The sequence below is a fragment of the Vigna radiata genome, chromosome 2 (genome assembly GCF_000741045.1).
Source record: "Vigna radiata var. radiata cultivar VC1973A chromosome 2, Vradiata_ver6, whole genome shotgun sequence".
Lineage (NCBI taxonomy): Eukaryota > Viridiplantae > Streptophyta > Magnoliopsida > Fabales > Fabaceae > Vigna > Vigna radiata.
This window is the reverse complement of record NC_028352.1, coordinates 23,770,276-23,842,215: the sequence shown is the minus strand read 5'-3', so window position 1 is coordinate 23,842,215 and position 71,940 is coordinate 23,770,276. Positions and strand designations below refer to the sequence as shown.

Here is a 71,940-nt window from a genome sequence, read left to right as displayed (position 1 = left end):
AAGGAGAAGACAAAGAGAGAAGATAATTGGAGGATGAGAGAAAAGCTTTGTTAACATATTAATATTATAACAAATCTTAAACCATTATTTCAAAAAGTCTACATGTGTATGATTTTCATCTAGGAATACTTAATTCTCATATGTGAATATATTGCTCTCATTCTTTTGAAAATTAGTTAAAATAATAAAATTTCTTCCAACATAACTTATGGTCACATCGTAAGGAAAAAAAAGTCTCCTATCAATATTTGATTACAATGGATAATTCCTTACTAAACAGAACATTACTCTCCTGAAATTGTGAATGACATGACATTATGTTCCGAAAGTTACTAAAAAATGCTACATAATCTGAAAATATGAAAAATTGAAGAAAAAGATTTACATGAGGAAGCTTTTCCTTTCCTTTTTGTATGAAGGCTGATTTTAGCACAAGATGAAGGATAAGAAACATGTTCCAATTCGCAAAATCGTGTTTACAATGAAGAACCTTTGGTTACAACAGTGCAAAGTCTAAGAAGTCAGAGGCTGATCTACCCATCACAGTGACAAACTCATTGAAGCTAATGACACCATCCCCATCTGTGTCTGCTTCTGTGATCATCTCTCTAAGCTCTCTATATGTAAGGGGTTGACCCATTTTGGCCATTGCCCCTGCTAGTTCTGCGGCTGTTATAAAACCATTTCCGTCACGATCAAAATATTTAAATACCCCAAGCAACATTTCTTGGTTCAATAATATCTTTGCGCTTATGTTACGTAATATTGCATCCACCAACTCATCGAACTCCACGAATCCATTTCCGTTTGAATCCAAGTTCATTAATAACACATGGATTTGGTCACTTGAAGGCTTTAGCCCTAATGATCGAAGGAGCGCAACTAGTTCCAAATTGGTTAGGCTACCATCAGAATCTCTGTCAAATTTTTCAAAAATGTCTCTTAATTGGCGAAGTTGATTAACCTTAAGTTTTGACATGTTCTCGATGTAATCAACAAAACAACATTGTAAGAGGGATGTGCAATACATGGGTACGTAAAATGTCTCCTTCAAACAAAAGTGCTAACAAAACCAAACAAAATGTTTGGATTGACGTTAGCAATCCAATACTTTTGGAGCGTGATAAAAAGACATGAATTCAATATCAAGATGGGAAACCATGCACTAAACACATGAGTTCCATCCTCACAAAATTGGGAGAGGTTAATAACGAAGAAAACATGAAGGTTCTTAATTTAGTATGATGCCATGAAATGTTAATGGTTTTGATCCGTTAAATAATAACGTTAAGAAGTTTCATTCCTATGTCATTAACATTGTTGGTATTGGTGCTATTTTTATCATGCTTTCTCATCATTTTAAAACTAATCATAATTTTGGTAAAGTAATGTTAGGTAGTTTAACTTATCTTTTTAATACCAAATGTAACAAGAAAAACAAAACGTTGATTTTAAATGTAACTTATTTCTCTAGTTTTTTTTCGTATGAAGGAGTACATAAAGAAACACATACTTCAAAAGGAGATATGTTTTAATATTGCATTAATTTTACAAAATTAAATTTAAATACCTTGCATTAATTTTACAAACTATACTTTTTTTCTCCTCTATTATTTTAATATATTTATGTATCATAAATTAATTTTACAAAATTAAATTTATATATATATATATATATATATATATATATATATATATATGTATGTATACTAATATTTGTACACATATAAATAATATATCCAACTTATTTTATAGTTAAATATTATTTTATTTTTATTTAAGATAGCACGGGTCAGGTGGTTGAGCACAAATGGCGGTGGCAAGGCACTTTTTGTGTCTTGTTCCTAATTTTGTGGTTTTGAATTCATCTTGGATCTCCTTTCATCCATCAATTTTAGTTTTGGATGATAATTATTTTTAAAAATATATGTATTATTATTTTATTAATTTATTTGAATTTAAATTTAAAAAAATATTTTAAAAATATTAATCATAAATTATCACGTATATATTTATAAAAAAATTATTAAAAAAAAATGTTATTAAAAGAAGTTTCCTTTAGTTTTCTCCGATAAACCTATGTAGAAAAGAAACCCCTCAATAAAACATTAGCAAAATACCTAACAATTAGACTTTTTTATTGTACTCGTTTAGATTGCTCGTCACTGTTCTCCAATTTGGCAGGTTGAACTCTAATTCCAATTTATTATTTTTATTTCTTTACATAATAGATAAATTTGATTAATAATTTTTAAGTTTAAACTTCTTTTTTGTCCCTAAGTTATAAGTGGATGTTCAATTTAGTCTCCGTTTTTTAAAATGTAAATCTTTGGTCTCTAAGTTATAAAAAAATGTATCAAATGAGTCTTTTTTTTAACTTGAAATACTGTTTTTGGTTGGTTTTAAACAACTGCTACATCTTTAGATTGTTCTGATTTGTTTCTTAATAATAAGAGCACTTTAGATTGCTCTTTGTACTTTGACCATGAACATGAAAAAAGGACTTATTTGATACATTTTTTATAACTTAAGAATCAAAGGTTTACATTTTTAAAAACGGGGACTAAACTAAACATCCGCTCTTAACTTAGGGACCAAAAAGAGGTTTAAACCTAATTTTTATATCTAATATAATTTGAGAAGATCAAGTTGAAAGTTAATAATTATTAAATAGTATTTGTAATAAGAATTAAGTGGTTATGATTAATCATTATTAATATGTAATCTTAATATATGAATGTTATTAAAAATTATATAAAATATAATTATGAGTAATAATAACAAGTATTAAATTAAAAATATTTAAAATATAATTGTGAGTAAAATAACATTATAAAAATATTTAAATTGTATTTTATAATATGAAATATAAAATGTTAATTTAAATTACTTTTTAAAATGAATTGTTATGTTGAAATAGTCATCCTAAATTTATGACCTTATTAAATTTATATAATTTTAATCATTTTTTATAAACACTTTCATGTTATATAATTCATTTAAACAAAATTAAAAATAAATTAAATATATAAATTAATATTATATTTACACTTATATTAAATATTCGCATTTAATTATTAAAAAGAAAAAAAGAGAAAAGAAAAACAATAACTTTAAGGAAAAAAATCTAGTCTAAAAAAAAGGGTTGAGTTTCAATTTTTTTTAAACAAATATATCAGAAAATCAACTACATATTATAGAACCAAATTTATATTGAAAAGTCGTATTCAGAACCACTTTAACAAATACAATTTTCAAACAAACTAAATGATCAATATAATCCTAAATTGTTCATCCAAATTTAATATAATTTTCTATTCACATTAAATTCAACTAAATATAGAAAACTAACTTTTCTTATCTAAATCATATTTAAAACTCACTTTAAGAATTTTTTTATTTTAAAATGCATAATCTAATTATTATATCAATTGAATACCAAATTTAAGACATTCTAAAACATCTTCCTCCTATCAAAAGCTCAAATTACATTCTTACTCCATTTCAAACATTCAAATTGTTTTCAAATCAAAACATAATTCTTTCATAGAATTCAAAATTAGATGTTATGACCAAATCACTTTCACGTCCAAATTATCTTTCTTTATAAAAAAACTTATATATCTTTCCTTTAATTCCGAACTTTAAAAAAGTTTCAGCTCAAACAAAAAAATCACTCAAAATCTAGAAACTTAAATCAAAATATTTAAACAAAAAAATTTAACATAAACTTAATTGAGTTGAAAAGATTACTTTTCTCAACTAACCCCATCAATATTGATGATAAATCCATAAAAAATACAATAAACAATCTTCAAACCATACAAAAACTTACTTTGATTGAAAAACAGTCTGGTTGAAAATGTTCCTTAAACCGTAAGTATGGAAAGGTGTGATTAGACTTAAAATCTACTTTTAACATGGTATCAGAATCATTATTAAAAATCTATGATGTATATAATATATCATTTAAAAGTTATTTTTATCTTATATATCTTTTATTGGAGCATTTATTTTTTTCAGCCACAGTATTTATTACCTTTAAAGATTTCCCTTATTAAGGAGCATCATTTGACATTTCTTATTAACTCTACCTTAAATATATACAATCCGAGTATGTAATTGGTTGATTACCTATGTATACTAGGCCTATCCATGTTCAGGAACATTTTCATGCAACAAAGAAACAGAACACTGTTTTGCTTGCTAACTGTGTTCAAACTTGAATACTCTTTGATGCTTCAAAACGAGCCGTGAAGCCAACTGTTGTGTGTTTTATTGATCTCTGTCTGACAACATGAACGTATTCTGGGTCAGTCGTTTGCCCATCATTTCGAATCCACTGTATCATCTGATGGAACATGGGGAAGAACCTCATTTGGATTGAAGCATAGGCCAAGTATGGAAGGAGTGAAGCAACAAGCACAAGCAAAGTGAGGAGCCAGTATGATGGTGCTGGTGCACAAGCTTCAATCAATACCTTATAGGCAGTCGTTGATACAGTGGGGTCCATTGTTCCATACACTATCAGGAATATGTACCAGAAAATAATGCCACCCCATATGAACAAATGCTGAATGTAAGTGAAGTAACTGATGGATAGTGCCATTTGGGAATTCACCACCCACACCACACAAGTGTACATGGTTGCACCAAGAACTTCCAGATCAGCAACTTCCCCTTCTTTGCGGAATGCTTGATTCTCCATTGCGTTGATGCAGAAGAAGAATATTACGGTAGCACTCAATACTCCATTAAATACCCAACCGAGGATCCGTTTCCAGCTGAACAGCACATTTTGCACACCTTCTTGATATAATAATGGGAACTGAAAGTATAATTCATTAAGAAACATGTTATGGGGTGAATGTATAATGGCACAAAGAGCAGTAATCGAATTTAAATTGGTACCTTGAGACATAATCTAGCAGAAACATCCTGGTCAAATACTCCTAAGGCAATTACCGGAAGGGAAGTGAAGAATACGTTATATAGTGAGAGGTACCAATCATTGTATGCAGCTTGCCCTGAGAACGAGGCGTAGATCTCATAGAAGAAGAGGGTGAAGCCAAAGGCAATGTTCTTGTAAAAGAAGTAGCAGATCTGCCAAATGAAAAAAAGGGGTGGTTAAGACAGTTTTACTAATTGAAGGAATGTGTGGTGAGAGTAACAGAATAAAAATGGCAAAACATTTGACTAGTACACACAAAAGACAGGGCTGTTTATGAACTTACGTTACCATGCAACACATGCTTCACAAAATATTCGTTCCAACTAAGGAATATATGTTTGAAGCACTGATATGAACACTAGATTTCTTGTAACTGTTGGAATTAGAGAAGAGTCTTTGTGATTATATTAAATGGAGTAGCCTATGCTTTATGATTTAACGTATATACTTTGTCAAAGACAAGTTTGTTACCATTGATGAGATTCTTCTGTAACACCAATGTCCATGCACAAGTAGTAAACGCTCTAGAAACCGAAATTGGGCAATGGAAATATCACTGGACATAACTGCCTGAAAATTTTATAGAAACGAAGGAGAAGAAAAAATAAATTAAGGGTCGTGTTCATAGGAAGGTAAATCGAAAGAAAATTTTTGTTGTTGAAAGTAGGACATTTCAGATTTACCTGCATTCCTTCGACACCGTTTATGCCAATCCCAATGTCAGCTTCTTGAAGCATTCCAACATCATTTGCTCCATCACCAATTGCTAGAGTTGTGCTACAAGTTTTAACCTTTACCAGTCTAGTAACCTGTAGTATCATAATAGTAAGACCTTAACAGGTTGAACAAGTGCAAGTACAAAAACTGTGAAGTACTTGAAAAACTTACGAGTGCTTTCTGCTTGGGAGATGAACGACAGCATATGACAGATGCACAGCCAACAGCAAGTGCAAGGAAAAGGTCCTTCACATCATCTTCTAGTGCATAAGTGAGAGACTTCCCATCAATGATAAGAGCTAATGCCTCGGAGTTTTCATCATATTCAGCAAGTAATTCCTTTCCTTTCTTTAGTTGAAGAATAACACTTGCCTTGATTGCCTAAAGAATCATAAATCTTCCATCAAAGTCATGCATCTAATCATAAAGGACTTTCTAATGCATGTGCCTTGAATTAAATGTCTTGTTCATGGGATAAAACTGTTATACGTTCTGCTTTCTTTCAATCATATAACATGAAGAAATTAGAGTTGGGGTTTACCGCTGCTGCAGCAGACTTGTCCTCCACTTTCTCCAATGATTTGATTTCTAGAGTTTCTGAACTGATTATAATTTGCTTCATTCCTTGTCTGAGCAAACTACATGCATAGCTGCAGTCACACAAAGTTATTCAATCAGTGAGTATCACAAAGGAGAAGTAACAATCTATTGATATACTTTGAACTTACCCAACATTGATTGCTGTCTCCATTTTATCACCAGTCAGAACCCATAGCTTAATTCCTGCCTGAGCTAGCTTGTCGATGCATTCAGGAACCTGTTTTACACAAACAGATTCATAAAAACATACCATAAAGAGTAATTACAAGCTTTAATGACAGCATACAATTTTTAAAGCACACATATGAAGTAGAAAAATTGAAAGCCACAAGCTCTGCTGAATGCTCAAGCAGTTTCAGTGTCGCATTAAAAGAAAAGAAATTTGGTCATTGCTTAACATACCCCATTTTGAAGCTTGTCTTCAACCGCAGTAGCACCAAGAAGAATTAACTCCTTCTCAATCATTTCTGATACTTCCTCCACAATTTGCTCTCTATCTGCACTTACTAAGTTGTTGGCCTCCATAAATTCTTTATTGAATATATTGTACTCTTCTTCACCAAGTTCCCGATATGCAAGTATCAAGGTCCTCAGACCAGCATCAGCATATTCATCAATGTGCTGCTTAGTCTTCTCTTCAAACTCCCTTCCATTCCTTCCAAGTCGTTCAAACATGACACTGACAGTAAAAGCCACAATCAAAAAGAAATTTAAGATTTTGAACACCTGAAACATGATGCAAATGATACTCACCTAGTTTAAGATAACCATGCCTTATCTGTATTCATACTTCAAAACAAAAGTAGGTTATGCTTTGTTTGAAAAAGTGGTTAACGTAAAATGACTAGTCCATTTGGTGGGAAAGCTTCAAGGCTTAAATACCACATCAAATAGCTTATCCAACTCAAGGTTGAACCCCTAACTAGGAATAAAAATAATGAACAAGATCACAAACCTGTCTGCTCCTTTGCTAAATAGTAGCAATTTCCCCTCCTCATCTCTTACAATTACAGACATCCGCTTTCTTGTGCTACTAAACTCTAGTATATTCAAAAGTTTGTAGGACCTGCAAAAGTGAAATTTTATTCCTTTATGCACAACCTGATCTCCAAGATTAATGTGGAAGGTAAAGGTTAGATATAGGAGAACAAGCACACACATACAAGGACAAAAACCTCACCTTTCAGTTGTTTTGCCTGATTTGGGATTGAACTCACGCAGTGAGATAGTTGTCTGTGTCCTTTCATAAAACTCAAACCCAAGTTCTCTGGCTGCAACCACAAAAGCTGCCTCATCAGGTGACTCAGCTTCATATGAAACTCTACCATTTTCTTCATCAACTTCAGGTATTGCAGTATGGCATACAGCCAACAACTGCAGGAACCTGTGGATTACATCGGCATGAGGTTCATTGATCCAATTTCCTTTTGTGATCCTTTCATCCATAAAGTTAAAACCTTTAACGGAAGACTTTACTTCAGAAGTCTTTGGAACATAGCCATCTTCTGTCAACTCTTCACCTATAGGTAATCCTTTTTGCTTGGCTAGAGCTCTCTCAACTTCTGTAACTCCTTGGCCATAGGCAATCCCAGCAATAGAACACTTGACGAATTCCATAGAGTTGCAAGTCAAAGTTCCTGTTTTATCTGAAAGTATAGTGTCAACTTGGCCAAGTTCTTCATTCAAATTTGAGGTACGAGCATGAGCTGGCCTGTCAGTTTCCTCATAATACATATGCAAATCCTGGTTGATGAAAATGCTTTGAAGAACTTTCACAATTTCAATGGAAACGTACAGAGAAATTGGAATCAAGTAACTATACAACATTAGTGCAGTCAAGAAATGCAGCATTGCTGCAACTGGTGCTTTCTTTGGATCAAAGTAAATTGTGGTATTATCTGGTCTGAGGTACCATCGCTTCATAACTCCATTTTCAAGGTCTTCCCTAGTTGCTATCCCGAAGAAAATTGAACCAACAAAAGATATTAAAAATAAGACAAAGAAGAGAAAGTAAATAATTTTATCCATCCGTTTCTCAACTGTGCTTCTCTTGGAAGGAGGTTCTGTTGAATTCTGCATAACCTTTGTATCATGGCCTGTGAAGATTACCGCACCATAGATAAACTCAGTGTTCCTTAGCTTTGAGTCCCTAAGCAGCAGCTGCTGAGGTGCTAGAGGATGCAATTGATCTTCAAGCTCCAAATTGCCTACAAATGAGTACAAATTTGCATTTGGATCTTCGCATTTGATGATAGCCTTGAAATTTTGATAGCTTGAGTCTTCTTGCAGCTTTGATGTTTCTTCAAGTGCTTGTTTAACTTTTAGATTTGTTTCCCCATCAAGATTCATGGTCTCAACATAGCAAATTGCATCATCATAGCTTGATGAAAGTAAGATTAAATCAGCAGGGAAAAATTCATCCTTTTCAACCTTTACTATGTCTCCAACTTTCAAATCCTTCCATTTAGAATAGTCAAAAACACCATCTCCATGGTGCATTTTAACCTTTCTATTATTCATATCTATATCCTGATGAAATCACAAGACTACATTACAGGCCTAACAGTAATTAATAGCAGCGTAAAAAGAGAGCAATCAAAAGAATTTTCCAGAAAGTAAAAGTTGACACAAAACAACACAATATTACCATTATCTCTTCTCTCTTTCACAAAATGAGAAATAATCTTTCAAATTATATTAATTCACATACTGACCGAAATATACTAGGACTTAAGTAATCTTTTACTTTAGTACAAATAAACTTCAGCCAAAAAAGAAGCTCCATGAAAGCATTTATACCAGAACTTCAGCATCTGCTAAGATGGAAAAATAAAATGTATCCGAGTCGCGAATATGTACCCGTTTGAACAGACAAAAGTATCAAAAGTACCAAAATTTTGCATTTATCCACTCACATGTAGATATTCCTAAAATAATTCTCATCAGAATGGGCATGTACTCAGCACATAGGGCACTTTCCCCCTCACAATTCCCTCACTACAGTAAACCTCACCAGATCCCAAAACCAGTTCTTAAAATAATAAATAACATCTGTCGGCAAAATCAACCATGTTCAATTTGCACAGAGAACAGAACAATTACAGAACAGCATCTTAACCACAATTCTGAACCAAAAGCAGACACAGTCATCAGAACATTACCTGCTTCTTCCTCCTCCAATCCTCAACAGCCTCTTTCCCCATTGTAGCAGCAACCACAACAACAAGAGGAATAACATTGCTGACAGCCGAGTAAGGAGAAACCGGGAAAAAAGACAGAATTGCACAGACAAGGAAGTAAAAATTGGCCACCCTCCGGAATTGCTCAAACAAGGACTTGGGTAGGAAAGTAGCCACTGTATACTTAGTAGTACTCACATAATTGTCACCATAACTCACAAAACTCCCCTCACCACGTTCTGCCTCGTTGCAGTACACTATCCTTGAGAATCCAGGACCCCCTATAAGTGAATGCTCCCCTTTGAATGAAGCTTTCCCACAAGAGAATGCATGGATTCTGCTGAAATGGCGCCTCTTCCTTCCATTACCACTCATAATTGCAACAACTTTGCCACTCCAAAAGCTTACAACTTGTACTACAAATTACAGTACATTACAATCTTGAGAATCCTCGAAAAAAGACCAGATTTGCAAAGATCAACTAGTTTCATTCAGTTGTCCAATGGCAGGACCCAAACACAGTCCAAGAAAGAAAGGAAGAAAGATGGCATTATTGAATCAATAAAATCCAAGGAAAAGGGGAGCTTTTTATTACAAAGAAGTGGTGAGAGATATAAGATGTTGAGCTAAAAGTACACCTGTCCAAGAATGATTGGAGCAGACAAGGACAAGTTCAAATCCGTTTAATGATTTGATGAGGCCAGAAAAAACATGTCTGTGTTCGGTTCTCAGAAATTGAAAAGAAGAACTTTGTTCTGAACTGTAACTGAAGCAGCATGGAAAATGCTGTTTGTGTTTGTTGGGTTAGTAGCTGAATGGAGAGTGATAGCCCCAGTTTGACTTGTAGCTAAGAAGGAAGAAAAAACTTAAAACGTGCACATGCTGCTATTGGTCTTCCCTGCTAATCAGTTCAATCTCTCAACAACTTCAATAAATATACAGAGAGTCTTGCGAACTACAAAAAAAGAATTATATTTATTTCACTAAATTATTCCATAAAAATCTATTTATAGCAATTTTAATGAGATAACTTTGTATAATTTACAATAAATGTACTGCTTAGTATTTTTTTTTCATATGGTTTTCTTGTTTTATCCAGTAATTTTCTTTTGTATTTTTGTTTGAAAATAGGGAAGAAAGAAATATAAATAAATGAAAAAGTATAACTAAAAATTTGTTAATTTGATGATAAAAATAAGAAAAATTAAACTAAATAAACTTCTCTTCACTTGGCTAAATGAATTACAGAGTAGGAAATTAAATAAATTATATGTAAATTTTTTATATTCATTAAAGTTCAATACAACTCAAAAAAATTAAGCTATTTTTACTTTTTTTTTATAAGATATTTAATCATTATTTTATAACAATTTATTTCTATTTAAAATACAAATAAAATTATCAAGAACCTTTCCCTCACTTTCTAACTAATATAGAGAGAAGGTTATCTCATGCCAAACATAAATCACAATTTCTATTTTCTTTAATATTTATAAACTAATTGCATAATCTCATCATATTCAAAGTTTATCATACAAATTAATTATTTTATTTTAATAAATATAAATATATTATAAATAAAATATCATCAAACCATAATGTGTGTGTTTATTAATTATTAGTTAACTTTAAATATGTAACACTTACTTTAAATATTTATTTGACTATTTTTTTCATCCAATCAAAAATTTTAAATTAAAAAAATAAGTAATTTAATAAAAAATTTAACATCCTATAAATTTCAATATTACGAAAAACTACGCTATTACGACATCTTATGATAAAATTCAATGACAAGATATTTAGATAAAAATAAAAAATATTATAAATATTAAATAGAACAACTCTTTAATAAAATTTCAAATGAAAATAATCAATTTATAAAATATTTAGACTTTAATTAAGGAAACGATTAAAACTAAAATCAATTTTTTAAATGTACATTTATTTTTTTTAGTCATTTGACGTTGAACAATAATTAATTATTTTTTAATTTGTGAAAACCTTAAAAAATGGTCTAAAATATGAAATATAATTGCTGACATATTCATTACAGAACCGATAAAAACTGGAACGCCGTATTAAAAGTTTCTAAACCAAATTAAATGCTAACCAGAAAATTTGTTAGAACTCCAAACATTCCTTTGATTCCAAATGTAATAAGGCTTCTAGAAATTCCCTTGCCTAGACGGAAAAACATCCATGAAAGTGCTATATAGAATAGAAGTAGGATCATTTCATATCCAATAAAAGACATTAAAAATGTAAACTTAAATGAACATTAACTAAAATATTGAGAAATTAAATTTTCATTTAATTTAGTTTGACAAACCAAATTTGATTAAGTGCAAATATTTCAAACTTATATCAATTTTCTCTTAAAATTGTTAATAATATATTCTTTTGGTTACAAACTTCATCTTTTAAAAATATCTTCTCAATTGGGTTAAGATTGAAGTTTATTTCTTAATATAAACAAACCATCTAATCTAAATTACATATATTAAATAAGTTTAATTTCTTATTTATTGAAATTTATTTAATTTATAGTTTTGAATACATTTTAACTTCTAATTAATAGGGTATATATTAAAAAAAATTTAAAGTATTCTATTAATTTTCTTTAATTCTGTATATTAAATTAACATTAATAAATTTAAATTCTTCATCCATCTCTTCTACCATAAAGAAAACAATTATTATTTTCTCTTCTCTTTAATTTCATCTCTGGAATCTTTTTCTTTGTAAAATAGATAATGATATTTAGACAACATTATTTTGACAACATTTGAACATTGATTACGTGTCAATATGTGGTTGGTAAAAAATTACTCCATCCTATTCCCTATTTTTCAAGAGAACACGAAACATTTTTCTTAATAAGATTTTTAAATGAAATAAGTTTCTAATTAGTTTATACATTTTTTTTTCTTCCTTTTATTTTATTTATTATTTTGTAATCAATATTTTTTATATATACTAAAATTTTGTTATGTTTGGATATTTTTTTCTAGGTTTTTAGACTTTAAGTAACTTTATTACTTGGATTTGAATTTTTTTTTTAAGATAAGCATTGTAAGTAAGAAAAGTTATTTTTAATTTTGATGGAAAAGTAACATAAATGATTTGGACGTGAAAATGGCTTGGTCATTAGTCTCTAGTTTCTATACTTTGTTATGTTTAGATATTTTGTTCAAAGTTTATATGTTTTAAGTAGTTTTCAAGTTTAGATCTAGAAAATTTTCTTTGAAGATAAACATTATAAGTTGTTTATGATGTTGATAAAATTGTAGGATAGATGACTAGGTCACTAGACTTTAGTTTCTATGTAGGGATTGCATTTTGATTAAGAACTACTTTAATATATTTAATATATGTATTTGAGTGTTTTGTTAATGAATGATTGTTTCAAAATGTTCTAAATTAAATATTATTGTCGAGAAGTTGACATCTAACTAGATTATACATATTAAGGTATAGACTTCTCTCAAACTAAGTTTTGAATATGACTTGAATAATAGAATTAATTGTTCAATATATAATGTTAGCAAAAAATTAAAGGCAGAGTTTTGATAATGTACATAATTGCACAACACATGATCCAAGAAGACAAATTGAAGATCTCTTATTATTGAAAGCTTTTGTAATAATCATAATTGATGTATTAGTGCTCAAAAATGTAATAGGGTTTGATTCTTGTATTCTCTATATGATAAATTGCTGTTTAGAATCAAACACAAGCGGTTTTAATCGATTAAACCTAGTTTTAATCGATTAAAACGAGGCTAGCACTGAAAACCCAAATGGCTCTGGAATAATTGATTAACACTAGCTTTAATCGATTAAAATCTGGATTAATCGATTAACACTAGCCGTTGGAGGTTTCAGGTTTGAAAAACTAGTCGTTATACTCATTTTAATCGATTAATACTAATATTAATCGATTAAATGCGTTAAATGGCCAGTTTTCGTAAAATGGAAGAGTATTGGTCTGAGTCTATAAATTGGCTCACTGTTTCTTTCGAAAATGACTCTTCCCTTGTGCTTGAAACATCTGATATCATTGAGAACGTAGTGTTTGTACTGAAGCTAAAGAAACTCTTGTCTGCAAAGCTGAGAAGTGCTACTGCGGTGACAGAGGAATAGCTTGCTCATCCTTGGTGCGTCTGAGGAAGTGCTTGGAAGAGAATCATCCTTCGTGAAGTATTCGAAGGAAGTGGTCATCCTTTGTGAAGACTCAAAGGAGGTGTAAGTTCATCTCTTGTGGTTTCAAGAGAGGTGGTATTCTAAACTCTTACAAGTTAATTTTCTGCGTGATTATTAATTGTAATTGTTTTGTGTTTAGTGGAAAAAGGTTTATCTTGGTTTTGAGATAAGCGACTGGACGTAAGATCTTTGTGATCTGAACCAGGATAAAATCACTTGTGCAATTTTTCTCTTTTCCTTACTCTATTTAATTCAGTTTAATTATCTGCTTTGTAAGTAAATTTGAAAAAAATATTAAAAGGCACGAAAAAGGAATATAACCAATTCACCCCCCCCCCCCCTCTTGGTTTGTTATCCCACGCTAATAATTCCGTTGCAGGGATTCTAACAATTTCAATATATAATTTTACTTATCTTCATATACAAGCTTGATGTGAAGATAAGTATACATACTGAGTTTGAAGAATCAAGGTTGACTTGAAATGAGTGTAGAACGATGTTTAAACTCATCATGGTTTAGAGTGATCATTTTTAAGTGAATTATATATGATCATTCTTGTTGACATTGATGGAATAGTTATGAAATATGATTATACTTATACATATGAGATTATGTGTTAATCATTGTTTTATTTATGTAATAATTATTCAAACTTATGTTATAACACACATTCCTTACTTTATTGATGATCTAAGATATCATGTGATAAGAAATTGAAAGGAAATTATTATACTATGATATGTATAAATGTGTAAATTTGAATTGTAATAAATTTATTCTAATTCATCATTCTTATATTTGCTTATAAATCTAATTACAATTTAAATCATAAATGTCATAGATATAAATCTTTCGAAAGATGTAAATTAATATTTTATTTGTCAAATGTCTTTTTTTATGTATAAATTTGTATATGGTTTATATAACTTTTTATATATTTACAGTTAATTGAAATTTTGAATTATTTATAAATTTTTAACAAAATTATTTATTTTATATCCTTTGCTATGTTAGGAATTTATTTATGATAATTTTTTATATATATTTGTTGTTTGTGTAATAACCTACTATGAATGTAATTTGTAAATAAATCACATGTAAAGATAGATGTAAAAGAAACATTTAAAATACCATAAAAAAATTACTTTTAATTTTTTTTATAAACATTTACCTTAACGTGTCACATAATAAAAAAGTGGACAACTCATTTAATTTGTACTAAAGAATAGATACACTGTTAGAATTTTTAACGTCATCAGCAGAAAAAAAAAACTAACTTGAATCGTTTTTACATAATATAAGATAATTTTAAATTTTTAAAAAAGATAGAATAACTTTGAAAAAAAAAACAAAATAAGTATTAAGGCTAAAACATAATTAACTTTTTTTTAGTTATAAAATTTTCATAAAAAACAAATTGACATGTTTAGTGGAACGGTCTTTTATTCATAATGTTATATATCATATATGAATTGTGTTTTATTCATATCATATATAATTTGGTTAGTTTTGAATTCATGAAACTCAATGTGTTATTTTTTTTATGAATATTGTTAATAAAATTGTATTATTAAGTAGAAAGATTATAATGTCTACATTAAATAATAATAATAATAAGTGTTAGTGTAACTGTGTCACCAATTAATCTAAGTCAAAATATTAATCTATATAAAGTGAAATAATAGTTAATAGGACCACTAATATGACAACACCATCAAATTAACTAAAAATATGTTGATAAATTTTAAAATTCAGATCACAACATATATAGGTGATGATACTAAGGACTTTCATGATTTACAACATAATAGAATTATCAAGAAATCATGATGTTGTAAATTTTCAAAGCACTAACATAGAAATATTTCCTTATATTTGTGAGTTCTCATCGTTACACCAAACTTATAATTTTTAGTAGGGGTTACTATTTCTACATTAAATATTCAGGAATGTATCACAATTAATTTTAATGATTTTTAGTTTTAAAGGAATAAAAAAGCAATTTTCTTGTTTGACTCAAGGACATTGATAAGTGTAAAGAAAATATAAAAATGCATTTTTTTAACTCATTGACTTACAAAAACATGTATGAAATAATTGCAACAATTGAACAATACCAACTGCCTCCAAGAAAAACATGTTGAAATTTAATCAACTCACTCAAATCATTTGGACAAACAGTTGAAATTCAACTCATTAATCCTTATGTTATTTCTTAAACAAAAACAATGGTAAAATAATTTATCCTAATAGTTAACATAAGAATTTGTGATGTGATGGTGATATTGTAGCTTTTGTCTTAAATTAATATTGAAATTAAAGATTATTTTTACTTGTTTTAAGAATACTAGTCACTAAATCTCAGACTCTTTTAATATAAAGAAATAGACTAAATTTAATCCTAGTGATAAAGAATAGATTAATGGTTTAGCATATATCTTTATGGTGATAATCCCATTTAAGTTCAATATTATTTTATGTGATTGACAAAAACTCTTCATCAAAAAATTATCTAAATTGACAAATTTTTAGAATAATATTTTACTCTTGTTAACAATTCGGTTCTTTACTTCATGTTTTTATACTTATCAGATGCCATTAATTTAACCAATTTACATTAAAATGTGTCGATTCACTAGATGTTCAGGTTCTTTTTCTCTTCTTCTTTTTTCCCTCGTATACTCACACTATTTTTTTTTCACTTGTTCATTAGACTAATTATTCTATTTCGTATACAACATTATTGCGAAAAAAAAAAATCCAATGACAATATAGGAGATAAAAAAAAGACTACATTTTTCTTATATATTCACTCAAACGAAGTTCATGTGATTATTTATTATTCCACCAAACATCAATAATATTTTAGAATTGTCAACACAAGTTCGTCTTTTGTCTTCATTATAAAAGCATGGAAAATGATATTTTAACATCATTTTGACACTGCACACATATCAAAATGTGGTTGGACGATTTCAAATTAAAAAAACAAACTTTGGTTTTTCTCTTTCAAATATACCCTTGCCTCAATTTTTTTAATTTAAAATCGTCCAATCACATTTTAACACGTGTGCAGTGTCAAAATGGTGTCAAAAAATGGTGTTAAAATATCATCTTCCTAAAAGTATTGGGACGTGTCAGTTATATGGTCTATCAGTTATTCTATCACATTAAAATCTTAAATTCACAATAAATGCAATTTTCTATTTGAATATTTATAGGTTTTGAAATGAGCTTTTAATTAGGATTGGTCTAATTATGGTCCAAAAGCTAATAAATGTAGATGTAGAAAGTAAGTAGAGGTTGGAATTGTTGGAAGTCCCACATCGACTAGAGATAAAGCCCAAATGATAATATATGAGTGAGGTGCAAACATTACCTTACAAGCCAGTTTTGTAAGTATAAGTTAGGCCTAAACTCACTTTCTAAAAGGAATGTTGGCCCTCATTCACCTAATACTCATCTAAAATTATAGATCGTCCGATCGATATAGAATCAGAATTTGTATAAATTACCCTGTTAATTACTTTTAAAGTTATACCATAAAACAATAGTGATACTATTTTCTTAGTAAATATATTAAAAATATTTATTAAAAAAATAATATAGCATAACAAAGAATGTATAATATTTAGAAAAATACTTTAATTCTTTGTTATGCTTAATAACAATTGTTGCTATTGGTTTGATAGTAAAATAAACATTGATAAAAGTATTAAAGTGCCTTTGCATGGTTCGTATAGTTGCGGAAAAATGGGATGCCTTTACATTAAACTTTATATCGTCTAAAGAAAAAATGTCACTATTTTACACTTTAGCCTTGCATTGATGCCTTATGTGATAAGAAAATGTTAAAATAATGGATGACACATAGGTTTAACGTGCCCATAACATTTTAAAGGTACGTAGAATTAAACCTAATAAAGTTTTGAAAAACAAAATTAAAAAAGATTATATTTTTAAAGCCAATTATCACGTATAAGATTATCCACTTGCAACAAAGTTTTTGATGTTTAAGGTTTTGAATTTATTTGTCTTCAAATAGTATTGTTGCGAATGTAAAGTTTGTTGAGATAGTATTTTTAGAGTTAATTATTGTATTTTATGTATTATTTTTAGTTTAAGACTCCAGTAATATTTTTGTCTTAAAAGACATTTAAAAAATTAAATACATATATATATATATATATATAAATTATTTTTAATCGTGTGATTTTAAATAATGTAAAACTATTAAAATACTGAAATATACTAATATTCTAATATCAAATATACTAAAATAGAATTATTAAAATAAAAATTAAATATATTTTTAGTTCATAATCGTATTGGTGAAATTATAATTAGTCTATTCCAAACTTTGACACTTTTTAGTATTCAATCTTTTGAAAATGAATGAATATAATTTAATTTTAATCAAGTTATATTGAACCTTTTTTATGGGTTAAATATATTACAGGTTTATGTTCGAGTTGTTTATTTTAGCTTAAATGTTAATTTAGAACGTTTTTTAACAAATATAAAAAATATAATAATATCATTAAACTAAAAAAAATATATCTATTTATTTTTAAAATTTAAGAATAAAAATATATTAAAATTTAGAAAAAAATAAATTTTAATTTTAAAATACCATGTATTTGAATAGAATCATCGTTACCTTTATCACTTTCACGACATGAAGTAGAAAATACAAAAGAGTGGTGAAAAAACAAACCATTTGGTTACGCATATAGCTTTTGAAAAGGAACACTTGAAGCAAGACTCTCCTACTTTCATTCCCCACTTACTTCGGTGCCATACCAATTACATTGACACTTCATTGCCTTTTACAAAGTTTGAATGGCCAAGAAGTTAAAGCTAAGGGAAAATGATAATGAAAAAGTAGACAAAATTAATTTAAAAAGATACTATGAAAATATGTAAACAAAACTATGTTACTTAAATCAGCATATTGGAAACTCCAAATTGAAATGGGATAGAAGAAAAAGCACCAAAAGAAAAATAGTCTTGTTTTTATGTTTTGTTTTCTTGATGAAAGAACATTTTAATTTTTTTAGACAGTGATATTTTAACAATTTTTCTTAATAAATTTTTCACAACAGTGTGTCACTATTTTATTTGTCTGTATATTTAAAACAGATCAATCACAAACTATTACATAATAATTATAAAAAAGTTGTCAAAAAAAGTTGGATTAAAATTATGCTTTTTGTCTCTATACAAAGGATGAAGTATGATGTCACTTGTGTTTTAGAGGATACTTCCTATTGTTGACCTTTATTATCCTTGTCATTTAATTATTTCAGTAAACAATCCATTCGTGTAAACTACCTCACAAATTTAAAAAAGCAACCTCACTAACAAAGAATTATTCTAAAGATAAGAATAAGTGAAAGAATGTTTTTTTTTTTTGTTAAATAAATTAGCTAAAGTTAAATGGAGTTTTATTTATGAGATTTTCTTTTTAGAGTTTTTATTACATCAATGAAAAAAAATATTTTATAAAGACTTATTACATTAATTACAATAATTTATTACAGTAAAGGATGTAGTGATAATTTTATAAATACGAAGAAATTTGTATATTAGTTCAAAATTTAACTCAATGTTACATAGTATACTTGTGTAATATGTAATAATATTTTTTTTTCCATACAATTGTTTTACAATTTGTGACATGAATATTATTGGATATACGATAGTTGAAGAATCGACATAATAAATCTTATTTACCTGATATAGAAAATCTCATGGACAGTAATACAAGAGTTAAAAAAACTATTTTTTTTCAAAATACTAAGATTTATATATAAAAAAAAGTTTTTTATTTCAAGAATTTTACATTTAGTTTATGAATATTAATAATATATTCAATAAATTAAACCAACTAACTTAAAGTTGACAGATTTTCTTTGTCAGTTTTATTGGTTCTCACTCAAAAACTAACTTCCCCTATTCATTTTTGAACATATTTTGTTAGCCCAAAATTGTTATGGTAATAGTTTTTCTTATACAATTTTGTTTCTATTATTTTTGAATTCAAAACCCATTTATATTTTATTGGACTGAATTTTCATTTGGGCCGTTATTCCAATCTCTAAGCTTCTGCACCTCCATAAATCTATCTGTACCTTATATAAAAATGATTTTATTTTTGTTCTTTTTTGTTGTATAATTCAGAGTTAAAAGTGATTTTCAAAAGTTAAAGAAAATCCAGGAAAATAATAGTTTTTGAATTTCACAACTAGGAAAAGAAAAAAGTAAAAATGAAAATTTTTAATATGGAGTGCAGGATAAATTCACTAAAGTATATGAAGAAACTAACGATATTGTCCATTTTAGTTGAACTTTCAGTTTCTATCCTTTATATGCAAAACCATAAACACGTACCTTCCTGAAATATTGTCCATTTTAGTTAAACTCTTATGGTTTGTATTTTTTTATTTTATTTTTTAATAAATTTTCATGTAGGTACCAGATATATTAAAGTTCATAATAATAACATGATTATATGTGATATGATTCCATATGATTTTAGCTTTTTTTAGTACTTTTACTTTTACAAATTTTACATCCTTTTTAAGTATTTTGCTAACTTTTATAATTACCTATAGTTAATTTAACATTAAAAATAAATAAAGAATAATTTAATTAAACAATGGATTATTTTTATATGTCATAACTTAATTAAGTGATATTTTTTAATATAAATAAAATAGTTTTATGTATTAATATTGTTTTTTAATCAATAATTTACTTTCATGCATTGAATTTCTATTAAAATTAATATAATTTACGTAGACACTTATACTTTATTTTTTATATATTAATTTTTAAAGATTTTAAAATAATTTATTTTCTAATATATAATGAAAGTTTATATATGGAGATAAAAACTACAAATATTTATATTCTTATTATTATAGTTATAATATATTAAAATTACACATAAGATAATCAATTATCATTAATTTTTTTATATATATTTATATATAATATTCTATTTTAATAGTTTTAACATTATCGTGGAAGCATTACATATATTATGACGTACTAAACAATGTACGTTATAATATATTTTATGCGATTGATTTGGGAAACTATGTCATAATATGTTCAAGATATTATGACGTAAATTTTTGCTATGTCATAAAATGCACATACTTACTATTACACCAAAAACTATGTCCTCCAAGAACTACGTTATAATAGATCATTTTTGTACGTCATAAAATGTCATTTTTTCATTAGTGACAATAATGGTTCATTTAAAGAAAATGTCATCACAATTATCTAAATTTAACCATAACATTAGACTTTATATACAACGAGTTTCTAAAATTAAGAATAAGATAGTTTTTTAAAACTTCAAATATACATAAGAACTCATCCTACTATTTATACATTAGTTCCCTCGCCACCCAGCACTTGCTCCACTGAAATATCAATCAGATGATTGTTGCATGAGAAAAGCACAAGCAAACATATAAACTAAACAAATGATAAGTTAATGTTATCAAAAAAATAAACATACATTTTAGTTAAGAATACAATAATTGAACACAAACAAATCAAACAAATCCCAAGCATACATACATTAACTTTAGACTTCACCATTCAGATACATGTATTGATGTCAAACTTTGGCAAGTTTTGCACTTGTAGTGATGAAACAACTTGTTGACTCAAGCTACCACACAAGGTTAGTCTGTCTATCACTTATGGCTAAGGAATATCACACTATAGACTAAGACCTCCTGTTACTCCTCACAACATAATCCACACTTCTTTACTTGAGATGGGATGGTTATTGAAATGTCAAGATAACCCCCGAAACGTAATCCCTACTTCAATACATACACTACTCGAAACAATCATAAGAAATTTCATTTATAACTCTTTCCATAACATTCTTTAACCATACATACATCTATGTTCATCAACCATAAAACATCCACAATTTTCACCCAGGTAACAATTGAATGTATATAAATCAATTCAAACCAAACAAGAATAAGAAAATACAAAAAGCAGAACATGACTTGAAATAGGACGCCCAACGCCAGGAATGACACTCAACGAATCAAATCTCTTCGCCCGATGAGCCAACCTCTCGCCTAATGAATTAAATAGAAAAAAGATCCAAACTTATAGGGGGAGAAGTGGCACTCAACACCGAAAATACATTTAGACTAAGTTTAATCAATCGAGCTATAATACAATAGAATTTCAACAATCCTATTTACTCAATCTCCATGACTCGGTCAATTTAATCCAATTAGATCACACTAAATTGGATTACCAAAGTACTAAAATAGTAGAAATAAGATATTTAGCTTCCCTTACCTGTTAAAAGCTTAAATAGTTCTAAAGAACCTAAAACTGCTTCCTTAGCCCAAGAAACTCTATTTGTTCTTACAAAACACTAAATCATGATCAAGATACGCAGTTAAAACCACTTATCAATAGAGAACCTAAAAGAAAACGTAAATGACACATGCGACAAAGCCAACGTTGCATTGGAAAATGTAAAGCTAGAGGAAATAGTAGAAACTAACTCTTTTGATAGAATTGATCGAATGAAAATGAAAATCTTATCTTAATGATCACTTAGACACTTCCTAATATTCAAACAAATGAACCCGCAGTTAAAACACTAAAAGAGGGTAGAAAATACTTCAAGAATGAATTTTAGAGATTTGATATGTGTTTTAAGTAATAAAATTCATTAACAAAATTCTATTTATACTTTTAGTTTTTCAATATTAAAATAACATAATTTTAATATTTAAACCACGTTATATAATTTTATTTTCTAAGTTTCCACATCACACAATTTAAAAATAATATAAATAAAATTTTATGTATAAAAAAGTAATATTAACAAAGTATGAAATATTTAGAAGTAAAAGAAACTACCGAAAAATATTCCAAATACTTACAAATAGTTAAGTGACAAAACATGGTTATCCCTTTAAATATTCCAATAATTAACATACTTACAATAACATTCATCAAATATAAATTGTTATCCCTTTATTAATTCTCGGAGAAACGTTTGTATTATCTATTTTTTTTAATATGTGATACTTCGTTACTTTTATATTTCATATAAATATCCATAAGTTGAATAAAAGTAATTTAAAAAAATAAGTTTGCATAAAAAGGATTGTAACAGTATAGTAATTGAAGTGCGTAGAGTTAGATCAATTGATAAATTTGAAAATATAATTAAGGATAAAATAAAAATATGAAATGTGTAAGAAAATGGAGAATCTCTTATAACTATACTAACATAGTTTCATGTAATAACTATTAAAATTGTTTGAAATTAAAGAGTTTATATATATATATATATATATATATATATATATATATATATATATTAGATATGACATAATATTTGCGGGTATTTGCTTACCATATCAACACTTATCTTGAATTCTACTCATATCAAAATATGATAATTACAAAAGAAAAATAACATAGAAAAGACAATAATGCAGGATAAGTTAGTGTTCAAAATAAAACTTCATACAATAATTTAATTATATCTTATATTAATTCAACATTTATAAAGTAACATAATTAATATAAACATACATATAATTGACTTTAAACTCAATTATCTGAATACATACTTTGACATGAGAATTCACTGTAGATGTACACTCATAGTAGTATTTATATTCTATAAAGTCATAAGGATAGGGCTTATCACCCTCCTACTAAGGAGGTTAATTTTTCATGCTTAAGACTAAAAGTCCAGGGCAAAGACTTCCTCTATTCTTTCCCCCACTTCATTCATCTCTATATGAGTTGAATGACTAGTCAGAATACCTCATTTTCGAGTTGTTATATCTTACACCTACACTAAACATCACTAAAACATATAATTTCTCCTTGAAATTCTCTCAATAATCATACCACACATAAACATATCAAAGATTCTCATATGATCATCACAAACTAACCATCATATTAACATTCATAAAAGGAAAAAAACATAAACCAGAAAAGCACATGTGAAAGGTTGTGTTAGACGTTGTTAATCTCACTTAGCGAGAATATTTATTCGCTCAACGAAGAGTGCTCAAAAGTACTTTCATCAAATAATCAAATAGCTCGCCCAACGAGATCCTCACTGAATCTCATAAGCTAAATGTATCGTGAAAGTTGTCCAACGAGACTTGTCTTGCCCATCCATTATCAAGTCAACGAGTTCTTTGACTTTGGTTTCGTTAGTGAGTATACTCTCGTCCAACGACCACCAAGTCAATAGATCTTTGGCTTTGACCTCGTCCAACGAGTATATGCTCTCCTAATGAGTTTGCTTAATTATACACAATAGAATTTTGCAAATTTATGTTAAGCAAGCCTCCACAACTCAGTCTAACACTAACCACAAATGCTAAAATAATCAATCATTGTATTATGCACAATTCAATAACTTAATTTACTTCAATTACAAAATCAATAATTCAACACATCAAAACTCCAATCACCTTATTGTTAAAGATAATTCAAACTCCTTAATCTCAACTCAACCAGTCAAATTTTATCAATCAATTTAATTACACAAATCAATTACCATATAAGCCTACAATCAACAATTATAACTTGTCTATCATTTAAAATTAATGTAACTAGCTTCTCTTATCTGGAAGATGACCAAACGACTTTAAAAGTCCTAAAAGAGTTCCACAAACACAGGAAACTCTATATGCTCCTAAGAACAATAGAAACATGATCAGGATACACATTTAGGACCACAAATAACAGAAAGTATTATAAAAAATTCTTGCCTTACATGCAAGCCAAAACCGTTTTCATGCACAAAAAAAAGGAAAAACTCACAAACAAAGGAAAAAAGTAGAGACCAACTCACTCTTTTGTAAATATTGATCAGATAGACTTGAAGATTTCGTCTCAATGATTATTTATATAGTCTTTGATCTTCAAAGAGATATTATAAAGAAAAGATAGAAAACTCTTACAAACAAACTTTAGAGAAAGGATAATGATATTTCAACTCCAATATTTGACAAACCCATGTGTTGTCCTGTGATTGCCCGTGTAAAAAGCATTAAAAAAAATTTAAAATGACATGTTCATGATAGGGTTTTTGTTTTTTTTATGATAGACCATCTTTATTTAAGGTAATGGAGTATGGACATGGTATTTATTGTTAATTACTTTTAATTGCCTTCGTTCATAATGTTCATTACATCATTATTTTAGAGTAAACATGAATTGAAATATTTAAGGATTTTACACAACAATTTAAAAGAATAAAAACAAAGTAATAAAGAAATGTTTAACTATTTTATTAATTTAGAATAATGAGTGCAACAACCTAAAAATAAAAACAGAACAAAATACAATAAATTAAAAATCTACAAAGATAATCTAGGTAAGCCAAAATGACGACAAATGTCTTCCTCAAGATGTTTAACTCGAGCATCAATTGTATCAACACTGTCTCCGATGTTTTGCTTGCTTGTGTCACACCACGACCGTAATTGAAACTACAATTAATTTTCAACATAAACAACCATTAACCAATGTTACTCAAACAAATTAATACATTTTCTATACAAGACATTTACTTACATTGTTATGAACTTCTTGTTTAATGCACTCCGTGACTGTGAAACGAATCATAATACAAAACATAAGTGAAAATAACCCAATAATAACCACAAACTCAAAAAATTCAAACTTTCCACCCAAAAACCACATCAACCACAAAAAAACATAAGTGAAAATAACCCAACAACAACCACAAATCCAAAAAAAAAATTCAAACTTTCCACCCAAAAACCACATCAACCACAAAATGATCAACAAACCTTCAAACCACACTTAACGATACCACGATAAACACCCAAATAATACAACAACCCCTAAATGCTCAACAAAATTTATAAACAACTTAAACCCATTGAACAAGAAGAAAAGATTACTGAAAGGAACAACAACAAGCTTTAAAAACCACCTCCAATGGTGGTTTTCGCATCGTTGGCGCTTCCAAATGGCAGAACGGCGACAGATGCTATGATCAACGGTGACACTTTAGTGAACGGCTAGTTTCTCACCGAACGGTTTTGGGTGGGAGGGATGGTTGGGAGGAGGTTCTCTCTACAATGCTCTCGCGCAAAGGAGGTTCTATTTTTTCAAATAATGAATCTCGCGAAAACAAAACCTTAGAATCCTTATTCCCACGTCATCTTCATCTTAAAAAAGCTTTTACACATAGACCAACCAATCATACTGTGACACATGTTCGAAATAAAAAATTTATTAAAATAGATTATCTTATAGAAATAATGTGATTTTAAACAATAAACTTACTATCTAACTTTTATTTTTAATTTAAACTTTTAATATTAAAACAACTAAATCTTATATTTAAAATTTGTTATCACATCTAAAACACAAATTTCAAGGTTCTTACATATATCAATAATAATTATATTAAATAAGTAACTAACAATATTTATCGTTCACATTAAGTAATATAATTAAAAGTAAAGATAAAAGGTTACTTAGAAAATGTGGAAGGTAACCTTAATAAATATGGATAACGGTAAAAAAAACACGTAATTTATGGACAAAAGAAACATATCCCTGCTTCATATTAAAAAAAAAAAAAAAAACCAGGAAAAGCTAACCTAGTAATAATGAACAGGACCAAACTCCGACGACGAAATTCAGCTCCATCAAACGTGTGTCTGAAAATGATATTTTTTTAAAAATAGTTCTCTTAAAAAACACTTCAAATTCGGTTTAAATATTTTCAGACAAAAAATTATCCTAATTTTACTTATTTAATTTCAAAATATTTTATTTATAATCTTTGAAGTATATTTCATAACTATCTAATGAATATAATGAAAAGTTTCGACAATATATAAATTTTATGTTCGATCTTCAATACTGTCATTAGAAAACAGAAAATTGAAATCACTTTAAAAACCAAAATTATAATATTTGTTAAATTATTAATTTAGTTATAGTATTTTTTAGTTGTTATGATTAAAAACATAAGAAAAAAATAATATAATGGATAAAGAATAAAAGGTATATTTTGTTTGACGGGCGTGATTGATACATTATTTTAAAACTGACAATAAATAATTAGTAGGCGCTTGCATGACATATATTTTTTTTTAATCAACTCATAGAAATAAATTTTGACTTATTTTTTTAATTACTAATAAGAAACTTAGAAAAAAATATTTTTAAAATAAAAATTAAATGAGGACCAAATCCTAAAATAATTTTAAAGGACCAGGGAGAAAGAAAAAAAAAGTTATAGAATTTTATAATTAAGGAATAGAGAAAAATGAATTATTGAGGAGATGGAAACAAAAGAATGACGTGGGGAGGAAGTAAGATATTGGTTACGTGACAACAGAAAGTTTGTTGTGGGGTCCCGCAAGCAGTGGGGAACGCGCTGGGGGAGCGCGTGGGGGAGCGCGTGGGGGAGCGCGTGGGGGAGGTTGACGTCAACGTGCTTTTGGGTTGCCCTAACGCAAGGGAGGGCATGACGGAAGAACTTGCTGTTTCTCTCTCTCTCTTGTTCTTATCCATCGCATTGAAAAGCAGCACCATCACCACACCACACCACACCTTGTTTTCATAAATATGGGACTCTCAGCCTCAGCCTCAGCCATGTCCACCTTCTTCCCTTCTTCTATCAGCTGACTCTTCCATCTCTAGTCACTCGGTTTGTTCTTCTTTCTTCGCTTCTATTTTCTCAGATCTGCTTTTTCTGTTTCTCTTTTTCTTTCTCTCCTTTTGTTCACTCGTTTTCGATCTCAGGATGGAGCCTATGGATATAGTTGGAAAGGCCAAGGAAGACGCTTCGCTTCCTAAAGGTATCTCGCTAGGTCTTTTTTCCCCTCGGATTTGTTATTTTGGATGCAAAATTGTAAAGGAATGTATTATTTTTTTTTTGTAAATTCAGAGTAGTTTTTTATATAGTGTTTGAAAGATCATTTTTCTCGCAGCAACAATGACGAAAATTATTAAGGAGATGCTGCCCCCGGACGTGCGTGTTGCCAGAGATGCGCAGGATTTGTTGATCGAATGTTGTGTCGGTGAGGCTTGAAAAACGAAAACGCTTTTCGAATTTTGTTTAATTTATTGTTGAGTGAAATTTTGTTAGTTCCAGTTGTGTTTTTGAACTTTTTTGTGTGTTTCGTTTTTTTAGGTTTAGTGGTCTCTTTTGTAGTTTTATTTTCTGTGCTGAATGGTGTCTGTTTGGCACACTGTTCTGTTGTTTTTGTGTCAACTGTGTTGTTTTCTTTTTGTAGATTAGGGTTAAATGGTGTTTTTTTTTTTTTAAATTTCACCTTGGGTGTGCACGATTTGTCAGTGACACACTGGTCTTGGCTAGAAAGTGACAAAGGGGAGGGGAGAATTTACTAGATCGTGTTGTTTGCATGTGAAATGGAAAGATGGATTTTATGTTTGATGGTAAATGCATTTTTATTTTTATGTCCAGACTTGTGCTAATTGCGGTTTTTGCTCGTGTATGACTAGTGGTATGTATGGGCAGCAATACATGTTGTGTTGGATTTAATTCTGTTTGGGGTTTCTAATCTTTTGTTCAAATTTTTCTCCTTACTGAATGTGATTTTGTATGTTGATCTGTATCATTATAGAGTTTATAAACCTTGTCTCATCTGAGTCCAATGAAGTCTGTAACAAAGAGGAAAGAAGGACGATTGCACCGGAGCACGTGTTGAAGGCTTTAGGGGTATTTTTCTAATGATTGATCTGTTTTCTTACTAAAAAAATTTCATGCGGATGCTTTCCAATTTGTATTTCGTTGTTTCTTTGATATCTTCTTTGATGTGTGCTGCATTCTGTATTTTATTATCGTACATTTGTTTTTTGCATGAACAATTGAACATGTGCGTTTGTATGTGTGATTCTCAATTTACTTTGTGTTGTATTGTAGCTTGATACTCAAATGTAGCAGGTGACATTAGTCTTATTAGTTGATTCCTTGATTATACCCTGTCTGACTGTAATCAGAATATGGGCAATATAATTGATTTTCGTTGTATATGGAATTCTGAATATGTCCGAACATGATTTTACAATTTTATTTATTTGCTACATAAGTTTGCAATGTACACAAACAAAATTTTCTCCTGGGTGGCGATACTATTAGCTGGTAATGGCATTGGATAAAGATTCTTCGTATTTTGGAATATGGTTCTAAAAACAGAAGTTAGTAATAACAATGCTGTCTTTTTTATTCTAGTATTTTTATTTGATAGTCAAAATGAAATCCCTAGGAATTCACCTCCATTTACATCCCCAGCGAGACTGGGCTACTGCTTTCTAAATCACGGAATGAATATCTCCAAGTGCTTTCTCTTTAGCCTGTCCTTTGTTTCTTATTATTTTTCCTGTCCATCCTAAATGTTGTCATGTGCTTCGTGCTTTCCAGACATTGAAATGTGTCAACTCATGTATACTCTTATTTTTAGAAGTAAAAATATTTGATAATTGATTGGAGCAATATGTATCTTTGTTATAAATATATATTTAGTATTTTATCTTTGTCGTGTAAGATTGTGTTTAGAATCTTGTAAATAAAATTTTTGTTTCGAGTGATTTCTTTTCAATGACCAAGTGTTCCAAACATAGTACTATTATATTATTTCCTCTGTTGTTACTATATTAAATATTCTTGAAAATGATAGATCAATACAAGGAATTTGTACGCTTTTAAGTGATTGGGTTGGTTATTGATTCCACATGTTTTTGACAGGTTCTTGGATTTGGTGACTACATCGAGGAAGTTTATGCAGCATATGAACAACACAAGCTGGAGACAATGGTGATTGTTTAATGTTTAATGGGTTCATGTGCATGATATATTACCATTTGACACTAGAATTGTTTGTCTTCTATCTTTCCAAAATTGTTTATCGGTGAACAATATTATAAACCATTTCTTAGCTTTTATTTGATCTTTGTACCACACTAGTGGAGTTGCCAGCCTGTCTTAATGTCGTCTGTCGTAGGGGAGAATCTGCAGGTCTCTGCAGGCCTTCCTGTTTGATCCTCTAAAGAAGACCAAGTTGACCATGGTTCTCTTGTTATCATACCGATTGCCTGGTAGTGTGACCCATATAAGTGTTGGAGATCATAATGGGCCTGATACCTAGGGTTTACTCCCCTTCTCCGCCATTCTGTTTATAGTCTGTTCTTCGGGAGCATGATCTGTTATGTGGTTTTGCCCTAGTCTAGGCTCCTGTACGACCTGTAGAGGAACCCACTAAATTTTTTTGGCTGGTGAAATTGATTTATGAATCTCGAATTGTGTATATGGTTCATTCTATGCTTGTGGGAAAGTATTCTGTTATCGAGATTCATGATGCACGACTGATCCATCTTGGCTATCGGTTGATGAATGGCCTGGATTTTTTGTTTTCCTAGTATCGGTTCTGAATTTTTTGTATTAATTCTCACTGTGGTCACTATTGATCAATATGATTAGAAAAGTGAATTTCCAACATCAAATACACACTATTGTTTATAGATTGGCTTGAGTAAAGAAATATTTTCTGATTGATTTTTTAAACATTCCAGCAAGACTCTTTGAAAGGTGCCAAGTGGAGCAACAGGGCTGAGATGACAGAGGAAGAAGCATTGGCTGAGCAGCAAAGGATGTTTGCAGAGGCACGTGCTAGAATGAATGGAGGAGCCATTACTTCCAAGCAGCCTGACGCTGACCAAAGTTTAGAGAGCTAACTTAGGACCTTTATTTTCTTAAAGCATAGGCAAGCATCTCCCGACTCTGTCCTATGCGTTGATTAGCTCGATTTTGCACAAATACCCATTCACTAGTTTGATGGTCTACGTGAATGTGCTCGACATTTGTGTTCTTTTTAGTAATCCATATTTGTAAGTTAATGTAATTATTGGAGTTCCTCTGAACCTTCGTTTATTTAGAATTACATGTAAATTATTTCATTTACCTATTGTATCTCCTAAACTAAAAGCACTTGGCTTAATTTTGACAATAGTAGCTATATTAGATTGTAACAATCTATTATAATCTGTTATAGTTAATATGTGAATGGCCATGAGGGTTTCCATAGAAATTAAGTTCGCTGACAACTTAACATTCATATGCCCATTTAACTCTAGTCTAATCTTAGATTCATTTAAACGAGTTTATGTCACAGATGACTGAACGAATTTATGAGTCAGAATATTTCATATAAACATTCAAATTCTCAAGTATTGACAAATGCCTAAATGCCAAAACCAACTTTAGTATGGGAAGTCATTAAAACTTGTTTTGAAATATATTTCTTCTATGATTGGTTTTATTCAGTCAACTAACCCAAAATATTGCGATTTCAGTTGGTGAAATTAGTTTTCAGACATGGTGGGATTGAGAATTGAAGACAGAATCTTCCCAATACGTTGAATATTGAAATAATTATCGGAGGCATATCCTTGCGTAGCCCTGACATGAATATAGAAAGTCTCAGAAGATGGTATACTGATACCTGTTTCAATTTGAAAGGCCGACTCGAATTCAACAATGTGAGTTGAGGGTTTATATCCTTTTAATTCATGATGCCTCTTTCTATAATAAGGAACTGGGGTGATGATTTTGGGTAGAATTAGAAAGTTGTTTTGAACAAATTAGGAATAATAAGATGGACTAGGGAGGACTTTTTGTGGGGCCAAATGGGGAGGTGTCAGTTCGTAGGTTGGTGTAATGTAGTGTCTGGAGGCAACATGAAGCACGAGAATTCAGTAACTCTAAACTGATGAGTGATGATGTCACCACCACCGTGAACCGTTGCACTAGAAGACATGGATGCAGAAGAGAGTGGCACGTTGAGATTCAACAGTGATAGCTTTGGGGTTTGTTTGTTTTGGCTTTATTTTTTATCCTTTTCTACCGTTTCGGGTCCTCAAGTCAAAAGAGTTAGTCAAGCACAATCCCCTCTCCCTACCCTACAAGAAAGTGAAATTACGAACACTATGTCTCCTTAGATTCCTTTCTTTTTCCACTTGTAATGCACATTATCCCATCTCTGTTCGATTTACTACATCAACTGGTGGGGACTGCCCATGTTTCTTTTGTCAGGATTCTCTTGCACCACTATATACCAAAGGAGAGGCCTGGAATCACAAAGAACAATTAATTAAATTTAAGGCCTCACATATCCATCGTCAGGAATAAAAAAGAAGCAGCTAGATTCTCTCTCTGTCTCTCTGTCTTTCCCATCTATTCTTTAAGCAGCAGCCACCCTTTTGGTTTTTCTTTCTCAGATGAATACAGTCATGGCCAGAAGCTCTCAAGAAATGTCCTCCAAGAGGCACTTTCACTGGACAAACAAGGTTGGGACCGAAGATGGTGAAGCTCCCACTTCAGAATCATTCTCAACCCTCATCCAGGAGGAGAAAAAACAGGATGACAAGGTTTCTGTTGCTCCTGAGACTCAACCACCTGCAGCAGCCACAGCACATGTAACAAGGAAGAAGCTGCAGGCAGTTGCAGTCTCCAGGATTCGCTCTGTTCTCACTGTTTTCAACAAGAACCGTTTGAACTCATCTTTTGGCCTTGGTTCTCGCGTTGTAGGCACACTCTTTGGCTATAGACGTGGCCATGTACATTTTGCATTTCAGAAGGACCCCACTTCCCAGCCAGCCTTCCTGATCGAGCTCGCAACACCGATCAGTGGTTTAGTTCGTGAAATGGCATCTGGGTTGGTCAGAATTGCCCTGGAATGTGATAAGGAGAAAAGAGCCGAGAAGAAGTCTGTAAGGTTGCTGGAAGAGCCTGTGTGGAGGACTTACTGCAACGGCAAGAAGTGTGGTTTTGCAACCAGAAGAGAGTGTGGGCCAAAGGACTGGGATATCCTCAAAGCAGTGGAACCAATTTCAATGGGTGCAGGTGTTCTGCCAGGAAATAATAATAATAATGGAGCTGAAGCAGGGCCAGAGAGTGAAATCATGTACATGAGGGCCAAGTTTGAGAGAATTGTTGGGTCCAGAGACTCTGAAGCCTTCTACATGATGAATCCAGATAGCAATGGAGCTCCTGAGCTCAGTGTCTACTTGCTTAGAGTCTAGTAACCTTGTTAGATCTGTTTATTATACTTAGTTTTCCTCTTTGTTTTGGGTTATTGGTATACTACTTGCTTAGCTCTTCAATCATGAAAATGGTGGTCTAATCCTCTCCAGATTTTTCTCTTCTGTTTTTTTTTTTACCTCTTTTTTTCTCTCCCTTTTTTTAGAATAGGCGAGTAGACTAAGTCAGGAAGGTGGGGAATATGGGTAACCAATACTTTACGGCAAATTGGTGTGGGGTGGGTCATGAAAGGTGTATATGTGTAATTTTTCCTTTCCAATCCTTTAATTAATGATGAGAGACGAAAGTTAATGCAAATCATCATTGTCTTGGCACTTTAAGTTGGTTGAATAGCTTTTGCTAAATTCATCATGCCATTTTGTTCAATTCCAAATGGTCCGCCGTTTTGTCCTAATTGTTTCTTCATTCAATTAATTCCCTATAACTGAAGTGCTGCCACAACTTAAAGTGGATGTAGCACTCTTCCAATTTTTAATTTACACACAAAAGAAGAAACAAACATTGTGGCCACATCTTATTTTTCTATTATTGGGTTTAATATGTCTTATGTGCCCTTGATCTGTATTCTATTGCTTTCTTTCCCTGTTTAGTCGGGATATACTTTATCACTATCCCCAATCCCATAAAAATTCAGCATTTGGCCAAAAAGCTACTATTGTTGCAATTTTCCTTTTATGCGCAACTATTGTTAGTGAAATGATCCCAATAAGTTTTATTGAACCTCAATCATCGAAGTCATAGAAAACTGTGTATATATGCTAAAGGAAATTTATATCCGATTACTGACAGCAGACCCCATCTTCTTCTTTTTCCTTTTTTTATACATTGGTCATTAACTTTACCTCTTGTTGACTGCTTTTCTTTACTTTGTCTAATTCAAATGCGTGCTAAATTTTCATAAGTTTATACCTCATAGTAGTTTGTGCAGCATGAGTTGAAACTTGTAGACCAGCTCAGTTCCCACCACCATTAATGTGGAAGAAGGTGGAGCTTTTGCATCATTCTTTTTCGTAATTGCAAGCTAAAAACAGCACTAGAAACTCCTCCAAAATTAAATTTACGAAGAAAAAACTGAAAAGAAAAGAGTGAAGATCTTTTATGTGGCTAGCTGGGTCTCAGCAGTTAAAAGTGTGGAACTCTTTTCCTTGTTTTCTGGCTTTCAATTTTCTACTATTTTCCTTGCAACTTGAGAAACCAAACTCCCAAGATTTCTTTCACCAAAACCGAAGTTGTTCATCATCCAGTCATGATCTTCTAAATAAAAGCCAATTGCTGCACATAAAGTCTGGCAAATGCTTTTTACAACCATAATGGCTCCAATTACTACACCAAAATCCCCTAATCCACCACTGGGAAGAGAGATGGAAGAAGAGAGCAATTAGAAAAAGTTCATTTTGTTTCCACTTTTGAATTTTTAATTGTAGGGTCTATTTGGTGTTGCTGCCTGCATCCTGCTACTTTTGTGAATAACCAATTGATTTCCTGAAGAAAGAAAAACAAAACAAGAGAAGAAGTGATCACCCTGGTGGGCTACATGTCATTATGAGTAATGTTATAATTGAAGAAGCACATAAGGTTGTTGTTTGATTAAGGACAGTTTTTGTGTATATTTTCATAAGACGGCTACCCCATATAAGGACTTCAAGGCACCACCACAACTTGTCCCTTCTCTGGGATATGTGCTGTCTTGGGTCCCACTTCAATGACTAGATCAGATAATTCATTTCATTAAAAGATTCCAATTTCAGATGGCATGCAATGCAGGGTCAGAAAATTTCATGTAGGGCCTTGGAAAATATTTTGGTAGGTCCTCTCGACCAAGGAACAATAAAAATTGCTTGGATGAGTTTGTTATGTCTATAACATGAACATATGCTTGTTGTCTCTTAATCAAAACGTAAATAGCACTACCAATAGTTCCATGGTTAATGCTGAGTATAGGAAATGTCTAATCATGTGTTAATGTATCATATTCATGGTTCAAAAGAGTATCCGAGATGCCAACGTCAATACAAAACTCTTGTCAATTGGTCAATGAGAATTGATATCATATTAATAATTGAGTTTAACCGGTAAGATGAAGATCGTAATTTCTTATATATTAAAAATTAGTTTTATATAGTTGATACGAGATTTTGGACATTTATAAAATCATCATCAAAATTAGAGTTAGATTTGTTGCATTTATATGTAGTAATTATAATGAGTATAAGGTATTTTGTTATTTTTCAGTTCAATTGTCTAATATTAGATAGAAATAACAGTTAAATACATATAAGAGAAAAATAACTTATAAACTTATTGTCTTAAAATGGGTCAAAATAACAATATTATAGTAAAAGTGATATAGACTTTATAAAAAATAAAGAATAATTGAAAGGAAGTATCTTACTTGTTTATTGATTAAGAAATAAGTCCTTTAAATAGGAGTACATTAACAACCAATTTTTACTAACATTCCTTTTGACTAGAATGAAAAAAAATAAAAAACTTATCTCACAATTCCTCTCTTAAACTAATATTTCTAACATTAGTTTAAACTAAATTTTTTTTGTTCTGTTCATTTCAAGCATCTTTCTCAATCTCTGAAATGTATTTATCTTGACATCTTTTGTGAACAAATATACAATTTGATCAAGGCAGTTTTGTAGATCATTGGGTATGAAGAATTCTTTACGAAACAATCACTAAAGGTTGAATTAAGTTGTTGTTACAAACTCCTCCGAGATGCATGGCATATGATCAAGGCGATTTTGCAGATAAGTGGGCATGAAGAATTTTTCATGTAGACTATATAATTTAAAATTCAAACAAGGAGTAGCATTATACATATCATGAAAGTAGCATTTTCCCAGGATAAAATACATTTATAAACTCATCTTTGAAAAAGTCCCAATGCAATGACAATCCAAAGAAGTGAATTTCTAAAATAACAAAAGAAACGCGAGAAGAGATGGATGATTTATGTTCAAAATCTTTTTAAAAAAGTATGGTATACGGTAGGAAGTCAAATGATTATTTGTATGACAGATGAGCAAGCCCACAAGCCTGTACAAAAAATACGGACCAACCCATAGTTCGAATAAAAACAAAATTTGCATGTGTTTGTTGGTTACTTTCCTTCTAGACTTCTCCATGGACATTCCAAATTCTTGAATGAGTGAAAAATACCAATGTTATATGTATATTTTAATGTGTTAAAATCTCAAGAATTCATCATGCATGTCAAATTACGGATTTAAATATATTTCAAATGTTGAAGTATCAATTTATCATTCAACTTCTCATAGTTTTTTTCTAAATTTTGTGAAAGTGTTATCATAAGAACATGTTAAATATTCCCAATTTATAGGACATTGAAGACTCCATCACAAGAAATTACAAAAAAATGGGTCAGTCCGTGGACCAAGACCTATGTTGCTTCCACATTTTCAAAGCAGATGGGTCAGTCCAGCCCACAGACTAAGTGTGGGGCGGGTTTAAACAAGTCAAGTCGGATCGGCTATTTCTATCTAGAAGTGAAATTTTGATTTTTTTTTTTACAAATATATATTTTCCTTCAATTAACCCAATCAATTATAAGTGATTTTCAATAAACGAATATTCTCTATCAATTATTCAAACTGGTGATTTTCTTAGCTTTTGTTCTTATATGTGATTTATGTCATTATTTCTTCCTTTAATTTCATTGTTTATGGTATTGTTCATGTTTATTTGTAGAAAATTATGATTTTCTATCTTAATTTGTGTCACTATTTCTTCCTTTAATTTCATTGTTTATGGTATTGTTCATGTTTTCCAAATTCAATTTCACTATTATATTTGTTGTTAGTTTTTTCAAATATTTTTCTTCTAACGCAAGAAAAATAACATGTGAAAGGAAGAAGACGTTACTCAAAAGTTTTTTATATTGGTTTGTCTTACAGTACAATTTACATCCAATTCTTGACCAATTAACCAAATTTTATTGTAGAAACTATTGTTACAAAATACAAACGAGTGTTCTTTTGGATTGTAGACACTTTTGCTTGTGTCAAATGAGTATTATTTTAGATTGCAATCCTTCCTATCTAATCTCACCAAGTATTGATTAAATAACAAGTCAATTCTTACTTAACTCAGAGTATTCTTTAAATAAGTCCTTTTTGGCTTAAGACAAAGCACATGTTTTTGTGATTAGTTCATGATAGTATTTATGATTATTATTATTGATTGTGAAGTAATTTTGAACCAATCACATAATGACACGTAGATGATGTTCAAATGTTATAAAAAAAATGTTGTCTAAATATCATTATCCATAATATATATTATACTTTTCACTTAACAATTTAATAGTCCCAACGGGACAAATATTTGCTACTTATGATGTGTTATGGATGTGATGGTTAGTTTTATGATTTAATCCTGGTGATAAAAGATTAAGTACATTGAATAATTCCAATAAAAATCATAATAGTAGTGATAATAACAATATTAACCAAGAAGAAGTAATAACAAACAAGTCCTAAACTTTTGGTGCATTAAGCACCACCAAGTCTTCATATTGTTTCCTCTTCTTTTGTACACCAAATTTTTCCCAAACTTTGTATTATCATGTGGTTCAGTTGTTGGTCCTATAGATTGAAGTATTTGATTCACCTCTACTTGTTCCTTTTCAGCTTCAGCTTCACATATAGTGGTAGTATTCTTTTAAATTTTTGTTTCTGGTCCAAAAGATAGATTTGGTAATATAAAAGGTTCATCTTCCTCTCTTAAAGACTCCTCCTGAAGATGAGATTGGTCAAAGTAGCTTACTCGTTCATTGAAAGTAACATCTCTTGACACAATTTTTTGGATGGGGGATGAAAACACTTATACCCTTTTTGTGTGGCTGAGTATCCCAAGAAAATACATTTTATTGCCCTTGGGTCAAGTTTTCCTCTTCCATTACTATGAACATGTACAAAGTAGACACACCAAATATTCTAGGGTTAAGGTTATTTGTATGGATTATATGTAGGTAGAATGAGTTTACGACTTCCATGGGGCTTTTTGAGGATAAACAGTAGAAGTAATCTATTAATCAAGTAAGTGGCAGTGAGAATAGCTTCCCCCAAAATCTTTTTGGAACATTATTTTGAAAAAGAAGTGCTCTAGTTTGATCTAATAAGTGTCCATTTTTCCTTTCTGCGATCCCATTTTGTTGGGTGTGTTTACACATGAGGATTCATGGATTATTCCTTCCTTTTGACAAAAAGAATTAGAGTATGATTGAAGTAATCTTTGGCATTTTCAGACCTAATTATTTTTATATTAACCCTAAATTGATTTTTAATCATTGAAACAAACTCTAAAAAAACATATTTGTCCTTAGATTTGTGTTTAAGAAGGAAAAGCCATGTTACCCTTCTACAATCATTATAAAGGTTATAAACCATTTAGCCCCTGAAGTACTAGGAATATTAGAGGGACCCCGCACATCCGTATGAACAAGATAAAATGGAGAATTGCTTACTTTATTGCTGATAGGAAAAGGTACACGCTTGTGTTTGGCAAGCTCACACACCTCACAATGAAGATCTTCTAGATTTAGATTTTTAAACAAGGAAGGAAATATTAACTTTATGACCCGAAATGAAGGATGTCCCAAATGACAATGAAACAATTGGATTTTTTCTTTGTTGGTCATGGAGGATTCAGATATTAAAGAGTGACTCTCAATGGGCAGACTCAAATCTTCCATGTAGTAAAGGTCATTCCATTCTCTAGCATGTCCAATCGTCCTCCATGACTTCTTGTCCTGCAATGTACAAGAGTTGCTATGAAAAACCGCATTACATAAGAGGTCCTTGGTAAGTTTTTGTATAGATATCAGACTTGTGGATAACTTAGGGACATGAAGAACATTTTTTAGTATCATGTTTGGGGTTATTTGGACATCTCCTTGTCCAGTTGCAGTGATGAGGGTTCTATCAGCGGTAAAAATTTTCTTGTTGTTGGGACATGGGGAATATGTGGAGAAGTGTTTAGGGAATGGTGTCATATGGTCTGTGGCTCTAGAGTCTAGTACCCAATAGTGGGTAAATAAGGTATTTGAGACATTAAATCCACAAGAAAATGGGAACTTACTAGAGTATGTTAATGAACACGTAGCTGTGGGTTTTTCCAATTTACTAAGAAAGGACCTTACTCTTTCTACCTCCTCATGGTTGAGTTGTACAGATCCTTCTTCTTGACTTTCAGGACCAGTAGCAACATGATCTTGCCCCCCTCTCCTTGGAAGGCCTCCTTTGTGTCCCCAATCTTTGCTTTGAGGTTTTCCATGTAACTTTCAGCATTTGTCCCTTGTGTGACGTGGCTTGTTGCAATAGGTGCACCAAACTCCTTCATTTTTCTTCTTTGTTCTTGGAAAAAGGCCTACCTTTTTTTGTTCTACAACCATGGTTATTGCTCCTTCAACAATCATAGCTGAATTATCCGCAATTGGGGTCTCGAGCAATAAACACCTTCTGCTTTCTTCACTCCGAATAATTGTCATTACTTCATTGAGTCCAAGAACCTTCTCCTTGCCTAATATTTGAATTCTGACTTCATCATATTCTTGGTTTAGGCCTACCAATCATACACTCGATCTTGTTCAATGTATTCTCTTAGAATTGCTGAATCCTCAGAACACTTGGCCTTTATGACCCTGTAATGATCTAATTCCATCCATAAAGATTTGAGTTGATTAGCATACTCCGTGACAGATTTAGTGCCTTGTTTGGCTGCCATTGTTTTTACTTTCACCTCATAAACCTGGATAACGTCCTTTACCTTAGAGTAGGTTTGCTCTATTGCAATCCATATGGCCTTTGTAGAAGTGAGGAACATGCATGTATCGCTAATTTCTGGAACCATTGAGTTCCATAGCCATGCCATGATCATGGAGTCTTCTTCATCCCATGACTTGAATCTGACATCTTCTTTCGCAGGAGCATCATCAGTGAGATGACTGACCTTTCCTTTCCATTTTAGAATGGTCTTAATGAGTTGAGACCATTTAAGATAATTTTTTCCATTCAATTGATAAGTTGAATGAAAATTCTGCAATTCTCCATTATTTTGGAACTTGTCTACATTTTCCATTTCAGCCATTACAAAAATGTGCAATTAAGGCACAAAAACAAAGACTGTGATGGAACTCTAGGGTTAGGCAACAAAGAAGGTTGCAATGAAAATACACAGTTAGAGGCTCCCAAGGATCGGGAGCTCTGATACCATCTTAAATTTAGGAGAGAGAATATTTCTTTTATTATCTGTCTCCTTACATGTATAAGATATACATACAAGAGCTTATTTAATGAGCAGCCTATTCTACGGAACAAATCCCTAAAATTGTGGAATTGTTATTCTAGTAATAATAGCAAGATAATAATAACAAGATACAGAAAATATAACAAATTAATTACATGGGAATAATATCTAAAGTTTCCTAATATATTTTGACACCATCCAATAAAGTTCCAGAACCATAATAGTACACAAGCTTATACAAATGAAAAATATTGTTTCCAATCATATAATTAAAATTTAAACAATCCCACAAAAACAAAATTCCTAGCATAACCAGGAACATAGATACACTTTTTAAGATCTATATACTAGCTTGTGTCTAAAATCAATTTGTAAGTCCTAATTCCTTCTATATGTACCTTCATTTTGTTCCTCATATATAAACACTTTCAATTCCTTTTATGGATCAGATTGAAAGGAGCCCCTGCATAATATTAGAAACATGAATGGTAGTTCCAGAATCCAACCATCAAGTATTATTAGGTACTTCAATAAGATTTGATTCAAAACTTAGAGAAACGTAAAATGTACCTTTCTTTTCGAATCAAGATTTTATTTTCGGACAATCTTTTTTGAAACGACTCACCTTCTTGCAAAAGAAACATTTCGGGTCCTTTTCGATTCTACCCTCATTCACTTTCATTAGAGCTTTGTCCTTCTTTCTAGATTTGATTTTTAATGAAGTTAGCACCACCATGAGTTGTGAGATAGATAGAATGGTCTTTCATTTTCTTCAATCTCCTTTCTTCTTGTACCAACATAGCCTTGATTTCTTTAAGTTCCATTTATCCGTAAGGGTGTTATATAATTCACCTAGATTTAGCCAAATTTAGGAGGAAGAGAGTTCATAATAAACTATACTAGAAAAAATACTCATTCACTTTCATTCCCATCGACTTCAACCTTGTTGCTATATTAGCTATTCTAATTACATGATCATGAATGGGTTGCGACCAGTCAAACTTTTTAGTTGTTAACTCACTCATAAGACTTCCAACAATAGACTTGCCAGTTATGTGTGATTGTGAGTACTCCTTAATTATTCTTATAAATTCCTTTGCATCTTTGTTTCGGGCATAGATGACTATATATTTTCTACCATAGTCATGCGCATCAAGTTCAATTATAACATGTTAGACCTTTGTCAAGCCTCATAGACTTGTCATCACTTGCACTAGTCTCAATAATTGCTAGGGACATCTCATCCATAACTATTGTCATGTCCAAGTCAAACACACCTAGTTGAAACTGGATTTGTTTAGACCAATCAACATAATTTAGCCCATTAAATTTGACCATGTTGTTACTCAAACCAATTAAATTCATGAAAGCAAGAAAAAATATACAAGCTCATACATTAATGATTTGATAAAATTTAATGGATTCAAACAAAATAATTATATTAGTCACACATTTAAGTTTACCTTTGAGTGACACTTAAACTGACAATTTCAATAAAATCATGATGCTAAAATAAACCTGTTTCAATAGACAATTAGTCATACTTAAATACACATGTCTGCTACCTTTGGATATACGAACATATTTATTAAATATGTCAAAACTCTCACTTTAATGTCATTGATTATAAGCAATTCTCCACCTTAGAAATTAATTATACGGTAACTTTGTAATCACCAAGTGATCAAATTTTATGCTTTAATTAATTCCAAAGTTGTGTTTGGCAATTACCCATAAAATAAAAGATGTCAAATTATGGATATATTAATTAATTTATAAGAGTAATTGAAAGTCATTATTATAAGACATTTATGCACCATTGCTTACAGTCAATGACATTGAAGTGGGATCTTTGACATACTTAATAAATATGTTTGTATATCCAAAGGTAACAAACATGTTTATTTAAGTATGATTAATTGTCTATTGAAATATGTTTATTTTAGCATTATGATTTTATTGAAATTGTCAGTATCACCCAAAGGCGGATTTAAATGCATGACTAGTATAGTTATTTTGTTTGAATCAATTAAATTTTATCAAATCATTAATGTATGAGCTTGTACATTGTTTCCAACTTTCATGAATTTATTTGGTTTGAGCAACAATGTGGTCAAGTTTTATGGGCTAAACTATGTTGGTTAGTTTGAACAAATACAATTTTAATTGGGTGTGTTTGACTTGGATATGACAATAGTTATGGATGAAATGCCCTTAGCCATTATTGAGACTAGTACAAGTGATGACAAGTCTCTTTATAAGGCTTGACAAAGGTTTGACAGGATATCAATGAACTTGATGTGCATGACTATGGTAGAAAATGTAAAACTATTTATGCCCAAAATAGAAAATTCAAAGTAATTTATGAAAATAATTAAGGAGTACTCACAATCATACATGACTAACAAGTATATTATGAGAACTCTTATGAGTTAATTGACAACTAAAAAGTTTGACTGGTCACAACCCCTTCATGATCATGTAACTGGAATGGCTAATATAGCAACAAGGTTGAACACAATGGGAATGGAAGTAAATGACTCTTTTCTAGTACTATTTATCATGAACTCTCTTCCTCCTAAATTTGATTAGTTATAGGTGAATTATAACACCCTTAAAGGTAAATAGAACTTTCAAGAAATCAAGGTCATGTTCGTACAAGAGGAAGGAAGATTGAAGAAAATGAAAGATCATTTTATTCATCCAACAACTCACGATGGTGCTAGCTTTAACAAAACTTAATTAGGAAAGAAGAACAAGAAGGCCAAAGTTCCAACGAAAGTGAATGGGGGTAACATTCAAAAGGAGCAAAAATGTTTCTTTTGCAAGAAAGTAGGTTACTTCAAGAAAGATTGTCTAAAAGAAAATCTTGATTCGAAAAGAAAGGTACATTTTATGTTTCTATAAGCTTTGAATCAAATTTTATTGAAGTGCCTAATAATACCTAGTGATTGGATTCTAGAGCTATAACTCATATTCTTAATATTGTGAAAGGATTTCTTTCAATCCAGTCAATTAAAGGAATTGAAAAGTTTTTATATATAGGGAACAAAATGAAGGCATGGCTAGAAGGAATTGGAACTTACAAATTGATTTTAGACATTGGTTATTGTCTAGATCTTGAAAAGTGTCTCTATATTTCTAGGTATTGCTAGGAATTTAGTTTTTGTTGCAAAGTTGTTTAGGTTTTAATTTTAGGATTGGAAACAATATTTTTCATTTGTATAAACTTGTGTACTATTATGGTTATGATACTTTATTATATAGTTTATATCGTTCAAATTTTGATGTTAATTTCCTATTTAATGTTGAACATGTTATTGGTAGTAAATGTAGTACACAAAATGAATGTTTTGCTTTCTAATGGCATAAAAGATTAAGAAAGGATGTTGGGGGTAGTAAAAAGTGAAATTTTACCTCAATTGGATTTTGATGACTAGAATGTATCTATTGATTGTTTAAGGGCAAACAAACAAAACACATCAAATAATCCCACCACAAGAAGCAATCAACTTCTTGAGTTAATACATATTAATATTTGTGGTCCTTTTGACATTAAGTCTTGGAGTGATAAAAAACTATTTTATCTCTTTAATTGATGATATCTCAAGTTATTGTTATATATATCTACTGTATGAAAAATTTCAATTAATAGACATCCTTGAAGTGTTTATAAAAATGAGGTGGAATGGTAGTTAGATAGAAAAGTAAAACTAGTAAAGTCTAATAATAGAGGTAGTGAATACTATGATAAAACTAATGAGAATGGACAATGATCAGGTCCATTTACAAAGAATCTTGAATGTCAAGACATATGTGCACACTATACAATGTTCTATACACTACAACAAAATGGTATAGAAAAAAACAAAATCATATTCTTATGAATATGGCTAGAAGTATTTTAAGTCATAGTTGTATATACGAGTTTAAATAATTTCAAATATTTTACACATGTTTATAGTTTTATTGTACATTTAAAACACCTATTTTTATTTTGTAATTTTTTTTTTGTTGCAATAAATTGGGTTTCAATTTCGATATATATAATTACTTTAATTTTGTATTTTTACACAATTTGACCTTTGTTTATTGTTTATAGAAACATACATATGCATATACATATATTATATTGATATAAATTTACGTTTTATAGAATATTATTAAACTTAAATTGATGCACATGGATCAGACCAAGGATGAGTTAGAATCTGTTTATACAAAGTATAAGTCTAAAGATTTACATCAAATATCAATAGTTAATTCCATCAAATATTTACTGTTTAGATCAATTAACAAATATACGTAAATTGAATTGTAACACATTGTGCAAAAGTAAGTCTTCGATACTTACGAGGATAAATATTAAATTTTGCACTTCTCTGAACTCGAACACTCTCTCATCCCATCTTCTATGGGGACAGAGACAAGGTGACTTGGTGGTTCACATACCAGTACCCTAACTCCCCTTATTAATAAGAGGGTTGCTGTAAACGTTAAAAATGATTATGTGTAGTCCAAAGTATTTCTGGAAACTAATATAATTTCCTCTAACTATGAACGCAAGGTCATTCTTGTCAAAAGTGAGATGTTTTTTTAAGAATTAACTATGTTTTTTTTTCCTAAACTATATAACATTGTAGTTTGATCTAGTTAGATTTTGATTTGAAGGAAAGGAGAGAAGGACGATCCCTCATACGGAGGTGGAGGAGTACAAGGCCGATGATGTCGACAATGTGTTTGACTCCAGCAAAGGCCTTGACGAACGACGACGGGTAATGAAGCCGCTCTGATCTCCCATGGTCGTCATGATCTGGACTTGAGAACAGAGAGCTATGTGTGAAGAAGGAGATGGAGTGGGTTGACCGACAGTGCCTTGCAATGGCACGGGTGACGGTGTGAAGAACGTCGATGGCAGGGCCTCCTGGGAACTGGGTGTGTGGCTCGGTGAAGGGTGACTCACCTATGAATGGGGAAGGAAGAGAACCCTCTTGGGAGCTGGGTGGGTGGCTCGGTGAAGGGTGACCCACCTGTGAATGGAGAAGGGAGAGAAGCCTCTCGTCTGAAAGCACGAGGGTTGACACATTTCAGAAAAGGACAGGGTGACATGGCACTTTGTCAAGTAAAAAAAATTAAAATCGTCAATTCCATGTATTTCGGAAGGATAAGAACTTGAATCAAACTATGAAACAGAAATTTAAATTTCAAATTTTATAGTTTAGGGAGAAAAACATAATTTTTTTTAATTATTTAATTTGTCCTGAGTTTACTTGTGAACATCTTTGGTCTTTCAACAATCACGAACCTAGTTTGAAAATTGGTGAGCCGAGGCGTTAATTTTCCAAATCAAATTACAAATGTACAAATATAATATCGATTTTGGACTTTTCTTCAAAAGCTTCAATGAACCATGTGATGTGAGCATGTAAAAAAAAATCACCTTGGTTATACTAGGCCTACAGAAAGTATCATTCTAATTCCTATCTATTACTGAAATACACGAGAAGAGATAAGATGGTACGAGAAGGAGCACACCAACCTGCATTGATCTCTTTCATATTCCTGAAAGAATTTGAGGACGTATCAGGGTCTTGAAAAAAAAAAAAGCAGACCTTCTGTACTTGAGATTTTGTCCTTAAACTTCCTCTTCTAACTCCTTACTAGAATATTTAAACATCACCCTTTTTTCGAGCAAACCCGGGCTGAATAATGCAATCCACAAGACACATCAGTAACACAGCAAAGGAAAAGAAAAGTTCCTTTAATTCAATTAAAAATTGGCATTTAAGTTAACTTCTTTTCTGAGATAAACACAAGAAAAAAAAAAGTCGCATTAGAAACATTGAGCACTAGCTGTTATTGCAGACCTTACATTATATAGATTTAATTTTGTTCTATGCTGATGTATATGGAGGTGAAGGTAAGGAAAGAAAAAACACACTAGACCTGAATAAGCTTAGATGGATGTGCAGTAAGCTCAGAAATGACATAACTTCTAGTTTTTCTCCCATTCAATGTGGTAACTGATGGGCTGTTCGCAGTGGTTATGTCCCAAAAGCTTCGTTTCTTTGCCGTTGGAACTGGGGACCGAAAACGATGGCTTGGACTCTTCACTTCTTCAGTGTTGGTCTCCTTTAGTAGAATAGCTCCTGCTGCTGCCACTTTTTTCCCACCCTTTTTCGAAAGCTCCCGAATGACATCATCTTTCTGCTTCAGCTGCAAGCTGTGATCCTTTTTCACTCTATCTAGCTCTGCTTCTAAGGTCTTTACTCTTTGTTGAAGTGTTCTGATTCTGACAGCTACGTCCTCTCCCTTGTTCTTAGTCTCTGGAGTGAAATGAGTTGCAGCTAAGAAAGAGGGTCTGGTCCTTCGTTTTTCATTTGGCGGGGCAGAAGTTGGAGGAGTGGAAAGAAGTGATGTCGCTGAAGGTGGTGTTGGGGGAGCTAATGACCGTGCTTGGAGTGTCACAAGTTTCTGGTGCTGTTTCGCTAGCTGCATTCGCAATTCACGATTCTCCTTTTGCAGGTCAAGTACTAGCTTGACCTGGTCTGTTTCTGTCTGGGGCACTGGCAATGCATCTTCATTTGCACTATATCCCTGGAAACACAAAAACAGGCTAAAAGAAGTTTAACGCTGTACTTGTAGAAGAAATAAACTGAAAAAAAATGCATGTTGTCTCTTTAGATAATCCAATATTAAAGTAAATGCATATTGATTAATGGGAACATTTGGAAGATACTAGTTTTTATATGAAAGCTTGAAATGGTAAAAGAGAATTTGACCTTTGTTCGAATCTCCTTGGCTCTGTCAGCCCAATGAAGAGTGTTCTGGTTTTCTCCAAATGAGAGATTACTTGGGCTAATGTTTGCAATCATGACAGTGTTGCAAGATCCTCCTAATGAATCCTTGAGAAGTTGAGTGAGTTTTGAATTTCGGTATGGTATGTGTTTCTTGCCTTCAACGAGAGCATTAATGCAACTACTTAGTGCCAGAAGAGACCTGTTTATGTTGGCACCCTCAAGAGATCTAATTGATCGTTGATCTGTGGCAAGAGCTCTCTCTGACCCTGCAAGATCAATCAGTGAGAGCTTGCCCATTTTGTTAATAATATTCATTGCAGCATCTCTAACTCGGTACTCAACCAAAACCTAGATATAACAAATTAAGCACGTCACAATCACAACATTTAAGGGATTGCTCATTTTTCCTCAAAAACTTTCAAACTTTACCTGCAAAATAGCATGGGAGCGTGAAGATGTTTCGTTTGCACGAGTTGGTTCTGTGGTTCTGTTCCGATTTCCTTGTTGAAGCAACGCCATGACCTGAAGCAACAAAGAAAAGAAAAAGGAATTTAAGAGAGTAAAACAGCTTTTTAAAATTCTAAATCGAACAAATCGGATCAGAATATTACTTCATCAGTGGAATAAGCTCGGTATTTTGTAAGACCTGCTGCGACAATTCCCTATAATATAACTAGACAATGTCAAGGATAAAATTGAAAAGTATGTTTATTGAGCAATTAACATATATTTGATGCCCTGCAAGAGAAAGTCCTTACTTACACCTAGTATAGATGGCCTTTATCAAAACTTTGGCTTATGTTTGCAAATAAGACTATGACCAAACACTGGCAACAAGCAATACCATAAATAAACCACTCAGATTTATCTCCAGAACAGGCACTATCAACTCTAATCACATATTCTATAATATGACTGTCACTGAGCAGGTAACAAATAATGCCCTCTTGAATTTTTCTGAAGATTTTACATTATTTAAAAGATAAGAAAACGGACCTGTTTATCTTCTCTTAGAACCAGATGTCTTCCAGGTGAAAGCAGATCCCTGACAGTTTCATTATAAACCTCTAGATAGGACAAATGAACCGCATGGTTTCCATCACAACTTCTAATTCTGATTTTACTAAACAGATCTTTAATTGCCAACACCATCACACCAGGGCTCTCCACTGTACCAAGCATTGTATAAGTCTTTCCGGCTCCGGTGGCACCATAACAGAAAACTGACCCATTCCTCCCTTGCAGAACTGCTTCCACAAGTTCTGAAGTTCTGAAAATGTAAAGTCAATGTACCTTTCCATGAAACATAAATGACTGCCTCAGCATAAAACATTGAATGCACGCTGAACATTAAGCACACAAAGACTCTATAACGCTATCAAACCCTTTTCTCTTGTTTTAATTTCCAAGTACAATAAAAGTAGAATAACCTCTAAACTCCATTGAACTTGAAGCTCAACTAGTAATAACATTGACATAACAAGCTCAATAATCCCTCCACAAACCACCTATTTTCTGCGGCCGAACCACTATCAAGCAAAACAACTAAGCATGTGATAAATGCGTACAAAGAAGTCGAGAAAAACAAACTAACCCAAATTACACAAATAGAAGAGAAAATAAAAAGAAACACACCACTTGTATCAAAACAAGCAAAATCGCTATTTAATGTAACACATATTTAAACTAGAAATGATCCGCCTCATGAATAACACCCACAACAATAAGATATTCACATCAAAACAACATGATTCTTTTTAAAAGTATGAAGACAGATAGAGAAAACCAAAATTAGTCTTTAGAACACAATGCATTTATCATCAGTGCCTGTTTGTGTAATTTGTGAAACCCAATTTTACCAAAATAAAACGAAAAGGAAAGAAAGTAGACAAACGGAGAATAGTCTCCTAAATATAAAAATTATCACATGAGCATGTTGGTATATGTATTTTTTAAATTACAATCTTTTTTCCAACTCTTATAAAACTGAAGTAAAATGTTCTAAATAAGCTCAATCTAATACATCCGCATTCTTTAAGTTCTAAAATGTTATATTAATCAAGTAGCTATTGAAATGGAAACTTGTTATAATTTCCCTGCTTACAAAAAATACAGTAAAACAAGTTTCTCTATAAATTCAAAATAGTTTAAACTAATAGGTGAGAACTTTCAAAATATGTTATAATACAAATTCATTTTAACCTGTCAAGATATTTATATTTCTAAAACTATTCTGCTATTCTGCTAAGAAGCTCTAATTTTGACCGCGAGAATGCAACAAGCAGGAGAGAATTCAATTGACAAAACAACACATAAATCATTGGATCCAATCGGCGTTCTTTCCCTAAAACACATACCTAAATTAAAAGTAACGATTTTATAAAACAACAAATGGAAAGCAAAACTCACGTGGCGGAATAAACTTCCTGCTGAGAGGCAGAATCCGGAAACGATGCGTCGAAGGTGAAGTGGCGACCCCTGAGCCTCTTCAACCTAAGGTAATCCTTCTCAGCGGCGAACTCCGTTAGGTAAACGTCACGGCGATCCACGATTCTGACGCAGCACCGCGCACCCGCTTCCGTTTCCTTCTTCGCCAAGGGCCTCACCCTCACGAACACCAGAATGCGCCTCCCGTTTTTCTCCCTTGAGGACCCGAAAGAAGGGTTCTTGGGAGCTGCAGCAACACTCTTCTTCTTGTGTTCCTCGTATAATGCCAGAAGCGCTTTCATCTTCCCCTTTAAGGCATCGTGCGGATGCTCCGAGTTTGACTCGTTCGGCCTCTGGGACCGAGTCGACACGGGCATTGTAAGATCGGGTTAGTAGGTTTGTTAGAGCTTTAGGCGTTGTTTGGAATTTGAGGGTTTGGCTTGGGAAAGAAAAGATGGATCGCTGAGTTTGCGCTTAAGCAGAGGGAATCTGGTGTTGAAGCTCCATTTTCTGCTCATTATGCCACCTAATCTCAAAAGTCTTCTTCACCGTTGATGTTGAAATTCGATCATTTTTTAAACTGAAAAGGTGAAAAACGAGATGGATGTGTGGTCGTAGAGAGTAGAATAATGAAGAGTAGTAGATAGTTTTCAATTTTGCAGTATTAATTTCGAATTCTTCTGTTTGAATGTAACGGTCAATGTAGCTCAAGCGTAAATCCTTGGGCCCACTGACATTCTCTTTCTTTTTCATATCATTTTTATCATGCTTATTCTCTCACCTAACAGATCATATTTTTCTAAAATAAGCTAAAGTTAATTATATTTGTAGTATTTATGTAAATATACATTAAATTAAATATAATATTCTTAGTCTACATTTTTTTTCATCTTAAACAATGGATGATATTTAAACGCTGATCATTTAAATAATTTAAATGTTAATATAAATGTCATTTGAAAAGGTAATATAATTGGACTAAGATAATTATAAAATTCGAAAACAAAATTATATATAGTAAAATAAAGACGAAATTAAAATTTAAAAGCTAAAAATATATTTAATTTTAAAAATATTACCTAAATAACACTCTAGAGAATTTCTTTACTAAAACAATCATCTAGACTAAGGATGCTGGCTCAATTCAATATATATGAATGTGTTATTCTTATTTAGTGTATAAATTTTTTTGTCCCATTTTTATTTTACCACTGGATATACTTATAGTTGCTCATACATGTTTCACATATGTTTTTTTGACTTATTCAAATAATGGTTAAATAATTATTTCGCAAAAGAAAAAAAAAAACACGATAAATGAAATATTATATAATCAAGTAGTTAATGTTAAAAAGATGTATATTTTATTTTCTCAAATGTTAAATATAAAATAAATATATAATTATATAGATATCCAATAATCATAAGATAAAAGTCAAATAGTTATAGAAAAAAATAAAAATAATTAAATATGTGTCGGATAAGTAATAAAACTAAAGTCTAAAGAAAAATTAATACATGATTTTTAAAGTAACAAATTAAACGTGTTTTAATAATTTAAAAAAAAAACAGACAAATATAAAGATTGAGATGGGTAAACATGTATATATTCACTCCCTTTCTTACCTAATTTTTAAAGAAATAAATAAATAAATTCATCATGTCATAGTAACTAAGAGTAAAAATAATACTCATAATTTAGTAAATTACACTTGGAAGGTTTTTAATAGTCTAAAAGAAAAACAATATAATGAAACTTATATGTTGAACTAAATTCATCATGTCATAGTAACTAAGAGTAAAAGAATCTTTTGACTTCATCCTTATTTGGGTAAATGAAATATATAAGAAAGAAACTTAAGTCTATAGTCTTGTATCTCCATTTTTTTTAGAATTTGATTCGTCTTATAGTAGGTAGTTGTGCATTTTATTTAGATATAATTTTTCTTCAATGTAGATCCTTAGTCCTTGTCATGAATTTGTCATGCAAGAGTTATTTCTCCAAATCTAACTTGCCTTTTTCAATATTTTTGAAAACTCTTCATTATCTTGTAAAAAATCACTGGACTAAGACCATAAGACAAAATCTTAGAATTTGTTGATTTTGTAGCATTTCATGAAATGAAAGATGGGACAGAGATTTCATGTTTGTTTCTTCTTTGAATTCTTTGGACAAAAATTCAATTTGTCTTAACTCCTATATTTATTTGACGAAAAATATTAGATGAAACCTTTAATTTGTTATTCATTGACTTAAATGTAGTATTTCACACAAAGTCTTTTATGTTTGTCCTAATACTAGTATATGTATAAGATTATCCAGATTATCTAATAATATTGCTAAACACATTATTTGAAAGAATATTATATTATACAATGTTACCTTTTCTTCGACACTTATATAATTTTTTTCCAAAGTTTTTATTAACTAAACAGGTTAGGATAACTTTCTCTACATTATTCTTCTAATTTTCAAGTAACATATCCAATGTCTTTAAAAAGAACTTTATTTAGTATTTCAGTTTATGGGATTGAGGTTAATATTTTTTATATGAATAATTTATGAATTTCAATCTTAGGTTTTGGTTAAATCTTAAAGTTTCTTTCTACTGTTCGGTTCGATCGAGTGTTATGTGCAGAAAGCACTTTGATACTATAAAGTCAGAGTTTGTCTGAATAACTTAGCAATAAATGCACAATGAAAAGTGTCAATCCAATTACGGTCATACACCAATAACCCGACTCAGTGGTTAATATAATTATTCTTATTCGTTGATTTTGTTGTGGTTTGATCAATCAACTTACCAATAATTTTGTTGGATTGAAGGCTCTGTTGATCACTCGATTTATGATTGACCAAACAATCATACAGTACACTTTGTATCAAATATTATTACATTAGATGGAACATAAATACATTTCCTTAGTTGAGACACATGAAATATACTAAGGAGATTAGAAAGAAAATGTGATAATAAAGTTTCATAAGCAACACAACATTATTTTAAAAACTTGATAAGGACTAATTGAAAAATTCACTAAACACTTTGAAATTTGTTAAATTCTTTCAAATTCACTCAACCCTACACCTAAAATTATTCAAGTTTTTATCTATTTAGCTAGTAAACTCAACTTTTAGAAATAAGAAAAATAAACATGACTTGTTAAAAATCCTAGTTTCGAACCTTGTTTTTTTTAATAGTGAACTCACTCAATGAAAGTAAGACGATAATAAATTAAGTTTTAACTACTTAATAATTTAGGACGTAATTAGCATATTGATCTCTAACCATAAAATATAAATAACCTTAAGTTGGTTTCTGTTCTCATTTTGTATGCAAACAAGCTAATAACTGAGATAGAAAAAAGTTTTCTTACAAACAAAGGCATGGAGACCACAAACATTGTTCATTCTTTCCTCTTCCTTCACATTTTCATTATTTATTTTTCTCATTATTTTCAAGTTCTAGTAATCAAATTTCTTTTTGTGGTGATCTGCTTATTTTATCTTTTATATTTCTTTAATATGAGATGTAACCCGTAAAAAATATAGGTTTTTGGGTAAAATACTTTTCTAAAGATATATGTTATCTTTTGAATTTTTATTCTAAATTATTTATAAAATCACAATTTTACTTAAATACAATTATTGTAAATAGATTTTTTAGTATAATATTATGTTTTATGAAACGAGAGTTATTGTTTCATGTAATTTGAAACATAAGTTCTCTTTAAGCTAAACTTTTAAGTTTAATTTATAGTTACACTGAACTTTTAAGTGTGATCTATATTTATAATTGTTTCGGTAGAAATTTTGTCGGACCGAGATACTAACCTTTCCTACGTGTCTTCCTTGCCTTTAGCCGCTCGGAACGTCTGAATCACCTGCCTTCCTTCTTGACAGAGGGGGGAGGTACTGTAAAAGGTGCAAAAGGCACTCAGACGCTCAAGTTAGGAGCGGTTTTGATGAGCCTCAGCTCACCAATTGTATATTTATTAAGATAGATCCCGATTTTTCTAGTAATATATTTTATAAGGCTTGCGGTAGCCAAGCACATTGATTAGTCATTAAACCACAATCAAATTCAATCATATATGTTAAATACCATATTATTGTACAATATGACCTGTTAATCATTTATAAATAACGTATATCCGCATTTAATATGACCATTAAACATATTAATTGACCATTAATGATTTTTACCTGATTATGTGTTTGTCTGACCACCTATCGGTTTCCTGTTTTGATCCCGGATTCTTTTTAGCCAGTCAATCACCAAAATATAGTACAATAATTATATAAGAAAATTAAATAATAAGTATGTTTGTTCAGAACATTTACTCGAATAAATAATTATGATAATACACGAGAATTGTATATTCACATTTTTCAGAAAATATGAATATTGAAGATTCATGAATGTCTCTCGAGATATTTATGTTTAATATTAGGTCAATAAAAACATAAATATTAAAGAGAATTTTAGAAATAAAAGTTATAAATATTTTTAAAGGTGCATACATTATTATTTCATTTACTTATTTAGAACTATATATATATATATATATATATATTTTATTATTAGATTACTACTGTTTTAAAAACATATTTTAATCGACTAATTAATGTATATAACGAAATAAATTAAAAATATTCCTACTTTTATTTGTTAAACTATTTAACTATAATAGTGTTTATGATTTAAAACTTGATTTTTCAAATAACATAATATAAATATTGTAATTATTTAAATTATAGTTTTTTATTTTAATATTTTAAGTATAATCCGTCTGTTATCTGATGGGCTGGCGGGCTTGGTGAACGGGCTAGCGACCTTCAAATTGATGGGACCCATTTGCCAGCTCAGCAAGGGTTCTGATACCAAGTACTAGGGTTTAACGAATGCTAATGTTTTTCAAAAGAGATAGAGAAACGTTCGGCTGTCGCAAAACACTTGAAGGAGCAAAAATCGCAGAAGCAACCATGGCTGAAGCAGAAGACAAAGATACCAGCTCGCCGGAGCGTGAAAACCAAACCAAAATCAACAAGAAGAAGCTTCGCAAGAGAAAAAGACCAAATAAGAGCGAGAATAAACAAGAGGAGGAAAACGATGCGAAGATTGATAGCACGCTGACACAAACCGAAGATACAGAAGAAGAAGAAAAAGAAGAGACAAAGGTGAACAATAACGATTCATGTGGAATCATGAGTTCCGAGTTTTTCTCCTCTCTTACCTTGTCCGAAGCTACTTCCAATGCCATTGCGGACATGGGCTTCGACCGTATGACTCAGGTAACGCCGTTTCTGCATTCCGTTTTTTTTTTTTTTTTTTAAATTAGTTGATCAAATTTTTTCATAATTATAAAATTGTATTGATCAAATTTAGATTCAAGCGCGGGCGATTCCGCCGCTACTGATCGGAAAGGACGTGCTGGGTGCGGCGAGAACGGGTGCTGGGAAAACCCTAGCGTTTTTGGTTCCGGCGGTGGAGTTGCTGTACAACGCTCAGTTCACGCCGCTCAATGGAACGGGTGTTGTTGTGATATGTCCGACGAGAGAACTCGCGATTCAGACGCACGCCGTGGCGAAGGAACTGTTGAAGTACCATTCGCAAACGCTCGGGTTGGTGATTGGGGGTGCGGGGCGAAAGGGAGAGGCTGAGCGCATTGTGAAAGGGGTAAACCTATTGGTGGCGACGCCGGGTAGGCTCCTCGATCATCTTCAAAACACGAGGGGGTTCATATATAAAAACTTGAAGGTATTGAGTTGTTGATGTTTCTTAGAATTCTTTCCTTGTTTTGCTTAATTGTAAATTGTAAATATGCATACATTTGGTAGACAAAACTTGGGCATAATCAGCTGTTGATGCTGCCTACTGTAATCAATTTAAGTTAACTTGGTATAGTGTAGGTATTGTCTACCGTACCTATATTCTGATTGTAGAACTGCATTTATGTTTCATCGGTATTTAATTACAATTAGCATTTGTGTTTAGGTTTTAGTGATATAGGACTTAGTTTGGGTAGACAGTAAGAAGTGAAAAAAGTTTCTTCCTAAACTAAAAATAGTCCATGTATAAGTTAAAGTCTAAATTTGGAGGAGTTATTATGGGAGAACATTTGTAGATTAGCTTATGCGTAAGTTAGTTTCAGCTATGGAGAAGTTTGCTTAATTTTTTCTCTTAAAAGTGCTTACGTAGAAGTTCATTCAAACGGCTCATATATTGTGAGTATTAATTCTTAACATGTGCTATTGTTTGGTTGGTGCAAATTTTTGTTGAGCTCATAAATCTGTCTATTTGATGTGTATTTGTATTAAAGTGTGTGTATGTGTGTACTCACACCTACAAATAACTTTAGAAGATGACTAATGCTTTTCAAAGGGGATATGCTTATGTGAGAAAAGCAGATAAAATGGAAGATGGTCTCTGACTAAAAATAATAGGTGAATGTTGTGAATTTTTTGGGAAAAGAATACCATTAAATGTGATCTTGGGCTGAATTGTTTGATTCAAAATTTGTTTGATGATATGATCATAGGACCCAAGAACCGCATCATTTTTGTTAACTTGCAATTTGCTGACATCAGTCAGATTTTGTAACTGTAGCTGCCTAGTTTTGTTAAAAGCATTTATTAGGGAGGGAAGCTGATTAGTATGCTAGGACAGCTCAGCATTCAATGCTGAAATATTATACATTCTGGTATTATAGGTTTTTTTGTTTTTCCCATTTTGGGTTTTGAGTGGTATATCTTGATTTTATTGCGTTTAAATATCTCTTATTTGGAATATAATGCGTATGTAAGTCTATAACCTAGTTATCCTTCTTAATCTGAGGTATGAACTTTTGCTTGATTTGGCAGTGCCTCATGGTCGATGAAGCTGACAGGATATTAGAAGCAAACTTTGAGGAAGAGATGAAGCAGATAATTAACATACTTCCAAAGGTATCAGAACTCTTGTCATGTGTTGTTGATTTCACTTTCCCTTCCCCCCATTTGGTCTTGCAAAAAGAATACAGAATTTTAGTGCTGTCATAAAATTGCATCATGTCTAAGCACTCCAACCACGGAACTGATTTGAGTGATGTTATTTAACTGGAGAACTCAACCAAAAAATGCTTAGTAATAAGTATTACAATGTCATTTTAGAGAAAACTAAAATGAAAAAGTAATCGACAACAATTGGCTTTCTTAGTTGAGATGTCTTATGACTTTTGACCAGTTAATGAAATGGATGTTTGGGATGCAACCTAAAAAGAGATGTTTTCAAAGGTCTAGAAGAAAAAATAGAGACCGTAGGAGGCCTTGATTAGGATGGAAGGTTAAAGTTCCATTTAACATCGTTTTAACAAATATATGAATATTTTATTATCTGGGACGACAATATGTAAAGTTGTTGAAGGTTTTCCACTTTCATTTTCTGCAAAATTAGTCTATTTATGGTGCTATGACATTTTAGGTGTTTACTGCTTTGCAACACTACCTGAGATTAGCCACTTCCATCTAGCCATAATACTTCCTAGTGAGTTCAGATTTGAATGGCAGTGACTGCTTGCAATTAAGCTTGTAACATATTGAAAACACTTTTTTTTTTTTTTTTTTTTTTTTCTGACTAGCATGTTTTAGGGTTGAGGTCAATCTTTTGAAGGCCGAGATATGGCTGCTGTATCTCCTGTTTAATTTTCCTCTTGTGAAGTTAATGTATCTTAAGCTCCATGTCTAGTCTTTGTTTCTACCTAATACTTATGAGTACGGGTAATTACTTTGCTTTTCATTTAACAGAAAAGGCAAACAGCTTTGTTTTCAGCCACACAGACAAAGAAGGTTTGTTCTTCATTTTCACTCTTCATCATGCTCCTTCTTCTAAAGCAAATCTTAATTCTAATTTTTACTTAGTCACTTTTCCCCTTTGATAGACTTGGATTGAATGCTTGATAATGCAAACATATTTCTTACTTATTGTCCATACTTTTTTTTCATTTAAGTTTATGTGTTAAATTGCAGGTTGAGGATCTTGCCCGCTTATCTTTTCAGACAACTCCTATCTTTATTGATGTAGATGATGGGAGAAAAAAGGTGATGCCTTTATCTTCATCATAATCATTGAAATTTGTTTTCAGCATGATTAGATTAAATAACATTATCCTTACCAATGTAGGTCACAAATGAAGGATTGCAACAGGGTTATGTTGTTGTTCCCTGTGCTAAGCGTTTTGTTGTTCTCTACTCATTCTTGAGGAGATATCAATCAAAAAAAGTGATGGTTTTTTTCTCTTCATGCAACTCTGTCAAATTCCACGCGGATCTTCTCAAGTGCACTGGGTTGGACTGCTTAAATATTCATGGAAAACAAAAACAACATGCCCGTACTACTACGTTCTTCAAGTTCTGCAAAGCTGAAAAGGGGATCTTGCTCTGTACTGATGTTGCTGCTCGTGGACTTGACATTCCTGATGTGGTATGCTATTTTTTCTTATTAGAAGAATTTACATAAAGAAGAAAAATAAAGGGAAATTCTGTAGTACTCTAGAATCCAGGTAGCCCTCCCTGACTGGTAGTGTTCTTTATTGTTTGGTGACCGGATGGATTTGGATATAGAATTTAATGGTGGGTGCAGAGACGCCAGATTAATTGGGTGCCTAAGAAACCTCCAACTTAGATCACTTGGTACAAAATTAGAGACTTGCTTAATGACAACCTTAAAAAGCCATTAACTGAGCAATAAATAATCTAAGAAAACCGCATTATTTAATGATATTGACAATAGTGAAGCCCTTAGTATAAACAAAATAAACGTCACTGAAGAGTTTTGACTCTTGCCTTTACTCTTCTAAACCTGAATTGATGTTTGTGAAAATTCCAGCCATATCGAACTTCCAACTTTCTGAAAAGTGCTAGAGTTACTAGCAGCAGCATGATTAGTCTAAGAGACACTAGGAAGTAAACTTTGTGTGTTGGAAATCAATGCAGAGCAAGTAGACCTTTAATTATCTATTTTCCTTTTCTTTGCAGGACTGGATTGTGCAGTATGATCCACCTGATGAACCAAAGGTGCTTCCCGTTCTTTATTGACGTTTATTATCTATTCCACTTGTATCTTTGCAGTCTTGTGCATCAATACGTAGTATAACGTCATTTTTGTTTTGTTTCTAGGAATATATCCATAGGGTTGGTAGAACAGCTCGTGGGGAAGGTGCAAAGGGAAATGCTTTACTTTTTCTGATTCCTGAAGAATTGAAATTTCTTCACTATTTGAAGGTCAGTCTCTCTCTCTCTCTCTCTCTCTCTCTCTCTCTCTCTCTCTCTCTCTCTCTCTCTCCTCCTGTGGTCTACAGCCCATAATAATCTTTAAACCATAGAGGCTTCTGAGATACACATTTGGGCCTGGGGTGGTTTAGTTTACGGCCCAACAATATGTAGTAATAATAATAAAACAGAGACCTTCTAGTGTATGCCCGCCCTTTCTCTATCTTAGAAAGTTCCAATATAGATCACTTGAGGAAACCTTGGGTTTGTCATAGTTTATGCCTATTTAAGATAAGGGGAAGGGAGTTTGTCCCAGGGGAAATTACCAAGGCAATGAAATGAAAGTATAATATACAATATAGGTTTGAAATTTCGCATTTTATTTTAATGCTTATGCTTGACTCCAGGCAGCGAAGGTTCCTGTGAAAGAGTATGCATTTGATCATAAGAAGCTGGCAAATGTACAATCTCATCTGGTATGTTATTCCTGCTTTCTGACGTGCCAATTAAAATTTGATTTAATATGGTAACCAGCTGCTGTTTATCTTATGCTGAGCCATCTGTGGATTGTGCAGGAGAAGTTGGTAGCTGGCATTTATCATTTGAACAATATGGCTAAAGAGGCATATCGGTCATATATATTAGCATATAATGCACATTCTATGAAAGATATATTCAATGTTCATCGCCTAGATTTACTGGTAAGGTTTTCTCATGACTTCATTCCTGATCTGAAACATACAATGTATGAACTGATCTAGGTCTTTAAGTTGTATGTGTGCATGCATAAACTTCTACATATGTTACCGGTATTTTTTATAATTTGGCAGACGATTCCATCAAAGTGTAGATTCTAGGATATAGAAATGTGGGTCGGCATAGTAGGGTGTTTACAAGCTGTTGTTACTTGTTCCTTCTTTCCTACCTACCCAGTTATTCATCCCCTCATTACCTAACATCTTGTGTTAATGGCAATTGTTAACCTCACTTTCTTTTCTTGACTAACTTATTTCTCATTTTATATCCTTGTTTGGTTCTAAATACTAAGCTCTCTCTACTCCCTGTTTGACGTTGTGTTAACTGCAAGAGCAGTAGTAAATCTCTGCACAATTTGACGTTGCAGAAATTGTTCAAATAATTTTAGTAGTAGACGGTATTGACTTTCTTAGTTTGCAATTGCTAAATTCTTCCTATTCGGGGATTTTATGAAAAAGTTATTGTGCACTCAGTGGCAGTCTGACTTTTATGTAATAATTGTTATACCGTGCAGCGATTGAGGAAACGTTGTTGCCAAATTTTTGGACGTTATACTTTATGTTTGTAATTCTTACTTACTTCGCAGGCTGTTGCTACTTCATTTTGTTTTTCCAACCCACCGAAGGTGAATCTGAGCATAGATAGCAGTGCTTCAAAGCATAGGAAGAAAGTACGCAAACTGGAAGGAAAGAGATGATGATGTAAGGTTATTAAGCATTTGCACTCGGCTGGGCAGTTTTTGATCTTCACATTCTCCCTCCCACACCATCCTATAAAATTTTGTTAGGAACCCCAAATTTATTTGAAGAGATGGATTTTGTAACTTAAAACAATGTTTAAGTATTAGGGCATCGGAATATTTAAAGTAAACTGAATGTTATATGTTCTCATTTTTGAACTGTAATATTCTGCATGATTACCAGTGCCCCAACCTATATGTTCCAATTTGCAAGCTTTTTTAGTTTATTGAAAATTATATAATCAATAGTGAAAAGCAATTGTAGAACTGAACCAAGCTATCCAATTCTCTCCTGTTATATGAAATTAAGTACATTGAACGTAGCTAAAGAATTTTTTATTTGTGGTTGACTTCTAGCTATTTCCATTATAATGGTGCTGTAAATGCCTGAACAATGAAACTTTTTCTTTCTCCTAACATTTATTACATGTGAAGATAATAATATCATCAACCAAATTATACGTTAACAGAGTTCCTTGGAGATGGTTGGTGCCAATAACAGTAAGTGCAGAATTTTTTGCTTCTGCAAACGATAGACAAACTATTCCCTCATGTGGTGTGATGAGTAATTGACGGTTGTTCAATTTGAAGGACACGAAATTTTCACCCGCAATGTTACCATTTTCAAAGAAAAATTCAACTGTTGGATAAACATTGGTAGGACTTTCTACGTAACAAAACTCTAACTCCTTGTATCGTTTCTTTGTAAAATTACCATCTGTTCTCAGTATCTCTGACCTGAATATATTGTACGCTTCACTAGGCAAATAGGTTAGCACTTTTCCCGCGTCTATAATAACCCCACCATCGTAGTTCAAGCCATAACCCCAAACACTAGATGGAATATCTAACATGAATCCGTTAATGCTTATTCCCACAAACTGCACAAAGTAATAGAAAGGGTATCTACTGTTCTCTCTCAAGGGAACCATAATGGATGTGTTAGTATTACCACGTTGTTTGGGTAATGTCTCATAAAACACAAGAGAGGAAGGTTTCTCCGATCCAAGACTCACTATGCAAAAGGAAAAGGCCTTCGAATGAAGCTGATTTTGGATTGAAAGTGGACCTCGTCCGAGACCTAAAACTCCCGAAAACTGAGTCCTAAAGGGACCCTCATAAGAGTTCCCACACCCCATTACGAAGTCCTTGACTTCAACATTAGAGTGCTCAAAGTTAAGGGTGTCAGTGACCATGACACCAAAGGAACGAGATTGAGATTTCATGTCATATTCTACATTGTATCTACAATTCCATCCTTTGCAGTTTCCAAAAATACTCCTCATCATTGGAATGAGACACGTGTCGTCGTAGCAGCCAAGTTGTCTGAAGGAGGTTGATGCAGGTGGGTTGAAGAGAGGGCGGCGCATGGGGTAGCAGTGGGTGCAGGGGCCGCACTGGAACCACGTGATGGGGCTCCCTGTGTCAATCATAAGGAACACAATTTGCACTGGTGTTCCCACCCCCAAGAACATAGCATACGCATCATCTGCAGGGAATATATCTGCATTAGGCTCATCATGCTCCATCACTGTCTCACGTTTCACCATTGCTCTATGGTACAGTGGGATACTAAGTATTGAGGCTGACTCACATACACCAATAATTGTTAATAATGCAAACCAAAGTCTGAATATATTATCCATTTTGGCTTTTTACTAAATGCAAATTATCTTATAAATCGTATATATAATGTTGGCGAATTCAGTTGGTGACTCATTTCATTTGTCTGGTTTGGTTAACATGTAAAGTTGAAATGAATGCCATTCAACATTTGGACAGCATGGTCGTGTCACTTCTTTCCCATTACAAACCTACCAACAAGCACAAAATTTCATGTAACTTTTTTGATGTTCATGGTCAAAGTACAAAGAACAATATAAAGTGTTGTTATTATTAAAAAACAAATCAGAGTAATTTAAAGATGTAGTAATTCTTAAGAAACAACCAAAAACAATATTTCAAGTCAAAAGAGGACTTATTTGATACATTTTTTATAACTTAGAGACCAAAGATTTATATTTTTAAAAACGGAGACTAAACTGAAGATCCACTTATAACTCTGACAAAAAAAAAAGTTTAAACCTAACTTTTTTGCATTATCAGCAAATATGTTTACAGCAGCATGCAATGCAATTTCAAATCATTAATATGGCTTAAGTTCATTTTTTGGAATATAATAATGGGTTCAAATCTAAAACATCATTAACTATTCTGACCCCACTACTCCTGTAATTTTCTTATTTTTATTCATTGGAAGAATAAGTGGACTTAGGCAGGAAAAACAATATTCTAAATATACATATACAATAGAGTGAAATAATAAACTACCTTATCTTTTCTTATCAGCATACGACAAAGATTAATATTAGGCTATTTGTATAGAGGAGAACTATCTCTAGATTCCAAAATAACATACATAAAAGAAATAAAGAATCAATGATGTTAAACAATGAAAGTAATATAAAATAGTTCATGATGAATACGAGGATCACTAATGTAATTTGTGATTGATTTTAACCATAAATTAAAACTTTTATATCAATGCGATCTCGTTTTTATATACCAAGTTTTACTTGATAATTCTTTTAACGAGTAAAATGTTTTTAACCATAAATTGCTTTTAGTAAAACAAAACTTTAACAAAATAAGAGATTGTTTTATGTAAAATTTGATGGGGTTAAACATAAGTTTATAACTTCAATTTTTACTGACTCAAAAATAGTTAATACAATTTTTAATCACTAATAGTTTATGCTGAGGTTGTTTAATTTTAACTTTTACTCAGACACCATACGTATAACCCCAAATTAATTCCACCAACATTCTTTAAAATCAAATTTACAAAATTCCATTTGAAATATATTTATGCCAATTAGAAAAACTTATTTTTAAGCATTTTAAGAGAACCAAAATTTGTTTTTTTTTTTTTCAGTTAAAATCATATTATACATAAACTAAATATTATAAGTTATTTATTAACCTTATAAAATCCAGTTTTTTTTTTTTTTTAAATTTCTGTTGCAGAAAATTATTTTTTAAGTTATACAAAAACTAATTTTATTTATTTTTAAACAAATGATATAAATGTTTATCATTGATTTGGTTGAGAATTTCTAGTCCACGACAAACAAGAAATGACATAGATGTTTATCTTTGATTGATTACTTGAATTTATTATGCAATGAAGGGGTTGAAATCTTTGATGGTTTTGTTGATGAATTTTTTTGAGATACATGTAATGTTATTTTGTACTATATATCAACAACTTTTCTACGTATGAAAACTTGTCAGATTATAATGTGAAAAATAATAGAGCATGTACATTTTGTGAAGAAAACACGTTATACGAACAATTAAACACATGGAAGGAAAACAATCTTTCTAAAAGTCATAAATTTCTAAATCAATTTCACTTGTATTGTAGATTGATAAGACCTTCAATGGACACCAAAAACATGACATTTCTCCAATTTTATTAAGGATAATGATAATCAATGTTCAAATGTTGTAAAAAAAAGTTGTCTAAATATCATTATCCATTTATTAATAGATTTATGAGAAAGTCAAAGATCTTCATGTTCATTTCGAAAAAGAGAGAAAGACAATTTTAACCTTAAAGATACAATGTTATGTTTTCTAACATTAAATGTTATCATACAATTATTTTGATGTAATATATTCAGTGATTTACATCAATCACAACCATAACATATCGTTGTGATTTGAATTAAATTTTTACAACATATAATCAACCATGGTGATAATGAAGTTGTTGTAATAGAAAATATCTTTTTATTTTTGTGATAAGTTTTTTGTTGGATTTAGATTAAGGTAAATGAAAATTCAAATTTAAAAAATGTACAATTTAAAACCTATTAGTTTATTAGTTTAAGGTTTAATTACTTTTTTTTTTTCTCTGGTTTGACTGCAGTATGTCGAATTCGTCCATTCTTTTAAAAAAATTTCAATTTCATTCTAACGTGATTTAAAAATATCATTTTCGTCCAAAAGTGATAAAATTTGCCTCAATCAAGTCTTTCCATCAAATAGAAAGAAACGTCCTTAATTTTTTTTTTTCTCTCTTGCTTTTAGTGCAGCCTCTTTGTCACTGTTTACACTAAAATGATTACTTTTCAAATAAAGCAATTAAACTCTCCTTTATTTCAACAAAGCAATTAAACTTCTGAATAAAGAAAAAGGTAACACTATGTTCCACTCTACTTTTTATCAACCTAACTATTACGTGTACATGTACCCTTCTTTAAATAAAAAACAATGTTTTAATAATATAAAAGGACAAAAACAATATATATTATTATGTAAATATATCTAAAAAAGTATAATATTTTTTATTTGACACCAGTTTAAAAAAATATTAAATTAATAAAAATATTATGATAAAGTTAAATAGAAATAGAATTTGTAAAAACGTAGTAGTATTTAAATAAATGTAATAAATAAAAATAAAACATAGACGAAGAGAGAAAAAAAAGAGAGCTTATGAAAAGAAAAAAGTTTAATTTTTTTGTGAATTGTTAGTTCGTAATTTTCATTTCTTTTAATATCTATAGTGAGTTTTCTTTTACTATCAGCACAAATACTATTATTCATCAGTAGTTTGTTTCAATTTTTGTAAATGTTGACTGAAAACAATTTCAACATTAATTATAATTTTTTTACATTTAAATAATTGTATGTAAATTGACATATTTCGTCCCAATAAAAATATTCAAATTTGAATTTACTTATCCAAATAAATAATGAAAAATAAAATAATTTAAACTAATATCAATTTAAATTCAATATATTTAAATATATCCTTTGAAAAATCCAAGGTAAAATTCAACAAAATACTTACAATTTACAGAGTATTGTACCATCTACATTTGTGAGGAAGTTTCAATTCTAAGTGTAACATAAAAATATTTGTCTTTAATTCTGTTAATTGAAGTTTATTGTATGTTTGTGTAAATGTTTCTTCTGGATTACATCGTAAACATGATGATTTAGGGTATATTTACATGTAAAACTGAATTAAAATAAGATTTTTTTTAATATTTTTTATATTTTAATAAAAAACATGAAAATATTTTCTAGGTTATATCTAAACATGCCCATAACATAGGGATACTTGGATGGGACATTCATTGGAGGAATGTTGTTGGCAAGTTTAGGTTTTACGAAAAATCAAAACCAACATTAAACCAAATTATTAAAACTTATTTCGAATTAAAAATTAATTCATATACAAAACATATTTTATTTACTTTTTTATTTAACATATAATGTACATTGACTTGGCTTCCTCGTCATTAACTTGTATAAAGTGATTTAACTTTCTAATAACTATTAAATATAAATGTTTATTCAAATTACTTTTAAATAATTGTGTACTAGTTAACGGATTCCTCCATCCATTAATCCAAGACTAAAACAGAAAATTGTTAGACAAATTTCCATAAAAAGATTGTAAGAGAGAAAAATAAGAAAAGTGAATAATTTTCTTTTTCTTCTAAAAGTTTTTAGGAATATACTTTTTAGTAATTCCCTATTCGTTGTCACGCAACGTTGTTAGTGATGTTGGTTTAAGAATGCATATATCAAAAAGATTGGAGCTATGTTTAACCACCTTTTTTACTTACAATTATTTGGATTTAAATATTTTAATAAGGACTAAACTCGAAGCTATTTTGTAGTTTTAATTTCATTTAACCTAAAAAAAATATTAACTTAAGATTCTCGTGATAAACATTTAGACAAAAAAGATCTCTTTAGAGGGAAAATTGTTTATGGAAAATTAGATTACATTGCATGGTGAATAAGTTAAATAACGTTTGGAGAATAAAATTATATTAGGAAACAAAATATGAAGGAAAAAATATTGATGAGAGAATTGTTATAAAGGATCGTAATAAGTAATCCGGAAGATATATACATAAATAATTTTTTTAAAACAAAAAAAATTGATTTGGATTATTTCTACACTTCAAAAGATTAGTTTAATAAGTTATTGTTGAAAATACTTTGTTAAGGAAAATTAAAGATATATATAAAAATTTGGGTGACAAAGGGACAAAATGTGAGTGAATGAGATAGTTTTAAACAATGGGATTACACACGTACCAAAATTCAGGATATTTATGTTTTTAAACATAACAAAATTGTCACAATTTAAAATGACCAATGGAATAGTAAAAGTTTAGTTTCTTAAGCAAAATTTTAGGTTAGTTTTCATCCTAGGTTACTACTTTGATTAGTTCTTATAAATGAACTTTGAATTGTGCATGATTTATATTTTTTCTTTTGTTTTTTCAATGGTTGGCTTGTTACTTATTTAAGCTTCGTATATATAAAATGTTAAAACCAACTAATTTAAATGTTTAATTTAGTTCATTTGAATCTACCATTACTCGTTGAAAATAAAATCACAAAATATTCAGTCTAATCTAATATACGAGTTTATAGGTTAAATGATTAACCTACTTAAGTATTTTTTAAAAGAATTAAACCAACACAATGAGTCATAAGTGGGTGGGATAGTAAAAATTGACCTTTTGTAAAATTTACTTGGTTTTTCACCCCAATCAAATTAAAAAATGTGATGAATTGAATTGACTAAATGTCATAGTTCACTTTAATGACTCTACTTTATAATTTGAAAACTACCATTAAACTTTGCTAGGGTAATAATGCTAAATTATATAGTCGCATAAAAAAAATTGTTGCTTGAAAAGGAGATTTTAGAATGTGTATAAGATATATAAATTTATTCTAATTTATACAAAAATATTTAGTTATTTTACTTAATTGATTTATGCAATGTTATTCACTGCTTTTATTAAAAAATAAATTTAAATATGAATTTTAATTTATGTAGAATGAGTAATATTCATATTTGTTCTACAAAAATATTATTTGTTTTTTCATACTTCCAAAATCGAAATTTTCATCTCGATATATGAAATTACATGATATTCTTCAAGTGCATTTGCTAAAAAGTTAGTAGGTTACATTTATTAGGCTACGTGATATAACATCAATGTAACACTTATGGTTTTTTCAAAATCTTTAAACAGTTAGCAGGTGCACTGATTTTTTTTTCTTTAACAGAAACAAAAACTGTATAATAACATCACATGTCCTTTTTTCATATCAGTAGTATTACACCTTTGGTTGGATGTACTGTCATATGTGTCCTATCCGAGTTCACTGGCATGTTAAGCTGAACTACAAGGAGTACTGGCGCGTGAAGGTCACTGTTAATACTTTCAATTACAGGATGAACTATTCGGACTGGAACTTGGTTGTTCAACATCCAAACTCTGACAATCTGACCCAGTTTTTCAGTTTCAACTACCAGTCAATAACTCCATACGGATCAATAAGTAAGTGCTATCTTTCAAAGACTTACAACTTTAGATACGTGAAATACTCATAACTATTTAAACTAATTGAATGTCGTGTCTGATAGTGTCTCAAACAGGATTGTCTCTTAGGATACATGTGGAAAAGCAAAACAGAAATTGAATGTAGTGTAGGCTTGGTAAAATTGTTGGTAGACAGCCACTCTAGGATTATGAGGAGTTGTCAAATTTCTTGGGTAGAAAATGTAGTCCAAAGAAAGAGACTAGCAAGACGTATGAATTATTAATTGGAAAATGATATTTTAACACCATTTTTTGACACTATTTTGACATTGCACACGTGTCAAAATATGATTGGACAATTTCAAATTAAAAAAGTTGAGGCAGAGGTATATTTGAAAGAGAAAAACCAAAGTTTGTTTTTTTAATTTGAAATCGTCCAACCACATTTTGACACATGTGCAGTGTCAAAATGGTGTTAAAATATCATTTTCCTTATTCATTATGGCATTGCTATGACAACATCAGGAATATATGATTAGGACAAAATCACTCTTAAGATTTACATTCAGCATCCCTGGTGCTCGTGTCAGAAAAACACAGCCATGATTCATGTTCTTCCATATCGTCATTGTTCGATCGAGCAAACAACACATACAAATAAATAGGATGATAAACATATAGATATGTCGGTATAATCTTCACACCTCTTGGTTAATGTTTGTTCTCTTCATCAGAAACACAAGTGATACATGTGTGACTTAAATAGTGTGGAGAAAATGAGATGAATGAAGCAGCTGTAAAAAGTGGAACATAGATAGTGACGCATTTTAAAGTGTTATGAAATGGTGCATAAGAAGAACAGCCTCAGGGAAAGCTGAAACGTAAAGTAGAGGCGTTTGGAATCAACAAATATTAACCTAATACACATCATAGAACTTCAAGAAGCAATTCAAATGGACAAAATACAAACTGTCTCTTCATTACAGTTTTATTTTTTTTTGTACATAACTGTGCATAACTGTTCAACAGTTATGGTAGGCTATTTTTCTTTTATATTTACTGTAACATGGATAATATAAGGGGGGTGGTTGTTGTGGACAAATTAATAGTATTTTGCTTTCCTTTTTGTTCTCTTTGGTTGTATATCTTGTTTATACTTGTTTGAACCAACAAGTGGCGTTGTTTATGGGGAAATAAACAAGACAAGACTATTTTATTCACCAAGAGACAATGGCAGCAAAATTTGATATTGAAAAGTTCGATGGATCAAATGATTTTGGGTTATGGAAGATCAAGATGGAAGCTATCTTGATTCAGCAAGGTTGTGATGAAGCCTTGAAGGGTGAAGAAAGTATGTCACAAGTCTTATCACAAGCGAAGAAGAAGAACATGATTGATAAGGCCAGAAGTGCCATTATCTTATGTCTAAGTGGCAAGGCTCTTAGAGAGGTTGCCAAGGAAAGAAGTGCAGTAGGCATATGGGCAAGATTAGAGTCATTATACATGACAAGATCATTAGCTCATAGATTATGCTTGAAACAACAACTTTACTCGTTCAAGATGATGGATTTGAGATCCATTGAAGAACAAATTTCTGATTTTAACAAGATCATTGATCATCTTGAGAACATCGGGGTAAAACTTGAAGATAAAGATAAAGCTGTGATTCTTCTAATTGCTTTGCCTAAAACCTTTGAGCATTTCAGAGATGCTTTACTGTATGGGAAAGATCAAGTGATTACTTTGGAAGAAGTCATCCCTTCCATCAGAACCAAGGAATTTCAGAAACTTCAAGATTCCAAGAATATGGAAGAAATATCTTCTGGGCTTGCAGTTTCAAGGATAAAGTGGAAGAAGAGAGAAGGAAAACTAGGCAAGGCAAAGCAAGAAATCAAGAAGCGGGTTCGATGTTTTAAATGTCAGAAAATTGGTCATATTAAGAAGTATTGTCCTGAGAATGATGACCAAGATTCTAGGGTGAAAGAAATTGTTGATGTTGCAGAGGCTTCAGATGACTATGAATCTGGCTATGAATCTGCTGGAGTTTTGGTGGGTTCATATGATGATTCCTAGAAAAGTTGGGTTATGGATTCCGGTTGCACATATCATATGTGTCCAATCAAAGATTATTTTGAGAATCTTGTTTTGAAGGAGTGTGGAACAATGCTTCTTGGGAACAATAAAGCCTGTAAAGTGCAAGGAATTGGAGTGATTAGACTGAGAATGTTTGATAATCACAAGATGTTGTTACAAGGAATGAGGTATGTTCCAGAAAGAATTTGATCTCCATAAGCGCTTTTGATCTTATGGGATATTCTACAAAGGTTGAGCATGGGTTCATGAAGGTGACCAAAGGAACATCTGTAATTGCCAAAGGTAGTCGTGTTAATGGCTTATATATTTTGGATGGATGCACTGTTATATCTCATGCACTTATTGCAAGTCAGTCCATGGAAGATAAGACAAGATTATGGCATTTGAGGCTGCGTCATATAAGTGAGAAGAGATTATTCAAATTGGAGAATCAACAACTGCTGATGGGTGATAAACTTCATAAGTTGAAGTTTTGTGATCAGTGTGTTTTGGGAAAAACTCATAGAGTGAAATTTGGAGTTGGTAAGCACACTTCCACAAGACCTTTTGAGTATGTTCATGCAGATTTATGGGGTCCATCCAGGACTCAAACTCAGGGAGGAGGATCCTATTTCTTGAGTATTATTGATGATTACTCAAGAAGGGTATGGGTTTATATATTGAGAAAAAGGACTGAAACCTTTCAGAAATTTAAAGATTGGCATATTCAAACTCAAAATCAGCAGGAGTCCAAGTTAAAGGTATTAAGGACTGATAATGGACTTGAATTTGTCTCTGATATCTTTAATAGCTATTGTGCTAATCATGGTATTAAGAGACATAAAACTTGGCTGCAACTCCACAACAAAATGGTCTTGCAGAAAGGATGAATAGAACCATTCTTGAGAAGGTCAGGTGCATGATCTTGAGTGCTGAATTACCTAAAGTATTTTGGGGTGAGGCTGTCAACACAGTAGTTTATCTGATAAATAGAAGTTCATCATCTGCCATAGAGAATAAAACACCAATGGAGGTTTGGAGTGGTAAACCTGCATATTACTCAAATATAAAGGTATTTGGAGCTTTGACTTATGCTCATGTAAAGAAATACAAGCTAGAAGCTAGGGTTGAGAAATGTGTGTTTCTTGGATATGCAGTAGGTGTTAAAGGATACAGATTGTGGAGGCTAGATCCAAAACCACAAAAACTCATAATTAGCAAAGATGTAACCTTTGATGAAGCAAGGATGGGAATGCATACTTTAAACCAGGAATCGAGGATGGAGAAATTACAATTTGAGGTGGAGACTCCTATTGATAAAACTCAACAAGATCTTAATGATGGCCCAGAAAGTTCATCACGTTACATTGAGCACTCATCTTCCAATCAAGCCATCAATGACTATAACCTTGTCCGTGACAGGGAAAGAAGAATCTCCAAACCAACTCAGAGATTTGGAAAAGTTGATTTAATATGTTATGCTTTGAATACAGCTGAAGAGATAAATGAACCAAGAAACTTCAAAGAGGCTCTTGAAAGTGAACAACAAAAGCTTTGGTTGTGTGCAATGGAAGAAGAACTTGAATCACTTAGAAAAAGTAACACCTAGAGACTTGTAAATTTTCCTAAGGGCCAAAAGGTGATTGGATGCAAATGGATCTTTAAGAAGAAGGGTGAGATTCCAGGAGTTCAGAAGGCTCGATTTAAGGCGAGATTGGTGGCAAAGGGGTTTACTCAAGTCGAAGGTGTGGATTACAATGAGATTTTTGCACTTGTGGTGAAACACTGTTTAGTGAGAATTTTGATGTCAATTGTAAACCGGTTTGATTTATATCTGGAGCAATTGGATGTCAAGACAACTTTTCTACATGGAAACTTAGAGGAAACAATCTACATGAGCCAACCAGAGGGATTTGCAATTGATGATAAGGTATGCCTCTTGCAAAAATCATTATATGGTCTAAAACAAAGTCCCAGACAATGGTACAAGAAGTTTGATGACTTCTTAATGAAGTTGAACTTCAAGAGATGTAGCTATAATAGTTGTGTCTATACACTTGAAAAGGCTGTATGGTTGTATCTATTGTTGTATGTAGATGATATTCTAGTAGCAAGCAAAGACCAAAGGATGATTAATGATCTAAAGCATGCACTGAATTCAGAATTTGAGATGAAGGATCTTGGAAAAGCTAGTCGAATTCTTGGAGTAGATATCATCAGACATAAGCTGCAAGGTACTTTATTTTTGTCTCAAAAGATTTATATGAAGAAGATTGTGGAAAGGTTTAGAATGTATAAAGCTAAACTAGTGAGCACACCTATAGCCCGTCACATGAAACTCTCAAGGAGTCAAGACATCATGTCTGATGATGATAGGAAAAAGATAGAATCTATTCCTTATGTTTGTGGAGTAGGTAACATTATGTATGGAATGATTTGCACTAGA

At 31.3% G+C, this 71,940-nt stretch overlaps 7 protein-coding genes across 9 annotated transcripts; 3 read left to right on the top strand and 4 right to left on the bottom strand.

Moving 5' to 3' along the window:
* Positions 1-496: 496 nt before the first annotated feature.
* LOC106753627 (probable calcium-binding protein CML15) lies at positions 497-979 on the bottom strand. The gene has a single exon (XM_014635454.1). It carries the CDS (start codon positions 977-979, stop codon positions 497-499), a length of 483 nt encoding a protein of 160 aa, XP_014490940.1.
* Positions 980-4,010: 3,031 nt separating this feature from the next.
* On the bottom strand, positions 4,011-10,335 carry LOC106756369 (putative phospholipid-transporting ATPase 9). Its single transcript, XM_014638765.2, has 11 exons — positions 9,430-10,335; positions 7,449-8,797; positions 7,224-7,334; positions 6,671-6,947; positions 6,397-6,485; positions 6,210-6,318; positions 5,840-6,049; positions 5,635-5,760; positions 5,423-5,521; positions 4,912-5,103; positions 4,011-4,828 (listed from the first exon to the last, which is right to left on the bottom strand). The coding sequence occupies exons 1-11, from the start codon at positions 9,820-9,822 to the stop codon at positions 4,217-4,219; spliced, it is 3,567 nt and encodes a 1,188-aa protein (XP_014494251.1). The 5' UTR covers positions 9,823-10,335; the 3' UTR covers positions 4,011-4,216.
* Positions 10,336-27,220: 16,885 nt separating this feature from the next.
* LOC106756201 (protein Dr1 homolog) lies at positions 27,221-30,735 on the top strand. The gene is made up of 6 exons (XM_014638516.2): positions 27,221-27,389; positions 27,485-27,540; positions 27,673-27,762; positions 28,330-28,424; positions 29,451-29,519; positions 30,275-30,735. The coding sequence occupies exons 2-6, from the start codon at positions 27,486-27,488 to the stop codon at positions 30,434-30,436; spliced, it is 471 nt and encodes a 156-aa protein (XP_014494002.1). The 5' UTR covers positions 27,221-27,389; position 27,485; the 3' UTR covers positions 30,437-30,735.
* Positions 30,736-31,111: 376 nt separating this feature from the next.
* On the top strand, positions 31,112-33,098 carry LOC106756200 (protein MIZU-KUSSEI 1). The gene is made up of 2 exons (XM_022778874.1): positions 31,112-31,240; positions 31,979-33,098. Exons 1-2 carry the CDS (start codon positions 31,166-31,168, stop codon positions 32,780-32,782), a joined length of 879 nt encoding a protein of 292 aa, XP_022634595.1. The 5' UTR covers positions 31,112-31,165; the 3' UTR covers positions 32,783-33,098.
* An 11,267-nt stretch (positions 33,099-44,365) lies between these two features.
* LOC106777629 (kinesin-like protein KIN-8A) lies at positions 44,366-49,925 on the bottom strand. 3 transcript variants are annotated; one of them, XR_001376975.2, is made up of 8 exons: positions 49,289-49,925; positions 47,876-48,149; positions 47,491-47,541; positions 47,309-47,401; positions 46,862-47,227; positions 46,026-46,676; positions 45,619-45,781; positions 44,366-45,192 (listed from the first exon to the last, which is right to left on the bottom strand). XR_001376975.2 is itself a non-coding variant. In XM_014665291.2 (7 exons), the coding sequence occupies exons 1-7, from the start codon at positions 49,681-49,683 to the stop codon at positions 45,749-45,751; spliced, it is 1,863 nt and encodes a 620-aa protein (XP_014520777.1). In that variant the 5' UTR covers positions 49,684-49,925; the 3' UTR covers positions 45,229-45,748. The 3 variants fall into 3 exon arrangements, 1 of the variants encoding a protein (XP_014520777.1); XR_001376976.2 differs by having other exon boundaries at positions 44,367-45,141; XM_014665291.2 differs by lacking the exon at positions 44,366-45,192 and having other exon boundaries at positions 45,229-45,781.
* Positions 49,926-54,205: 4,280 nt separating this feature from the next.
* On the top strand, positions 54,206-60,243 carry LOC106776652 (DEAD-box ATP-dependent RNA helicase 27). Its single transcript, XM_014664132.2, has 11 exons — positions 54,206-54,602; positions 54,697-55,068; positions 56,172-56,255; positions 57,093-57,134; positions 57,315-57,386; positions 57,469-57,768; positions 58,323-58,361; positions 58,464-58,568; positions 58,964-59,032; positions 59,132-59,257; positions 59,899-60,243. Exons 1-11 carry the CDS (start codon positions 54,213-54,215, stop codon positions 60,007-60,009), a joined length of 1,710 nt encoding a protein of 569 aa, XP_014519618.2. The 5' UTR covers positions 54,206-54,212; the 3' UTR covers positions 60,010-60,243.
* Positions 60,244-60,464: 221 nt separating this feature from the next.
* On the bottom strand, positions 60,465-61,601 carry LOC106753617 (protein ASPARTIC PROTEASE IN GUARD CELL 1-like). Its single transcript, XM_014635444.1, has one exon. The coding sequence runs from the start codon at positions 61,599-61,601 to the stop codon at positions 60,465-60,467; it is 1,137 nt and encodes a 378-aa protein (XP_014490930.1).
* Positions 61,602-71,940: the final 10,339 nt, after the last annotated feature.

Excerpts from the sequence above, each read along its gene's own strand:
- LOC106753627 (XM_014635454.1), bottom strand. The coding sequence starts at position 979 with ATGTCAAAACTTAAGGTTAATCAACTTCGCCAATTAAGAGACATTTTT.
- LOC106756369 (XM_014638765.2), bottom strand. The coding sequence starts at position 9,822 with ATGAGTGGTAATGGAAGGAAGAGGCGCCATTTCAGCAGAATCCATGCA. Across the intron at positions 6,948-7,223 it reads TTTAGCAAAGGAGCAGACAG|TGTCATGTTTGAACGACTTG; the intron begins GTTTGTGATCTT and ends TTTTACTGTCAG. Across the intron at positions 6,319-6,396 it reads GAGACAGCAATCAATGTTGG|CTATGCATGTAGTTTGCTCA; the intron begins GTAAGTTCAAAG and ends GTGTGACTGCAG.
- LOC106756201 (XM_014638516.2), top strand. The coding sequence starts at position 27,486 with ATGGAGCCTATGGATATAGTTGGAAAGGCCAAGGAAGACGCTTCGCTT. Across the intron at positions 27,763-28,329 it reads GTTGATCGAATGTTGTGTCG|AGTTTATAAACCTTGTCTCA; the intron begins GTGAGGCTTGAA and ends GTATCATTATAG. Across the intron at positions 29,520-30,274 it reads AACACAAGCTGGAGACAATG|CAAGACTCTTTGAAAGGTGC; the intron begins GTGATTGTTTAA and ends TAAACATTCCAG.
- LOC106756200 (XM_022778874.1), top strand. The coding sequence starts at position 31,166 with ATGAATATAGAAAGTCTCAGAAGATGGTATACTGATACCTGTTTCAAT. Across the intron at positions 31,241-31,978 it reads GCCGACTCGAATTCAACAAT|ATGAATACAGTCATGGCCAG; the intron begins GTGAGTTGAGGG and ends TTTCTTTCTCAG.
- LOC106777629 (XM_014665291.2), bottom strand. The coding sequence starts at position 49,683 with ATGCCCGTGTCGACTCGGTCCCAGAGGCCGAACGAGTCAAACTCGGAG. Across the intron at positions 47,228-47,308 it reads GCTCCCATGCTATTTTGCAG|GTTTTGGTTGAGTACCGAGT; the intron begins GTAAAGTTTGAA and ends TGTTATATCTAG. Across the intron at positions 45,782-46,025 it reads ATCCATCTAAGCTTATTCAG|CCCGGGTTTGCTCGAAAAAA; the intron begins GTCTAGTGTGTT and ends TGCATTATTCAG.
- LOC106776652 (XM_014664132.2), top strand. The coding sequence starts at position 54,213 with ATGCTAATGTTTTTCAAAAGAGATAGAGAAACGTTCGGCTGTCGCAAA. Across the intron at positions 56,256-57,092 it reads TAATTAACATACTTCCAAAG|AAAAGGCAAACAGCTTTGTT; the intron begins GTATCAGAACTC and ends TTCATTTAACAG. Across the intron at positions 59,258-59,898 it reads TTCATCGCCTAGATTTACTG|GCTGTTGCTACTTCATTTTG; the intron begins GTAAGGTTTTCT and ends CTTACTTCGCAG.
- LOC106753617 (XM_014635444.1), bottom strand. The coding sequence starts at position 61,601 with ATGGTGAAACGTGAGACAGTGATGGAGCATGATGAGCCTAATGCAGAT.